The sequence below is a fragment of the Ipomoea triloba genome, chromosome 4 (genome assembly GCF_003576645.1).
Source record: "Ipomoea triloba cultivar NCNSP0323 chromosome 4, ASM357664v1".
NCBI lineage: Eukaryota > Viridiplantae > Streptophyta > Magnoliopsida > Solanales > Convolvulaceae > Ipomoea > Ipomoea triloba.
The window spans coordinates 12,816,783-12,883,160 of NC_044919.1; the positions used below are offsets into that span (position 1 = coordinate 12,816,783).

Here is a 66,378-nt window from a genome sequence, read left to right on the forward strand (position 1 = left end):
TGATACAACCGCACAACTAGCAACGGAAGACCCGAACGAGCCGCGAAGGTCAACTCGTATTCGTAAGGAAAGGAAGGATGAATCTTTTGTTTATGGCTGATTTTTGCTCACAAGGAAAGGCTATTATTTTGGTTCAGAGGATCATGCCTCAATATTTCATTTTATTTTCTTCCATAGTTTTGGTTCAATAATTTACTCTGCATGGTAAGAGTTGTTTTCTTTCCAATTCACGTGTCCTTATGTTTGCATATATAAGGTGGTGAAGTTTTGCTTTTTTTTTATTATTCAAACTTTTCATAATTGTTTCTTTGACTTTATTAATCAACTTTAGAGTTCTCGTGCACTCGAAGTCACGAAGTGGAGCTTGAACTTGCTCGAAAAGTTCTTCGATACCGACGCGTATCATTGATACGGGGCGGTTTTTCGAACCACGCAGCAAACTCGCACCCGCACGACCAAATGAAATTTTCTCTAAATTAAATTATCCTTTGAGGCCAAAGGCCTTGTGGTCAAGTGGCATAGCTGTGGCCCTCTTAAATGAGAGGTCACAGGTTTGATTTCCAATGGGGGTAATTTTGAGTTCTATAGTGATTTCCAAACTTTATGGTATATTTAAGTTTTAATAAAAAAATGCTAACTTTATATGGCCATAAATGCTACCGTTTTCTGACTTGCTAAAGGCCTAAAGTGCTTTGCTTCGTTGCTGCTGACGATGTTGGAAAATATAATTGGCTGTTGGGAAGAAAGAAATGGTTTCTTGAGATTATGAGTGTATGAGCTTCAAGATTTAACTTATAGATACAAGAAGATGCTTCAAAATTCACAAATTGTTTTGCAGAGAATTTTCTTTTAAATTTTGTAATTGAAAAATTTTCACTAAAGTATTAGTGTTTACTACAGAGGTAGGAAAATGATACGATCCCACATCGGTTCCACAAGAGATTGTGGAGTGGTAGTTAAGTTGGAGCCAAACCTCAGCTCCACTCATTAGCTAGCTTTTGTAGTGGAGTTATGTCTTGACTTGATTGTCATATTATTTGGTACTCGATACTTGATAAGGTTATTCAAAGGTATCAAGAAGAGTCTGGAGTAGCTACCCTGGGCTTGATAATGTTCGAACCCCTTATCAAAGGGTGGGCAATGATACAATCCACATCGACTCCACAAGAATTTGCGGAGTGTTACTTAAGTTGATGGGGCGGCATGTGAGAACCTATAAAGAAAAAAATGAAAAAATACAGACTCAATAATTTATATAAAACATACTCTCACTCTCACAAATTAGCACAAGGAACAAGCACTGCTTGAGGTAACAAAGGAATTCATTACAACAATCCTTAAAGGAAACATACTGATGGATAATACAATAGGCCTAGACTACATGGACCGGCCTAAGAAAGCAATTGGATCAAGAAAGGCCAAGAAGGACCATCAACACAAAGCTACAGAAGAGTTCGATAAGGATTGAACTTAGCACTTAGCTTGTAATATTAGCAAGATTAGGGCTTATTAGTTATAATGTAACAGGGACTCCCAATATGGGGCGGTCCAGGATTCTTATTCCTTGTAGGGCTCTAGGCCCAAAATATGTATAAATAGATCCTCCACACATGGAGAAAGGGAAGCAATTCTAAGCAATACAATACATCTATTCTCTCGCTATATTTTCCTACATATTTCCTATATTCTCGCTATTCTAACAGGTAGTGTTGGCCTGCCTTTGACTACTCAGAAGTCATAAAACCAACATTGGCGCCGTCTGTGGGGATCGCTACAAATAGTCTCGTGATCCCTACCCAAAAATATTCCCTTGAAGCAATCAACCTCTACAGCAATATCCTATGGCGTGTACAATAATTTCCGTCCGATTGCGTATCATTACTTGGAGATTTTATTAACAATACAGTATTGTTATATGTAAACAATTTTAGATCATGGTAACATTAGCATGCGTGTACTGGCAAGAATTGGAAAGATTGATTAGGTATCTAAATTAGATTTCTTATTAGAAACTGGAGCTAGTGTCTGCGAGACAAATTGAAAGTACAATTCTGGGAATTATTCTTTCAGCCTGAAAGCATTTATTACGTGGCAAGGTATGGCAGACGTATTTGCAATATTCTAGCGTTACGAGGTGCTGTACCGCCATATGCATACGGTGAAAGTGATGTATAATCCAAGAAAGAACCAAAGAAGACGAGGGAACCGCCGATCATCACCGTTGTCCGCAGCAGAACAACGTCGTGATCTGTGGAGATCGATACGGAAAAATTTTGTACTTTTCTCTCAACTCGAGAAACATGGTGACTACACGATTCTAAGGGCTCAACCAGGGAAACAGATTAGAGAGGTAAAGCATTATTGGTTATTCAAGTTAGAGATTACACGGAACCAAGTAAGTCTTTATCATTATTCTTGTTTTAATTAAGGATCCATGATCGTGAATATTATTTAGTTGATCACTTGATTGAGTTGATTTACATGTGATTCATTGTTAATTGTGCTCCCGCATTCAAGTTATAAGCGCATAAAGGTTTTAATTAACATTTAGTATAAGAGCCTGGTTATAAATTGATTAATCACTAAAATTAGGGTTCATAATATTTGGAAATTTCTAATTATAAGGTTTAATGAATTGCAAGTTTATCTTTTATCTCTTACAAATATTTTGTATTCGTTGTTGGTGGATTTATATGGATAAAATCGCACTTGAATTACGAATATGTCTGTAGCATTAGGGTTATATGCCCACGCAGATGGCGGAATAGTACGTACACTAATTTGGCGTCTTTTGCATGTATGAACAAAATTTGGTTGTCTTCCTTTAGCATCATCATATATATATATGTTTGTGTACGTGCTGTATATATGAATAATGCATAACTACATATATATGTTAGTTGTACTTATAAAATAGATTTTCAATTTTGTGGAATCAAAGTCAAAGTCCATTTTCGAATATATAAATATACTATATATTGTCCTGATTTCTTGGAATCAAAATTATGGAATCAACAACATATATGCTGCGTATGTACGTACTGTACCTGTAATCAAAATTAACATGATTGTCCATTTTACTTTTTATTACATGATTTATATAGTATATAGTTTGTCACTATTAATTATGTATTATATGTTATAAGAGAACGATATATAAATTAAGGCTTGTTCACATAAATATGTCTGTGGAATAAAAAGCAATTGAAACCAACAAATACACACATGTATTGTTTGATTATATATAAGCTGATTTGGTTGGTTTCTGGAATCGAATATTACGTATGTGTACTCCTATTGCTGGATTATTTGTATATTGGAATCAACTACTGCAATGGAATCAAACTTAGAGTCATGAACGGGTATGACTGCGTAGCTGGGTTCCCAAGGCGAAGGGCACACGGTAGAACTTCTCCGATTTTCAGCCGGCTCCGTTGAAGGCCAAGACCATTGCAAGGATTAAAGCTTAGTAGATCCTGCGGCGCAAATATACTACGTATATATTTCATCATGGCTAAAGCTTAGCCATCTACTGTTTTTACAAGTATGTATTTATTTCATGTCAAAAAAAAAGGGAGAGTAAAGAGAGAAGAAAAGAAAAAAAAAAAAGAATCGTTGGGAAGAAGAACAAGAAGAAGAAGCAAGAGCATTTGAAAAAAAAAAGAAAAAAAAAGAAGCCAGTGGCAGACTTGTATTCCCACCACCGTGTGGAAGAAACGCATACTCACTAGGCAATGAAAAAAAAAAGCCAGTGGCAGACTCGTATTCGCACCATCGTGTGGAAGAAACGCATACTCACTAGGCAATGAAAAAAAAAATCATACCATTAGCTAGTGGCAGACTCGTATTCCCACCACCGTGTGGAAGAAACGCATACTCACTAGGCAATGGAAGACATATACCCACCACCGAGTGGAAGACATATACCCACCACCGAGTGGAAGACATATACCCATTAGCCAGTGGCAGACTCGTATTCCCACCACCGTGTGGAAGAAACGCATACTCATTAGGCAATGGAAGACATACACCCACCACCGAGTGGAAGACATATATCCATTAGCCAGTGGCAGACTCGTATTCTCACTACCGTGTGGAAGAAACGCATACTCACTAGGCAATGGAAGACTTGTACCCACCACCGAGTAGAAGACATATACCCATTAGCTAGTGACAGACTCGTATTCCCACCACCGTGTGGAAGAAACGCATACTCACTAGGCAATGAAAAAAAAATCTATTTATAGATTGATCGAAACAAAAAGCACAATTATACTTTCCCGAGACTTTGTATTCACAAAATCCCAAGAAAGTGGAGGATTGGATGATGGATAATACACTAGGCATGGGCTACATGGACCGGCCCAAGAGAGCAAGTATACTTTCTAGAGACTTCGTATCCACAAAGTCTCAAGAAAGTGGGGGACTAGATGATGGATAATACACTAGGCCTGGACTACATGGACCGGCCTAAGAAAGCAATTGGACCAAGAAAGCCCAAGAAGGACCATCAACACAAAGCTACAGAAGAGTTCGATAAGGATTGAACTTAGCACTTGTAATATTAGCAAGATTAGGGCTTATTAGTTATAATGTAACAGGGACTCCCAATATGGGGCGGTCTAGGATTCTTATTCCTTGTAGGTCTCTAGGCCCAAAATATGTATAAATAGACCCTCCACACATGGAGAAAGGGAAGCAATCCTAAGCGATACAATACATCTATTCTCTCGCTATATTTTCCTACATATTTCCTATATTCTCGCTATTCTAACAGGTAGTGTTGGCCTGCCTTTGACTACCCAGAAGTCATAAAACCAACACATACATTTACCAAGATATATAGTCAATAAGTTTTAAAAGCATCATAACACAGCTTACAACATTTCTTGATGAGTCACTTAATTAGCTTCAACATATATCGCTTCAAACCACTTCAAATATAATAAGCATGATGGGAAATTATATGGAGAATCCCTGGAGACTTAATTTTGAAGTAAAGAAGTTAAAGTCATGATGCCAAACGTTGAGTCGCTTCAACCAACACTCTGCGGCATTGTAGAGGTCAATGATTCTCTCATAGTCATCAAAAGTATTTCCATTTATCCAAATCTCATCATCCAATCTATATGTAGCCATCCCAAATGGATATGGATAAAGAACATCCCCACTCTTTTTAGTATAGTTGTTTCCTTCTTCTCCTTTCACCATTTCCAAAACTTTCTTCCCTTTCTTGTTCCCATCCTTATCCGAATTCACTCCACCTATATTTATACCGCAAAATAAAAACTAATTAAGTACTTTAATTATAAAATCACCTTAAATATATTTAAAGGAAACAATTCAAATTTTCAATGAAATTAAATTGTAAAGGATAGAGAGATAATTCTTATTTAGTTTGTCAATATTCATATATGTTGTTGGGCTAGGGCCGTTAAGGGCCATGTCTAGCTAGCAACCGGTAGCTGGGGATTGTTGGACGGAGGTCGGTAAAGACCAAGTCCAACACTCATCCAGCTTCTCAAAAATGTGTGGCAGTATAAGGAAATAAAGTTGTGTTTTCTCTATTAGCTATAGCTTTGGCGTAAGTGGTAAACGCTTGATTGATATTAGACTCAGGTCACTAATTGGTGCTGGGAGCTTGGGTGAGGGAAATTGTTAGACGGAGGCTGGTAAAGACCAAATCCAGCATCCAACGTTTCAATAATATAATGTTGAGCCACGGGTAAACGCTTGATGCTAACATATGCCTAATTGAATTTTTACAATATTTCGTACCTCGAATAGATGATGATGAGAGAGCATGATAGGTAAGGAAGCAAGTTGACAGACGATCCTTGTGACTACCCTTTGTTGGAATTTGATAAATAGGGTACCTAATGAAATAGAATATATAGTATATACAAATTAGCCAATGGTAACATATTACTATACAATATGTCAAATCAATGATGCAATTCTATTATATATTTTTATGTTGAGTTTAATGAATATAACAACAATACAATTACAATCTTTCTGCATCAACTAAAATCAAATACAAACAAGTGAAATTCCCATTTTTATTACTTTGCTTCTAGCATACTTTGTAATGGCCAATAATAGGTTCGAGCCCTAGTGATGGCAGTATAACCAGTATTGACTCTTTGTGCTTAAATATGAACAGAACTACAGAGTACATTGTAACAAAGTCAGGTTGTCACTAATTTAAAGACACAGCATGTAACAAAGTACCAAATTACATTACAATTGAAGAATGTCAATTTCAAGAAAATAGTGACATACATACCAAGCAATTGAAATCCAACTTGCAGGAGACAAGTCAGCAGTTTTCAATGTGAAGAGCCCAGGATGCACTTCTGCAAATTCAGCAATCTAAAGCCAACACAATAAGAAATTTTAGCATATTTATTGGTTTCGCTATTAGATATATTCAAATAAAATAATACAAATGAAAATTAGAACTCATTTAAGATTTCAAATTCGAACACTTAATAATCAAACTAGTTTTTGAGATCAACAAACTATTATGCTTTGCACATGAACTTTTACGATACAACGTATCTTAATGCACCTACAAGTGTAACACAAGTTAAACGTAGAGAGTGATAATGAAAAAAACACATTAGCAACTCGTATCTCTATGAGACAAGTGATTGCCACTAGTAATTCTTTCTATAGAGCAACATATGTTCCCATTTCTTATCTCCCAGTTGCACCTGTCTCATATATCAGATTAAAATAACTAATAATAATTTAAATTTACGAGGATTCCAAATATTAGGTTCTACAAAATCATAATCCTAATTTCATCGTCAACCTAAAAAGCCCTACTAAAAGACTTACATGATATAAAGAAAAAAAATTGATAAGGTGTCATCATCAAACATGTCATTTTTTTTATTTTTTTTGGAAAGTCATGGTTCCTTATAGTTACAAGGTAACGTAGGTCACATATATAAGTTTGAAGTAGATAATATCAATTTAAAAATACCAGAATTCTGAATATTATGCTCTACGAAATCACAATGCTAACTTCATCGTCAACCTAAAAAGTCCTACCAAAAGACTTACATGCATGATATACATAGAGAAAATAAAAAGAATTTTGATAAGATGTGTTAGTTATCAAACATGTAACTATTATTTTCATCACCATAACCATTAATACCTTTTCTATGAATGGAATTCTTCAATATGGAGAGACTGTATCACAAAACTGAAAGTAGAGATGTCCATGTTGTTCTGCCTCTGAAGAAGGCTTATCATCACAACAATCCTTGTTTTTCTCTATGGAAATGCCATCCCTCTCCTTGCTTGAGGACTCATCTGTTTTCTCCCCCTCAATACTGGCCTTGGCAACATCTTCATTCTCTTTTTGGTTTCTAGGAAATTATTATTATAACATAAGAGGTGTGACAACATTAATATATACATTCACTTTTCAACAACAATAAACAATATTAGCTTGCTGTCAAATTGTTTGACAAAAGTATAATCCAATTTACGACAAGTAAGAAAATTGTAAATTGTTGGCATACATTTATCAAAAGTGAAAGAATTGAATACTAATTAAGGCTCTTTTTACTAACTGGAAAAATTTTTATATTGGAAAACAGAAAATAGTAATTATTCAAGTAATCTTTAAAATTAGTTAAATAGCGTTAATGCTAGTTTGGCACACTTTTTGAGTTATAGTTCAAAGATTATGTAAGAATGAAGCCAAAATAAAAATAATAATAAAAATAAAAACATACCGAGATGTTTGTTATGCAAATGTAACATTAACAAAAAAAAAAAAATTAAACTAAATTTTGTTCAAGTAATTAGATATACTAAGTGACATTAAAATTAACTTGATATACTTTTAGAGTAATGATTCTAAGATTAAGTAAGAATTAAACAAAAAATCTTACCCAGAAGTTTCTTGTGGTTTGTTGGTGTAGATTTGTATGGCAGATAAGTAGGGCACATAGTATTGTGTAACATTTTCACCACAATTTAGAATAATAGGAATGCCAACGCCATATACACTCCATTCCTCATAGCAATCCCACAAATCTCCAAGAGTAAAACATTCAATTGTGTCTCCATCTTTCTATTATCGTAGGGTATTGGAATCATTAATAAAAGGAAAAACAATAAAATTAGTATTTTAAAATTTTCATTCTTGTAAACTAGATTCTTGACAATTAAATTTTTTCTTTTAATTTGGTGATGTTCTTTTCACTCTTTTGTATGATCTTCGGGTTTTTATGCCCCTGGTCGTTTCCAGCAATAAAATTTTTGCTTTTAAAAAAAGATTCTTGACAAAAATGACAACATTTTTTTTGTGGATTTGTTTTTTAAATCAAATTTGAAATCTTTCGAACACATTTTTAAGAATGTCAATTGCATTTAATTAAGTTTTTAATTAATGGATTAAACAAACATGTTACAAAATTTATTCCGGATATATAAAATAAAGGAAAAAAATTTATTCAAGGGCCAAACAATTATGATCATTTATAAATTCAACTCTATCAATACTTAATTCACAGATCTACGAGTTTTGTATCATCAAAAATTTAAGCAACATACTTTTTATTGGTAATTTACAAGTTTCATTATTAAAAACAAATTATCCTAAACATTAAGTAAAATTGAGAAAATATTTTCCCTGCAAAATGAAAACTTTATTAAGAAGTAAGTCTCGGAGAAGTCATACAACAGAGCTGTTCAAATAGAGGACGACAAAGAATTGAAATTAAAATAAAGAGAGGAGAACACGAGAGTACAACCAAAACATAAATTGAGAATTAATTTATATTTGTAGTAGTAGAAATGCATAAATCTTTTGATGTTCTAATAATTTAGTGAATTAGTTCATTGCTCTTAGTATTTGGTTTAAAATCAATCCTCAATCCTCTTATATGTATACACACACACCTAAGAGTTAAAGAATTATCACCTGTTTGGGAGCTTGTAAAGAAACAGTTGGTGTTACTGAGGAAAGAAAGTTCTGGAGATTTGAATGTTTAAAGAACAAAGGAGCAGAAACGGGAGAAAAACCTGACATTTTTTTTTATCAAAGATTAGAATCAAGAGAATGTCAAACTGGCTGGAGTTTCTTCTCCGACAACCTTTTTATAAACAAATCTGTCAACTAGACAATGAAACTGATGAAACATTTTTTATTTAATTAGACACAATTGCACCATAAATCATTCGATTCCCATAATCTAATGGATTATAAAGAAAAAAAATATAAAGCGAATGATTCAAAAAACAATGAATTCACTAATAAAGGTCAAAATTAAGGATGCTCAAAATCTCCTTTACATCATCATAGGGTAAAACAATAACTACTGTCGTAACACATTTAATGCAAATACCATTAATTGGACGGTTGAGGAACAAAATGAATTTCCAATATTTTAAGTTCCTTCCCAAACTTTACCCGTGTGACCAACCGAGCTGTCCATGGGAACAAGTATTGATTAAGTCAAAATATTTACTCAAAAGCCAAATATGAAAAATATAAGTTTTATACTCCCGGCCTCTATCGCGTTTTACCTATCATGTTTACGATTCATTACTCAAATCAACTCATTCTTTTTTTCTTATTTTCTTTAGTATTTTTTAAATATTTTTAATTTAATTTTTTGTGTTAAATAGTACTTCTAATGTAATTTTTAAATATATAAATTTTATATATTAATAATAAACTTAATATGATGATAGATTTAATTAAAATAATTTTTGTCAAGTCTGGTTCGTTAGTCCAACTAGACACATAAAATAGGACGGAACGCGTAGTAAATACTTTTAAAAATAAATGTAATTACTTCACAACTATCATAACTACGTGAGTATTGATAAATACTATTTTTAATAAATAGTTATTTGTTTTTTAAACCATTGGAGGTCATTTAAAGGTTGAGGGACCACAACGGGTAAATCGCTAATATTCGAAGGACCATTGAATGTATTAACGCATTTAATAAAATGATTAAGAGATATATATTTTTCTTATTTTTCCCTTGCATAATAAATGTATTGAAAATTTAAAAGTATGAAATATTTTTGTATTGAGTATTAAATGCATACGTTATAAATATTAGAATTTCAAATTCTCACAAATGAATTCAAAAACATATGTAATCTAGGTTGATTTAATAATTGTATTTCGATTCATTGAACGGTTTAACCAAAACGGTTAGTTCATACAGTAATTCTCTAACATTTTTGTGCCGTCTTAGTAATTGATTAAACATATTGATTAAAGATATCAAAAAAAAAAAAAAAAGAATTTAACTTATTGATTAATCCATGTTGGTTTTGTTTTAAAAAAAAAAAAAAAAAAACTTATTGACATCTATCTCAAAATCATTACATTTTCAATATCAATCTACAATACAATTTTTTCTTTTGTTAAAGAAACAATTCCGTGGTTGCATGATCTAATCTAAACGTACAAGGTGTGTGTTTAGGCGTGTACTATCATTTTATAGGTTTGAAACATAGTTTAAAAAAATAACCCATATATATGGAAATTAAAGAGTTGAATGTATTTTTGTCCTATAGTTATATATGTGATTGTTATCCATAATGCATGTTGCTACTCAAACCTTCAAAAGTTATGGACGCAATGTCAAATAAACGGCTGAATTTGAGAAGAGGACATCCAATTAACTACACTCTACAATGGTTATGTTATTGCACATTGCAGAATGATTGCTCGATTGATTTTCGTTTTCTTCCCAATGGATAAATTCGAAGACATCTATAAATAGCCCAGCTCGAATGGATAAAGCGCTGGTCTTTTTTTGATAAAATGTTCCAAGTATTCTGTGTAAGAGATTTCAAGTGCTATCTAACTGACATATAAAGATAGAAAAATTCCTAAGATTTCAAGGCAATGATCAAGAACACTAGACTCAAGCCACGATCAAGATCAACATCTTGAAGTTGAATCAACAAGTTGGAGAGAAAATCAACACATCCATGTTAATAAGCAACTAATTAACATCTCTACTTGGAGAAGTAGAAAGACGATGAGTAGCAAGTAGAGACTTGTTCAAATATATTTGAGGCTTGTTTCTGGCTTGTTGCAATTCCTTTTGCATGAAAGCCAGTTTTACTTTTTGAGGGGAAAAAAAGTATTATGGTCTTTTGAATTTTTTTATTTTTTTTAAAAGATGGTCTTTTGAATTTTAAGCCTTAATATTTGAATTTTAAGCATTGTTGCAACTTCTAGTATGTACGTTGGAGACATGACACAAGTTTAAAAAAACAGTACAAATACTACTACAGAGTAGAAGTTTCGTAAACTTATTATACTCCGTACTACTTAACACGGTTGAGGTTTCGCAAACATTTACATGCTCCAAACAAGAAAGGTTTAAAAAACATTTACTGCTCGGAATATCAAACATATGTTGCTTCTCTAAGCAGCACATGTTCTCAACACTTATAGAAATTTTTTTTTGAAATTTGGCAAAACCTTATCTTGCATGGACTGTCAATTTTTGGATGAACATTCAATGTGTTTGGGTTGTTGGTGCACATGAGTCCAAACTTTTGGGCTCGTTTTGCTTCCCTTATACACAAGAGAGAGTCATTGAAAGTCTTTCCAACATCATTTTTCAAACTCAAATAAGTATATTTTGAGAGTCAATATATTTCTAATACACTCATTAACCATTTTGAGAACGTAATATAACAAATTAAACATCTCATTTCGGAAAACTCGAATCTACTTTAACATATATGACTCAGATAAAAAATAGACCCCATATAAAATTATATGAGGCTATTTTAAATGTCAAATTAAGTCAATTTTCCAACAATTACATTATGATTCTATGAACTATAAGTTGCATCAGAGAGCATATTTTCCCTACAACTTCTAGCTTCATATAAGAAATCTTTGTTTCCCGAAGAATTTCTTCGGAGATTGCAAAGATTGCCCAAGAGCTCTAAGTGCCGTATAGGCAGATTGCTCCTGCTCATCAACTGGATTTGCCTCATTTGTTGGTGCTGGAGCTCTAAGTGACGTTTCGAACATTGTGTGGTGTATATTTTCATACCTAGTAGTATGTTTTTTTGGTGATGCGTACCTAATGGTGCATATTTGTGTTGTGCATTTCTTAACATTGGGTGGTGTATATTTGCATACCTAGTGGTGCGGCCGCACTGACCGCCCGTTAAGGCCCGGTGGCTCCTGAAATCGACTACTATACATACATACATACATACATACATACATACATACATACATACATACATACATACATACATACATACATACATACATACATACATACATACATACATACATACATACATACATATATATATATATATATATATATATATATATATATATATATATATATATATATATATATATTCTATCAATATTCCACTCAAAATTTCAAAAGAATACACTCGAGTGTGTTGCATTGTAGGTTACACTAATACTCCCTTTGTCTCATTTGCTTTTTGCACGCTTTTTAAGAAATTAAATTAAATGTAATGTGTTTTTCAATTATGCCCCTCACTTTCTCACTTTTGAAAATAAAAGCAATAAAGAAAGTAAAAGTCATACGGGTAAATTGGAAAATGTATAATGATGGTGATGTTCAATTTTGGAAAGAGGATAACATTTTGAGACAAATTAAAAATGAAAGTAAGACATGTAAAATGAGAGAGAGGAAGTATATTACACTGCACTAAACTTGAGTGTACTTTTTTTTTTTTTTTTTGATCTAGTAAGTACGATTAGGGGATGTTATGTCGTGGACCTAGATCCACCTTGCAAGATGAACCTGGGTTTACATTCACATACACTATACTCTACATTCACAATTTGTAAACTCCACATTCACACATTCAAAACTCTATATTCACAGGTCATATACTCCACATTCACAACTTGAGAACTTCACATTCACACATTACAGGGCTACAAGTTGCTAGAACTTCTTAACTCTATTACAGATTTACACATGCATAACTCTACATTCACGATTTCTATACTCCATATTCACAATTTGAAACCTCCACATTCACACATTTCTGGGCAACTCTACATTCACAAAATCATAAATCTACATTCACGATTTCTATACTCTACATTCACACTTTGAAACCTCTACATTCACACATTTTTGAACAACTCTATATTCACCAATATGTTTATTAATTAAAACAAAAAACAAAAAGAAGAAGAAGACAAAAACGACGTAGTTTTGGACCCAGGTCTACCTTGCAAGGTGGACCTCGATCCACAGCATAATTTGCCGTACGATTAGTTACTAGTACTCTAATTATTAATATATCACCGTGTTTTTCCACTCAATTTTAGACATTGTCCATCCGATTATCCAAGATTTGACAATTAAAATATTTTGCTGTTTTAGAGGGAGGCATATTTTCGTTTTAGCATATCATCAAAATTGATTTGAATTACAAACCATTTAATATTCAGAATTATGGATTCAACTATTGAAACAAAATTCAGGTATGGATTATATAACAGAATTATGGATTCAACTAAGTGTTTGTTTACTGGAGAATTTTTCCAGTTTTCTAAAAAATTAGAAAATTGGATAATAAAACCATGTTTACTAGCACAATTTTTTATTTTAAAACTAGAATCAAAATATTTTCCAGTTTTTAGAAAACTAGATAACTTTTAAAAATTATTTTTTAAATTTAAAAAAAAACATAAACGACATTCTCACCATTATTTACTTACGTATTTATTCATTACTGTTTACGATATATGATTACATTCAATACCTTCTTTAACTTATCACCATCTTATATCTTTTCTACTCACATTTACTTATATAAACATAACTTATTTTCTTACGCTTAAAGTTAGCAATAATTCACATTATCACAATTAAAATTTGAACTCTATATGAAGTTTTAGATTTTGGTTGAACTCAATAGACTATTGGTTCATATGTTTTTAGTTATGTTATATAGTAATACAAGTTTGGTCCAGATATCGAACATTGAAATTTCATATATATTAGACTTCAAATGAAAATTAATATTATTTAAACTAAATTTTAGGTGAAGTTAATAGATTATTGGTGCACATATATTTTTACTTATTTTATATACTAATATAAATTTGTTTCAGATATCAAATGTAAAAAACATTACATATATTAGACTTAAAAGTAAAAATTATATTTATTCCATTTAAATCAAACATATAAAATAATTTAAATATAAAGTTAAAAAACCACTCAAAATTACACTCGTGTTAATTTAGTCAAAAAATTAAATTTGAAAAAGTGAGTGATAGTAAACAAGTTTTCTAAATAAAAAACAGAGAATAGAAAACATAAACAAAAAAAAAAAAACAATTTTCTAAAGTAAACGGGTCCTTATAGAAAACAGAAGACATGTTTACTGGCACAGTTTTCCATTTTGAAAACAGAAAACTATTTCTAGTTTTCTAGAAAACTGGAAAAGTTCTAAAAGTTGTTTTCTAAATGGAAAATAGAATTATCTATCATCTATTTGGGTATATGTCACTATAACACATCCTCACCATTATCTACTTACATATTTGTTCATTACTATAATTTCATCCATTATCATCCTTTTTTTTTTTTTTTACTTATCACAATCTTCTATCTTTTTTTTTTTTTTTTTTACTTGCATTACGTATTTATACATAACTTATTTGCTTAAATTTAATGTTAGACATTATTCACATTATCAAAATAAAAAATTGAACTATATATCAAGTTTTATATTTTGATTGAATTCAATTGATTATTGGTATGGATATCGGATATTGAAATTTCACATATATTAGAATTCAAAATAAAAATTATATATTTATATACATGTCATTCAAATGAATATATCCAAAAAAATATTTTAAATATTAGCTCAAAAAATATTAATAATATCTATCTAGCTCAAAAATAAATATTAATATTATCTAAACTAAATTGTAGGTGAACTTAATTGGTTTAGGTTCACATATATTTTTAGTTATGTTATATAAAGATATAAATTTGGTTCATATATCAAATGTAAAAGTCTTACATATATTATACTTAAAGTAAAAATTATATATATTCTATTTAAACCAAATATATTTTAAAATATTTTAAATATAAGGCCTAAAAATCACTCGAAAGTAAACTTGCGTTAATTTATAACGTTAATGTAAAACAAAAAAGTTTGAAAAAATAAGTCTTAGTAAATAAGTTTTCTAAACTGAAAACAAAGAATATATGGAAAATAGATAATAAAAATTGAAAAATTAGAAAATAGAAAACATGAAACAGATTCCATTAGTGACTGAATCAGTCAATTTCAATAGGGAGAGACGGTTAAACTCTTTATTAATCATTGTTTCTTTTTTCTCCTCGAGCTCGTTGAAGAGAATTTATCTAAAACACCTTCTCACAGCATTGTACCACTTTCATTCTCATTGGCCTCTTTGGTAGAACCAATAATTCTGATAGGACTTTCTGCCTTGTCCTCATAATAAAATTCTTGTAATAACGACAAAGAGACATAAAACATTTAGATTTTGTATAATGTATGTGAATTGTGAACTGACAACAAACAGAAATAAGTTCACATTTCAACTGCACCTCATCAAATTCCTCAACTTCTTCTTTGGATTCCAACTTCGAGGTTAAGTCTTTGTATTGATTGTAAAACTACTCAGGACAGTGAGCATCAACCAATGCACAATCATTGATAATTTTAACCGCAAAAGCATTATCTAGATTATCAAATTGCTCATTCCTAACTGCAATCTTAAAGATCACTGCAAGACCACACAAGGACTCAATCTTCTTCGGTAGTTTTCGATATACCTGCATAGTAGATAAGTTTGGTCATTCATTTTTGGTAAGGGCATTAACAAACAAACAAACAAACTATTAGTAGATTTAAAAATACCTATTGGTGTTTTGTCCTGAGTTGAACTGTTGTCGTGTCTAATAGTTCATTGCACTCTCTATCCCATAAACGGAATGGTGCATTACCCATGAGTTTTGCAAGAATTGTAGCGCCAATTAGACCCACTCTCTAGGCCAACAGCTTTTGCAACAATCCAGTAATCTCCGTATACTCAAAATACAATTTTTAAAGACATGTACAATTAAAAAGTTTCAACCATGGTAGACAATTTTCTTTATATATATATATATACTACATTTTTAGTTATACATTAATTGAAAAACCTTTATCGTAATGATATATGTTCATATTGTGTTTAAATGATGAACGGTTAGGAAATCATTTTTATACCTTGTTAATCAAATCCTTTATGCGCTTATAACTTGAATGTGGAAGCACAAAAAACAATGAACTGCATGTAAGTCAAATCAATCAACTAAACAATGTTCATGATTATGGATCTTTTATTAAAACAAAAATAAGGATAAAGACTTACTTGATTCGATCAATTAGAGATGTAATCTCTAGACCGAATAAATCAAGAATGTTTCACCTCTCTGATCTATATACCTTAATCACCACCTAATGATATGAAAACTGGAAAACTTAGAGATTAGAAAACCTTATGATTAGAAAATCATATGATCACTAGAGTTTTTTCTGTGTATTTATAGATGTGATGAGATCCCACTGATCCGGCTGAAAATGGAGAAATTCCTTCCATGGTGCAAATTAATTTTGATTCCATTAACATATTTATGTAAATAAGCCTTAATTTATATGTCCTTCTCTTTTAACATAAAAAACATGATTAATAGTATCAAACCATATAACAAATAAATCATGTACAGTACGTATATACATAACATATATAAGTCATATACATTACGTTCATACATAACATTATATATATATATATATATATATATATATATATAATTGACATATATGTATGTTGATTCACAAGCAGTACTGTATGTACATATATATATATATATACATATATACATATATGTATATATATATATATATGTACATACAGTACTGCTTGTGAATCAACATACATATATGTCAATTATATATATATATATATATATATATATATATATATATATATATAAATATATAATTGACATATATGTATGTTGATTCCACAAGCAGTACTGTATGTAAATATATAAACAGTACGTATACAATTTCACATGAAAAATCTTTTCCACATATATGTTGATGTCGAATGAGGATAAACAAATATATATATATATATATATATATATATATATATATATATATATATGTGTGTGTGTGTGTGTGTGTGTGTAAATAGTAATTTTAATTATTTTTAAATTTAATTTTTTGTGTTTAATAGTATTTTTAATGTAGTTTTTAAAGGACAAAACTCAAAATAAAAAATTCGACATTATAAGAAATTGTAAAAATAAAAAATTGATGACAAATGGAAGAATATATTTTCAATTAAAAGCAAGTTCAAAATAAATATTTCGAATTCAAAACTTACATAAGATACTCTGGTTATACAGATGAAAAAAATTGAAAGATAAAAAACCTTTAATATGCATAGCTCTTGGTCATAAAATACACACTCCTTACACTCCATGGTTTCACTGCCTCTACGCACAATCGAACTTTGATAGCACTGCTGGTTCGTTTTCAACAGAGAGATTTCACAGGCCAGAATGTAGAGAGGTGCAATGATGTTAGAAATTTGTATTTGTATTGTAAACAATCTAATTATTTATAAACGGAATCTACAATTTAGACATAATTAATAGACAAAAATCACCATTTTCCCATTTCTTTTTCAAAGATGAATTTTTTGAATTTGAATCCAAATCTATGAAATATCTATCAAACAATTAATTCATTTAATACATTACTCCAAATGTTAGAAAGTAAAATTGGAAATTTAAATTTATTTTATTGTGATATTTAATTACAAGATTGGAATATGTTAGGTGGTAGATTGCAATATGGGCTGCAAACTAATTGAGAGTCCAATGTGCACGAGAGTGTTATTGGCTTCTAATAGTGTCTCTCTAGTTTCCTTGTCAAGTCATTACATGAGCTCTAATAAAAAACACTATAAAATCTATTCAAAAGTGGTCTGTCCACGCCCATTATATTACTATTGTTTGTTAATTACGGTTTTTTACTTGCTTTGCCTTTTACTTGATACTTTGTTGTTCCTTGATATCTTGCAACTCAAATACTCAATTTGAATTAGCTTAGCTTCTAAACACTCTACACTTTCCTATTTAACCACCTACTATTCAACCCCCTTTTATTCTACTCTTTAAAACAATATCTGGTGTGAGGATACTCTCTCACACACTTCATCCATTCTCTCCATCCATCACCATTAAAATTACAACTTCCAATGTATAATTATAATTATAATTGATTTAACTTATACTTTAATAACCTCCAATTTTTTTTTAAACTTAATACTTTAATAATACTAAAATAATTTATATTTAATATTTATGCTTTGCATTCATAACCATGATATTATTATAAATTTAACTATATATATGCTTTTAAAATTTATAACATATCTAGTTTATGTCATTATTTATTAACTTTATATAATTATTTTTTGGGTGGGTGGGTTACGCGGGTTGGCCCATGGATTATACGGACTAAATCATGTAATCCATGGGTTATATGCAAATTTTTATGTGGACTGCGATCCTCAATGCATGGTAGTCCATGCATCAAAATAGCGTCGTTTTGATTAATGAAAAGAAACGGCATCCGCTCCGCGCCGTTAACTCTATGTATATAACATATTCAGTTTCATTTCATATACATTTCATTTCATACTCATGGCAACTTAAATCAATTGAAGCAGTTAATCAAACATGTGACATTCATGTCTCTTCCCAACTAGGGATGACAATTCAACCCGCCCCCGACGGGGAACACCGGCGGGTTCGGGAAATTTTTTCGGGGAATGAGGGCGGAGATGGGAAATTTCCCCTTCCCGCTGGGGACGGTGACGACGAGGAGGAGGGCATTCCTTGCCCCGATCTCCGGTCCCCGCCCCGTCACCGAATCCCCGTTAAATATATATAAATAAATAAATAAATTAGTTAATAAATTTATATATATATATATATATATATATATATATATATATATAATATTATTTTTGACTCTGTTACAATATATAATATTAATTAAAAATCTTAAAAACAAAAGTTTCAAAAATCAAAATCCTTATTCCCTAGCTAATTATGAACACTGCTTGGTTTGCACACATACGTTTATATACCTCCCATAATGGTTAATATGTAATAAAGTCAAGTTGTCTTAACTGATTTAATTTGTTTATGTAAATTATTGTCATAAACTTATTTGTTTTAACTGTATAATATTTTAACATTTTATGATTATAAATTTATGTTTGGAAGTTGAAACTTTGGAAGTTTGGATATTTGTAGGACTTTTAGAGTTTGGATATTTTAATTTTATTAATCTATGTATTTTGGACTTTGTTTAAGGATTCAAGACTTAAAATTTTAATTTTTTGATAAGTCTTTTTTTTCATTGCCATAATTCAAAAAACGAGGGGTATTCCCCGTCCCCGAAAAATCCCCGCCAAGGGAATGGGGCGGGGTCAGGGAATGGGGAGTTATTTCGGGGACGGGGACAGGGACTCCATTTCCCGCCCCCGCCCCGCCGCGTTGCCATCTCTACTTCCAACTATCTTTTCTCAAAGCAAAGTTGAACTAGTGAGAGGTATGACTATGATGTTGCTCTATTCTCATAGTGAGAACACCTTATTCATGTACCTCCTACACAATTGTGGCCACAATCATACAAGAGCTGAGTCAATTCAAACCACCAAGCTCACAACTAAAACTATCATCAAGTCATTATACAGTAGCTCATAGTACAATTCAATCAGATAGCATCTATCACAAAACATGACTTGATCCAATCCCTAATTGAATCTATCTAAGCATAAATTCAAATTAAAGACATTTGCAAGAACAATTGAAGGCAATAACATGCAAGAAAGTAACAAGAGAAAAATTTAACTTTGATTAAGAACATTGCAAGATAAAATTTGAAATTTGAGATTGGAGTTGATTACAAGCTGAATTGATCTTCAAATCTTCAACAATGTGGATTGATTATAAAAGAAAAATGTTTTGAGAGGTTTTGTCTTCAAGAAAATCTTGGAGAGAGAGTGGAAAATGAAAAGCTCTATGAAAATAACCGCCTAGGCATATTTATAACCCCCTGCGCCAAAATGAACAAATCTTAGCTTTCTGGGTGCGTGTGTGGTCACGGTCAACCTCAAGCTGTGAGTTCCACCGTGAGTTTTCATCAAACCTTGTAGGTTCCAAAGGTCAGGTTGGTCTTCACGTCGTAACCACGATCGTAACCAATATCTCCATAAAAAAGTGCTGATTTCTAGGTCGTCATTTTTCACCTTGTAGACGTTTGAAGTAGACTTTGGAGGAGTATCAAATGAATTAATGCTAATAGATCGATGGAGTTAATGATTTGAAGGAAATGAAATAGTTTGCTAAATAATAATTGATTGGCATACCAACTAATATAAGGAGTCATACTAGGGTCCTATTAAATTCTATCCCATTTTAAATATTTGGTAATATTATTTACTGATATTGGTGTTGGATCGAATTTGACTTTTATCCTTTTAATCAACAATAATTATTGAATATTAAAAATGAAATAAATCTTATTAAGACATGTAGTATTTTCTCCAAAAAGTAATACGTCTAAAATTTCTAGATATAATAGATAAGCCGTGTAACATATATATATATATATATATATATATATATATATATATATATATATATATACACACTAAATTATATAAGGATCAATAATGTTAGTGAGATTGTAATGGAAATATAAAACATGTTGTAAGCATATGCATTCATACCTTATACATTTTTTTTTAATTTCTTCCTTGTATATAAACTTTGATAATGAAATATTCATTTAATTTATTATTATTCTTAACTTGACAACTCACTCCAAAATATTTTCTAACCTTTTAATAATAATAATAATAATAATAATAATAATAATAATAAGACAAAAATGTCCTTACTAAAAATATGAGAAGTCATAAGAAGAACTAAAAGTGTCCAAAAAATAATAGTCTGGGATGTTAAATGGCAAAAACGATTGTCTGAGACTAAATTTGGAATTGTCACCAAAGACAAGGGACCTTTGGTGGAATTTACTCTTAAAAATATCTCGATCTATATACAACTATACCACACACACTAAGGGAGTGTTTGGTTGACGGGTTTTGGTATAAGGTATGGGTATCAAAGTGATTGTTATTATTTAGTTGACAGATTTTTAGAATACTACTATGCGTTTGGAATACCCATTAATTGAAAAATCCATACCCTCATTAAATAAGGGTTTCATTTCCCTTCATCATTTCTTCTCCAACTATTAATAATCATTGTCATTCTACCCTAATACCAAACATGCAAAATACTTTCACCAAAACCTATTACTCTTACCAAGTATTTGATACCCATACCAATTCCGATTCCAATGTACGAACCAAACACATCCTAAATGTGCTCTCAAAAATTCTTTCAATTATTTGTAATTAAACTAAAAAATTACAAATTTAACAAATCCATCTTAATGTAATATTTTTCCATTTGCTAGATGCGGATACTCTTGTTTTTCTTCTTTTATATATATATAACTTATGCATAATCTGCTTAAAGCTTATTGTTCAGGCAAATGACTAGACAAATATTGCTGTGTCAGGCAAATGACTAGACAAATATTGCTGGTGCTATCAGCCTTCTTGGATTTAAGTCATTATGCACAACCAATTGTAACCGGTATGCTTTCAATCTCTTTTCTCTTTTGCTGCAGTTAGTAATATTCATTAGGCCGCACTAATACAGAAAAGGGCATTTGCGTCCAGAGTTTTGAACTATTTGCGTCTGGAATACTCCCGACGGATATGCCATGGACGCAGATAGACTGGCCTATTTGCGTCCGGAGTTGCCTGGACGCAGATAGTCGACCAGCTGCGTCCTTATTTTTTATTTTTTTATATACAATTTATTTGTTGTGCACCCCAGAAAAATTTCTGTAGCATTTACAATATAGTAGTTCTTGCCCAATTTTCAATACATACATATCAAATCACACCAACTTCACAAATCTCAAAACATAAACAACTTCACAAATCTCAAATCTAAATTGTCAAGACTTCAAAGCTAAGTTAGACAGTTAGTCACCAACACCTCAAAGCTAGCTAAAGCCTAAAGCTAGCTAAGTTCCCAAAACAATCTATTCAACACCATCCAACACATAATACACAATATACAATTTTTATATGCATATATATAACACATAATACATAATATACAAGAAAAATTCTAAAATATATTATTGAACATTTTAACACATAATAACAAGTATATAGATATACATAATACACAATTTTTTTAATTAAACTATCATAATATTAATACCTAACATATACAATAACACACAATAAATATAATTAATCAAAATTAAATTAAACAATAATAAATATTTCTTAAGTATAAAACAAATAAATAAAATAAACTAATAAGCTACGTACGTACCTGAGGAGCGCGTAAAATGGCGACGGCGAGCAGCAGCGGTGAAGCGCGGGGTCGGGCGATCAACGACGGGGTGGTGTGGCGAAGCGCGGGGGAGGGTGACCGGACTCAACCATGCATAACTTTTTCAGTTATTCTAGAGGGTTTATTACAGGAAGAAGGTGATGATATTGAGGAAATTTGTTGAGAATTGAAGATGCTGCCAATCAACTAACCAAAATACATCATGAAGGTGAGAATCCGGAGAGAGAAGTCTCTACCTCAGACCACTTATTTGGGAGTGATAGAGATAACAGCCCCAGCCTATGGATGGTATCAGATATGCTGAGAATGTGGTTGAGTTTTCACAAGTGAAAAACTTAGAGGATTTCAATGTTGTTGTCAACAACCTAAACATAGATTCTGAGATCTCCGAAAACACTAGGCTAAGTACAGTTGGAAAAATAGAGGCAACGTCAACTAACTGACACTCTTTAGGAAAAGGAGAACAACTAAAACTGAATATGAAGTTTGTGCTGTGTTACAATAATACTGCCTTAAAAGCGTCATTTTCCCGGTAACGGTATAGTTAAGGATCCCGGCACGCTTCCGATAGGTTACACAGACTAGCTGCGCTAAGCTTTCACCAACTATAGCATAGACATAGACGAACTTCACTTTACTCAATGGGACAGAGAATTAAAGGGGAGGAAGAGATTCTTGGTTTGGTGTGTCTTTTCCAAATGGGGAAGGTTGCTATATATAGTAAATCATGTAGCAACCCTCCCTCACCAGCCACAAAACTAGCATGTAAATAGGCAAGAATTGAGGGAAAAGTTGACACATGTGAGGCTAAGCAAAACCATCTGATTCCTAATTTTCTAATTTTGAATGATTCCCAACAAGTACTATGAGCTATGCGCAAGGCTTATCTTCATCAGCTTCAGGAACCTAGGTTGAACTACACGCTAATCACCGGGACAATAACAGAAACTGTGAAAATTGCGGATGGCATCAAAGCTGCCACGTTTGCAACAGGCCGTGATGTTTTCGAAGTATGGGACAGAAATCTGAGGGGGGTGGGGTATTTTGGCATGGACGTGGGGTTCTTGGGCAGCAGGATAAGCGAGCTGATTATGCAGGCAGCCGAATGAGTTCTATCCCATACTTCGAAAACATCACGACCTGTTGCAAACGTGGCAGATTTGATGCGATCGGCAATTTTCACAGTTTATGTTATTGCCCTGGCGATTACCGTGTAGTTCAACCCAGGTTCGTGAAGATACACATTGCGACTGTGACATAGTTTATATATTATATTAGAGCCGTCAAAACGGGCTTCGCCCGCCTGGTTAGTCCGTCCCGCCCCATAAAAAAGACGCGACGGACTTTGATCGCCTAACCGGCCAGGTTGATGGGGCGGGCTTCCTGCCCCATATATATATATATATATATATATATATATATATATATATATATTGAATCAAGTTTTAAAAAATTAGTATATTGTATAAATGATTTGTTATTGGTTTATGGATTATCACATTATGTATTTGATTATTTATTAGTTATTTAATATATATTTAATACTTTTTTATATTAACTTTTATTTAAATTTAAAATTTGGCGGGCCCCCCGTGAAGGTCCTCCGGCTTAAGGCGGGGCGGCTTCTCTTAGGCCCGTATTTTGGCCCCGTCATATGGCGGGCTTTGGCGGGCCACGCCCCGCCAACCCATTTCGACAATATTTTGTTATTAATGATGTACTATTAATGTTTAATTTATCATGATAATGTTTGGAATTGTAATTGTATCATGTTGCTATCTATCTAATGTATGTATGTATACATCTAACTTCTCATATAACAATTATTAATATTTTTATAATTATAATTTAAAAATTAGAACACATTAATTAATCATTGGGCATGGAGTTTCGTGCAAGGCCCGTGTCCTGACTAGTATATATATGTGTGTGTGTGTGAGGGGGGGGGGGTAATATTAATTAATGAGTTAATTCCGTTTTTGGTCTTAGATTTATAGGTGACTGTCCACTTTTAGTCCCTTTTTTATCAAAACACTCCCTTTTAGTTCTAGTATTATTGTGGCATGACCATTTTTGGTCCTCCATCAACAAAATCGTTGAAATACCGTTAAATACAAGGACATTTTGATCTTTTTAATACAAAGTACGCTGACTCTTTATATTTTTTATGTTTATCTTTTTGAAAAAATTCATAATTGAAGACCGAAATGTCTTTATATTTAACGATATTTAAGCTATTTTGTTGATAGAGGACCAAAAATGGTCGTGCCACAATAATAATAATAATAATAATAATAATAGGACCAAAATAGGATGTTTTGAAAAAAAATACTAAAAGTGGACTGTTACCTATAAATCTAGGACAAAAAATGGAATTAACTCTTAATTAATGCATATTACTATATTGCATTAAATTACAACACATACTTGTGTTATATATATATTTCAAAATTGAAAATATTTAAAAATAAATAAAAAGAATTAATATATTTTAAAATTAATATCCCTTGGTTGTTCGAACTTAATTAAAGGTTTAAGGTTTTCCTTTCCCTAATAATACAGTTCCATTAAAACTCATGAGTAGTACTGTTGGTTGATCAAACAAATGAGGTGTTTAAAAAATGGTTGATCAAACTTCTTTTTTTTTTTTTTTGTTGATTTGACCAATTTGTTGAGTAAAGTTAAAAATAATTTAACGATTGTTAAATAAATATATAAAACCATAAATGATAAGTCATTTTATATATTACCAAATAACTAATTAATCAAATATATATTTTTCAAATCGTAAATACTAGTAACTGATCAAAACAATTGCCTCCACTGAAGCTCGAATCCACTCCTATCATCCATCATCCATCATCCATGTAAGAGTGTAAACCGGGACACCAAGTGTCACTAGGCCACAAGGTCTTTGGCATCAAAACATATAATATAATCAAATTTATCAAATAATTATCAAACATTCCAAAGCATAAAAATGAAATATGAGGAGTATTGAGTAAATGTTGAACCTAATATACAAGGTTTATGATTAAAGTCAAATAAACACTTGTACTGTAACAGGTATGAGGCTGTCGGTGGAGTGGCATTGACAAGGTGGGTCAGCCCTCACCATCGTCATTGCTTCATTACAAATCCAGCCTGGTTCTTCTATCAACCAGATCTCATCTCTGCCGTCCATCCTTCCCCTGATAGAGATTCTTCATCTAACACCCCCTGCAATTTCCTCTAATCACCCAAAAAAAGGTAGGAAAAACCCCGCACAATTCATCTTCTTGACCCAGATCTCAAATCATTCAGTACGCTTTCTTTTCACTTCACTTTCCTTTCATTCTCCTTAAATAATCACCGGGTTTTTCATCTCATTTGCAGGGAACAAGGGAAATTGAAGAGAAGAGAAAAAGAAATGGAGGGTTCTTTGAAATTTGTGGCATTGATGATGGTAATGGTGGTGACGGCTGCTGTGGCGGTGAATGGAGACGGAGAGGTGTCGAAGACGCCGCCGACAGTGGTGAAGAAGGTGAAGGGTACGAAGATGTGTGCCAAAGGGTGGGAGTGTAATAAGCTCTCCAAGTTCTGCTGTAATTTGACCATTACCGACATTTTCGATACCTACCAGTTTGAGAATCTGTTCGCCAAGAGGAATTCCCCCATCGCTCACGCCGTTGGGTTCTGGGATTACCGCTCGTTTATCCTCGCCTCCGCCGACTTCCAGCCACTAGGATTCGCCACCACCGGCGGCAAGAAGATGCAGATGAAGGAGCTCTCCGCTTTCCTTGGCCATGTCGGCAGCAAAACTTCATGTCGGTGCATACTCTTCTCTTCTATTTTTTTTTTTAAAATACATTAGTATAATTTTGTTTAGTTCTGTGATTATTGAGAGTATGGTGAACTTCAAACAAGAATTGAGATTGGAATTGTTTGATTCAATTCTTTGGTGTCTATGAGAGCCATATTGGATTCATATTGTTGTGATCAAGGAAATTGTTTATAGTTTTGGGCCTTTTGCAATAGCTAGATCTAAGTATATTGCACAACAAGTTTGACTACCAATAGGAGAGGCCAATTGGCCTTCTTGGTTTGAGTCGATCAGCTATGGGTAACTTAAGCTGGTTTAACTCCTTGTGGTCCTTTGTCGGTTAGGGTCACAAGGCAGGGAAACTTGTAGGCCACCGACAAAGTTTTCACTTAATTTGTTTTTTTTCTTTTCCCTTGATATATTGGGGTAACTTGACTTTATGCAGTTGGTATACTCTTATTAGGTGGATCTAACAATTAAAGATTGTGGGTGTTAGATAGTTTTGGATATCAATGTAATTTGGACTTATGAGTCCTGAATAGTCTTGTGGGGCAAAAACTTCTTGTAGTTTTTGAGTCTCTGTAATGGCTATCGAGGTGTTTGAATGCTTTGATGTGTGTATATTTGCTGCCTTTTTGAAGTGTTTTGCTTACTTTGAAGGTGGTTATGGTGTGGCTACTGGTGGACCGTTGGCTTGGGGTCTGTGTTATAACAAGGAGATGAGTCCTAGCCAAGACTACTGTGATGATTTCTACAAGCTGACCTACCCTTGTGCCCCGGGAGCTCAGTATTATGGTCGCGGTGCCTTGCCCCTCTACTGGTATATTTTGTGGTTACTTATCAACTTTTCTTTGTTATCTCTGTAATCAAGTTCTTAGACTCGTAGGCTCACTTGATTTATTTGTAGTCGCCTAGTCGGGCTATGTCCTATACTTCTGACTACTACAATTATGTCTTATGAGTTAATACTAGTTGGGGTCCTCCGTGTAACGTTTAGTCCTAAACTTTCAATTTAAACACATGTGGTCCTTCAGCTTTCAAATTTAACCGCCTGTTGTCCTTCCGTTAGTTAAGGAAGGGCAAAGTTAGGACCAGGGATGGTTAAAAATTTGAAAGTTGAAGGACCATAGGTGGTTAATTTGAATATTGAAGGACCACGAGTGCTTATATTGAAAGTTTATCACTAAATGTGGTGGTGCCACTATACTCTCAAGACCCCAGCTGGTATTAACTCTATATCTTATTTATGAGATGTTTTCATTGTTTCTCGCTTTGAGCCTACTCCTTTATAAATTATTTTTTGAAAATAAACAAAAGAATGCACCATGCTTCGAAGTATGAAATTTGCTAACCTCACTTAGTTACATCTAGTTCATTCTGTATTTCCGTTCGCAATGGAAAACTAAAAAACTTTACCCATTTTTATGCTCGGTTTATTTTTGGAAGTTTAGATAAATACAATTCTGAGCGATATTGCTTTCTTGCTTTGCTCAGGAACTTCAATTATGGAGCTGCAGGTGAAGGCCTCAAGGTCGATCTCTTGAACCACCCCGAATACGTCGAACAAAATGCCACCATTGCTTTCCAGGCTGCAATGTGGCGGTGGATGACCCCGATGAAGAAGGGGCAGCCTTCGGCTCACGATGCTTTCGTCGGTAATTGGAAGCCCACCAAGAACGACACTCTAGAACATAGAGTTCCCGGCTTCGGTACCACCATGAACATACTCTACGGTGATCTCGTGTGCGGTCAAGGCGACGTGGACTCCATGAACAACATCATCTCCCATTACCAGTACTACCTCGACTTACTTGGTGTTGGCCGCGAGGAAGCTGGGCCCCACGATGTTCTGACCTGTGCAGAACAAAAACCCTTCAACCCATCCTCGACTTCTTCCTCTTCCTCTTGAGGTCTGCACCATATTAGATTCATTTCCCCCGGTCAACATTTACAAGAACAAAGCGTGCAATAAGAGGAGCAAGTAAGATTTCACCTCCGCCTTTCGATTTTGCTCCTGCTCTCTAAACTCATGAATGGAGCTCTAAATATTATAGTGGGGATCATATTACATGTATTGATGTTGCTGTTCTTGTGATGTGTTCTATAGATTTTTGGGATTCATTTGGTGTTCATAATGTGTATTTGTGCATGGTGTAGTAATGAGGTTTGGCATATTTTATGTAATGTGAACTCTTACACATATATCTATCAATTGTGAAGACTCAAATGTTGCTGCATTATTTAGTACTCTCTATTTTAGTTTCATGTCTATTATTCATCGATCAAACAATTATTCTTTTAAAAAAAATGTTATTTTCTTTAGTTTATTTTTTAAATTTAACTTTTTGTATTTAATATTTTTTGACGTAGTTTGTAAATATATAAATTTTATATACTAACATTAAATTAAACATTATAAAAAATTGAATTATATAAAATTAACTTAAACTAGATATTATAAAAAGTTAGGGAAAATGATCGAATAGAACTTTAAACTTTATATCAAAAGTCAATTAGACACTTGAATTTTAAAAAAGTGCAATTAAACTTTCAAACATGTTATTTTTGTACAATTGAATCTATCAACCGGTAACAAACGTGTTATAGACAGTCTTTCTCATTTTGATGAAAAATTTGACGAATCTCCGGCCACAATAATTTTAAGTTTCCTTTTCTGGAAATGGTCGGATTGGTCGCCTTCTCCAAGATAAGGCGACCTTTACTGGTCCTCTTCGCTGGAGAAGGCGACCATTTGGTTGATGGTCAATGTTTTCAGAGTAAAATTTCTTTTGGACAATGCCGGTCAACAGTAAAATGATAGTCAACGGTGTAATTTTATCAGTAACGTGTTGGTTATTAGTAAATTTGATTTATTTGATAAAAATTAACATGTTTGAGGGTCCCAATTGCACTTTTTAAAAGTTTAGGTGTCTAATTGACTTTTGGTGTAAAGTTGAAGGGCCTATTTAACATTTTTTCCTAAAAGTTATAAATATGTTGAGTTGAATTTCGCAGTAAGGGGGAAGTACGAACAACAAATTATACCATGGACTATGGTCCACAGAGCGTTGCGGACTATGATCCAAAACGGTGCTATTTCTTTTAATGAAAAGAAATCGCACCCGTTTTGCACCGTTCCGCATAGATAGCTCCACTTGTATAACATATTCAGTTCCATTTTATATACAAGTTTTATTTCAGCACAACTAGAGTTTCATTTTGTTCCAACTATAGTTTCATTCAACATTATACATACAATAGTCTTATTATAGTGAGACATGTTATTGAATTTCATTTTGTATACATTGTAGTTTGATTACAACACTATTAAATTATAATTTTAATTCAACTACAATTTCATTAGACAATATACACCTAAATATGTGAAACTGTTTTTCAGTTTCATTTTATATACATTGCAGTTTCCTTACAACACAATCATAGTATCATTTCGATATAACTACAGTTTCATTAGATAATATACACTCAAAGTGAGTGGACCTTTTGTGCGCAGTGAGCAAAGGTCTAGCCTTCGTGTTCAGTTGAGCTACCATGATTTACATCCTCCCTGATGCTTTGTTGGGCCGGGGAGATAGAGATTCAACCTTTTGGGAGAAGTTCATCTCTTTCAATTTATAAATTTAGTTTATCAATTATCTGAGATGTTAAGTTCTGTGTATATAAAATACTACACCTATTTTATATGCGATGCGCAAAAATATATGTCAAATATTAATACTCAATGTTAAAATCTTAATTATATTACAATATTTTTTAAAAATAATAGTATATAATTTTGGTTTTAAATTCATATTTCTAGAATTCATATTATATTAAAAGTATAGTTGATAATTTGAGTAATAATTATAGTATGATTAATATTAGGGAAAATGGTATCTTTAGTCCCTGAGTTATGAGATAGTGCCGACTCAGTCCCTGAGTTATGACCGTATTCGAATTTAGCCCCTCACTTATTCGCGAAGTGGCGAGTTTAGTTCCTGGTCGTTAAATTTGACGAAAAAACTAAAAAAAAATTAAAATTCGAGGGATAAAATAGGAAATTCACATTTTATTTTTCTTCTTATATCAAAACTACTTTTACAATATTATTTTTCACTTCTTAGCATCATATTTTCAAGATTCTTCAATTTTAAAAACAATTTAATAACTTTCGTATGACTTGTTAGGAACCTGACTCTCGTATAACAGACTTAAGACTTAGCACAAACAAAGAAACACATGATCATTGTATTTAGGTGTGTAAAACACACTATCCTAACAAGTTTTGATTTTTTTTTCCTAAGCAACAAATGTAATCAAATTAAAACTTTTGAGGTACAAAATGATGTCAAATTTCTCAGGTTGCTTTTATGAGAAATTCACCAAAAGAATATTTGACTAAACCATGGTTGCAGTAAGCGCTAGGTTAGCGTCTACCGCCTGACTAGCGTCTAGCGCCTAAGCGGTCTAGGCGGTGACCTATAAAAACAAAAAAAATTAATTATGTGTGTGGGTGTATGTCATATATTAACAATAAATAAATTTAAATATATATAAATATAATAATAAAATTAACAAGGCCGACTCGCTCGAGTTAACGCGGCTAATTCTGCCGAGTTGGGCGAGTTAACTCGGCCAAATTCGGCCTAGTCGGCCGAGTTAGGCGCTAGGTGGCCTCCTTGGCGGCCCGCCACCTAGGCAAACGCCTAGGGAGCAATTCGCCTCGATCTAGGAGCGCCTAGGCGGGGATTTTTGTAACAGTGGACTAAACTACTACATACAAAAGAATTTTTACATACTAAAAATCTCAAGTTATTTATTGTCAAAAAAAATTTAAGTTATTTCGTTGGTGAATTTCTTATAAAAGCAACCTGAGAAATTTGACATCATTTTGTATCTCAAAAGTTCTAGTTTGATTACATTTATTGCTTAGTAAAAAAAAAATCGAAAATTGTTAGGATAGTGTGTTTCACACGCGTGAAGATAATGATCGATCGTACTAGATAGATAGCCTCAGATAGACCATAAACCTTTCATACGAAATTCCTCAATCCATTCATTAATGCGCAAGAGAAAGCGACCTATCAGACTAGAAGGAAGTTGGTCTTTCTCCATGACCCACCCCCTTCGCGCAAGTGTTTCTTTGTTTATGCTAAATCTTAAGTTTGTTATACGAGAGTCAGGTTCCTAAAGTCATTTGAAAGTTATTGAAATGCTTTTAAAATTGAAGAATCTTGAAAATAATTAGGCTAAGAAGTGAAAATTAATGTTGTAAAAGTGGTTTTGATATAAGAAGAAGAATAAAATGTGAATGTCCTATTTTACCCCTCAAAATTTATATATTTTTATTTTTTTCGCCAAATTTAACGGTCTGGGACTAAACTCGCCACCTCGCGAATAGCTGAGGGACTAAACTCGGATACGGCCATAACTCAGGGACTGGGTCGGCACTACCCCTATAACTTAGGGACTAAAGATGTCATTTTTCCTTAATATTATTAAAGTAAGAATTTTAGATATGATAAATTCTTAAATATAGTTATGGTAACATTTAATTAAAATCTAAATGAAATCAAACTTATCTATATATATATTAAAACAGAAGTGCTAGCTTTCCCGCTCATTTTAGTCCAAAAATTTTGAAATCGGTCAACATAATATTATATAATAATTCCTTATCAGAAATTCTAGCCTTCCTTATCATTCCTTATTTATGGCTAAAATTGACAAAATATTCCAAAAAATGATAGCATTCAAATTGAACTATAATTAATTAATATAATTAAAGTAGTTAATTTCGTGCACCCCATAGCATTCAAATTACTATAATCTATATAATTAAACTACTTAATTATGTGCACTGCCGGTAATTTTTGAATATAATTAAAGTAATTTGAATGCTATCATTTTACTATTTAGTATTTTAATTACTTTAATTATATTTTATTTATATTGAAAATGGTGCTGAAATAAACGGTATGAAATATTTTATACTATATGATGTATATTATAATATTCTAAAAAATATTACTATATTATGTTAATGTACGTAACTAAATTCCTCTTATTATGATATTTTTTTAAAAAAAATTTCAACAATCAAATTACTATATGATGTATATTATAATTAAATTATCTCATGATGATATTAAAAAAAAAATCCAACAATAAAAAATAAAATTCCAACAATCAAATTACTATGTGATGCATATTATAGTATTCCAAAAAATATATTACTATATTATGTTAATGTACGTAATTAAATTCCTCTCATGATAATATTCAAAAAATAAAAATTCCAACAATCAAATTACTATATGATGTATATTATTGTATTCTAAAAAAAATTACTATATTATGTTAATGTATGTAATTAAATGCTATTCAAGTATACGGTTGCGTGTTTGTAGGTTATATATATTTATATATTTATTAATTTATTTGTTTAAAAATTTGAAATCAGTCAACATAATATTACTATACTTAACAAAATTATTTATATACATATATTAACAAAAATAGTCACACGGAAAGTAATAATTATTAAACAAATATATATTCTTTTCAACTTAAGTTCAATTTTTTTATATAAAAAATAAAATTAATATATAAAATTATATCATTAAAAAGTTCTAATTAAAAACTTTTAAATAACACCTATATTGATATTTTATTTTAATGTATTAATTAACATACAATTATATTAAATCACTATATTATATTCATTTTCAGTATAATATTGGTTCATTTTTAAAATGTTGTAGATTGATTTTTTACAATACTATTGCAATATATAATTAAATTTAACATAAATTTACATAATAATATATATTAAAACAGAAGTGTTGTTTTCCCGTCCATCCTAAGAAATAAAAAAAATGATATATATGTTAATTTAATTTATAGTAATGATTACCTAAATATTTATTATAACATGAATCATGGTCTACTTTTAAGGTACACTAAACTAATACTTAGTATATTATTTTTCAACTTAAGTTCAGTTTTTTTTTTATATACAAATAAAATTAATATATAAAAAATATATCATTAAAAATGTCTAATTAAAATTTTTTAAATAACACCTATATTGATATTTTTATTTTAATGTATTAAATTAACATACACTTATATTAAATCAACATAATTACGTACGACAATTGAAATAATTCTTTTTCAAACGTTTCATTCGCATAAAAGTAAACTTTGGTGAAAAATAAAACAACAAAAAAAAATTCATTGTTATTTGTCAACTTAAGTTCCATCATTATATTGCTATATATATAGATCTCTATCCTTCATAAAGTCATAAATAATAATATGGTAATTTATTGGTAATAGAAATTATAAAAACGAAAATATATATATTCTATTAAAATAAAATAAATTCTAAATCAAAATAGATATGTAAAATTTAATTTATTCTAATAAGATATAATTTTAATTTAAAGTAATATAAATATATATATATATATATATATATATATATATATATATATATATATATATATTGCTAAAAAGAGAAAATAATAACTATAATACACATATACATATTGAATCATTGTTGCATGTCAAAAGTTCACCCAAAAAAAATTATTATGTGTCAATTTGTTTACTTCATCTAACTTTTAAAAATAACTACAATATTATTACTACTATATATAAATTTCTTCCTACATAAATAATGTTGGTTTTGAAAGTTTAAAAATGTGAAAGGTAAAATATATCATTATTATGATTTTAGCATTCTACTAATAACAAATATAAGTATTATTGTATTAATTATTTAAATGTTTTGTAGTACAAATGTTGTAAACAAATTTTGTAAAATACCATAAATTATAAAAATTTACAAATCTAAAATAATAGTTATTATTTAACTATTATGAGCCCAAAATAAATTAATTTACGTTAATAACATAACTGAATAAAACTAACATAAAAATGAACTAATTGAATTAACTTAAATTTGCGGAGTTTGAAAAAAATATAATGTTATTGGGTAAATGTCTCACATTTAAATGTAATGTTATTAAATTAATTGAAATTCACATATTTAAGAATGATGCATCATATCGAGATCTATAAATTTAAAATGATAAAATAATAAGAGACAATAGAACTAAAAGTAATAAATTTTCAATAAATTAGTTAAAAACATATCATAGATCTACAAATATTGAATTGAACCACAAAGTCAATTGTGGACCTATTAATTAAATGATGATCTAGAGATATTTTGATTGTGCTACATTTACGGGTTGAAAAATATTTAGAAACAAAACTAAGTGGTTTCCAGACATCTATTACTATTTATGATAACAGACAACAGTTTAAGGCAAAAATTTGTGTTTGACCATCTAATGGTATCAATCCATGAGACAGGTTGAATATTTAATTATAGATGTCAAAGATCTGACCCGTCTTACGAATTGAGACCCCTGAGACGGTCTCACACAAGTATTACTCAAAGTTTAAAATAACAACAAAGTAGATTTTGAAACAAAACTCAAATATCAATGTAAAATTTTAAAATAAGAATGTATTTTCATGCAAGGAAAAAAAATATAATATTTATCAATATCTATATAATAAAAAATTATCAATTTCTATTTTTATCCATTTATGTAGACATATATTATATTTATAGTATTTTGTACAATATGAAAATATATACACATTTTTTAATAGAATTGTGATTACTGGCATAATTATACACGTTAATTACTACAATGGTTACTTATTAAAAATTTATTTTAAAATATGTCTAAACTCATACTCTTAATTAAAAATTCAAAAATATTTAAAAATTTGTCTAAATATGTAATATATTTATGGACTACATTAATCCATATAAATTTAAAAGTTAAATTCTTTTAATTTGTAAATGAAATTTTCTTAATTATAATTAATAAAATATAAAATATAATTAAGAATAAAATTATAAAATTAACAAAATGTATATTAATAAATATTTATATTTTTAAAAATAGATACATACATATACTTATGCATTATATTAATCATACAAAATTAAAATGCTATTTTTTAATTTATATAATTAATTATTTTAATTATAATATATCAATATAAATTATAATTACAGAAATTATATTATAGAATTTGCATATATACATATTAATAAATATTATTTGTATATACACTATATTACACAATCATATAAGAAAGTGTGTCTGATTAGAGTTTAAAATCACATATACAGAATTTAAAATTTACATTTTTTTAATTTCTAAGTATAATTTTCTTAGTTATTATTCATATTGTTAGAATTATAATATATATGAAATAAGATTAGGAATAATTCAATTTAATTATGTAAATTTTTCTCTATAAATTTATATAAATATTTACATGAATAGAGATTATATTAATCATACAAAATTTTAATTTTTTATGCTACGATAATAGATACTTGACTAAATATATAAAAATCTACTATATTATTATATTGTACATTTTAATATATTTGTATGTTTTAAATTTTTTATTTAAGTTCATAATAAAAAAAGAATTTCCGTGCACCGCACGGGTAAAACACTAGTTTCTTATATTACTCCAATATATAATGTCTACGTACATTATTGTCATTAAAGAAATAAAGAAAAATATTGTATATGCATGTGCATGGTAATAATAATGAAAAAATATGACAAAAATTATAACGGTAGAAATACTTTTATCCAAAAAATTGTATGGTATAGCTCTTTTATAGCATTATGTATAAAAAAAATTAACAAAAAAAAATAAATATAAATCAGGGATATAACTTAGATTGAGACTTATGTTTTTGATTATGAGAAAATAAAGAATATATTAAAAATTACAAATATGATATCATAAAACTCTAGATACAAACAAAATTTGATGTTTAGTTAGTCGAAAAATTAAATTTACTAATTCAACAATTAAAAGATCAAACTTAACAAATAAAATGATATGTGCTAAACTTGTAACTCAATAAATATATTGTGCAATTAGGATGGAGCCTAGGTAAACGTAGTGTAAGAGATACACTCAATTTAATAAGCTCCTTATAAACACCATCATGTAAGATTGGGGTATGAAGACTTTGGGACGAGTTACATTTTGTAAGCAAGAAACACTGTATTTATGATCAACAGTTCAACAGCGCAGCATTTATGACATTCATTGACAAGGGCAAGCATTTATGACATTTGGCCGTACTCAAGATTTTCACCTTCAAACATAGTAACTAATCTCTTCAGTCTCAAGATTTTCACCTTCAAACATAGTAACTAATCTCTTCAGTCTCACTAAGTTGTAGACAGTAACATTCTGTACCCCTATAGTTGACAGTTTTTGTACATATAATTATCATATTATGTATCAGCAAACATCAAGTTAGTTGTTTACATATACAGAAATTGTTAAGTACAAAATTTTTGTATCAGAGTTCACAATGCAATATGAACCCTAATCCATATATAACAATTGCTCAACCACACTCCCCAAGTTACATTTGACATTCATTGACAATAAATCCAACCTGATATAAAAGTAAAAATCAAGGGCCCAAAGGCCAAATCTCATTGATGAGAAGTGAGACTCCATTGGCATAAAAATTACGATTATTCAGTTATTAGTGAGATGCCAAAATTATAAAATTGTTTAGAGGGAAAAATAAATGAATTTCAAGTGTTGTATGATTCCATTATTGAAAAAAAATTCTACATATAATTACATTGTTATATGATTCCAAAATGAGTATTAGAACAGAAGAAGCTGGCACTATCAGCACAAATATCATCTTTATTTAACAATAATTACTTTATTATTATTAGAAGAAAAGAACCAAAGAGGGGGCCTGTATAGCAGATACTCGGGGGCCAAAACCCACATGTACATATGAGAAAATGCATGGATACCATCATTTACTGTCATTGTTACCACCACCACCAAACTGTGTAGAATTTCCATTCCAGAATGCATTCCCATCTCTAAACTGACTATCATCATCGTGTTTCAGCGTATGGATATTGCTCCCAAAGCGAGATGAAGGCTGCTTTCTGTTCTTAACATTGCTGCTACTGGTACCAGGAGAATAATCGTTGGATGAATTCACACCATAGGGTCTACCATTTCCAGCAACATTATTCCGGAGTGAAGGATTTGAACCTGACATCCAAATCCAAAATCAAAGACCGCTATCAAGATCGGAGTAAACGTTAATAGTTCCTCTGTTTCCTAGAGAAAAAGATGAAAATGACACTGATCCAATGTAGGATGGTCATCAATGAAAGATCAAACAATAGCGGCACTATAAAATTGTACCTTGGAGATTTCTCCTGTTATCATGTAAACTACAACCAACATGAAACCTTTGCTTTTGTTTTGGGTGACGAGGAAAACCCGCAGCCACTACCCGAGGGTGTGCCTGGGTAACCCCATCTTTTGACCCTAGCCGACAAAGGACCACAAGGAGGTAAACCAGCCTAGATTGCTCATAGCTGACCGGCTCAAACCAAGAAAGCTAGAATTCAAACTCGTGACCTTGTGGTTACAAGTTTGTATCCTTAGCCAGCTTAGCTGGGGTTATCCAACTTGGTATGTATTGTTGTGTGTGCATGTGTGTCTGAGCTTCAGGGTTGGTCATTTTATATTCATCATTTTGAATGCAAAGTGTCAAGTGTTGAGATACTGACTATCCTCCATTCTCAACAAATGAAGAGGAAGTGTAGTTCTGAATCTCTCAACCAAGGAAATATCTAAAAGCTCCTCTATTTGCCACCATTTCTATTAACATTTTGAGCTGTAATAATTTCAACATATCCATCTACAGCTAAGCAGATAATAGGTTCAAAGAAACCAAAGCCATACACAGATTGTCACACCAAACAGAAAAAAATTGAAATGTGAGAAATGTTGAAGGAGCTTCAACCATAGGATTGAGTATCAGTTATCAAAACAATGAAGGAAAGTTACCATATTGCAATGTGCCGCTTTGAGAATCCTCTACAGCATCAGATGAGCTAGCACCCCCACCAAGATAGGAAAAAGGATTCACATAAGAGACGAGTCGTCTAACAAGAGAAAAATATCCTTCGCTATTACCACTTGTGGCACCAGTATTGTTGGCCAAAATATTCTGGTCACGCAATGAAGAACTTCCTTTGTGATGAAGAACCACAATCAGTGCTTGTCGATTGAAGAGATTCAACTCTGATAATGTTTTATCCAAATCTACATCATATATTAAATACAGGAAATTAGCGCAATTCTTAACTTTGATACTCAGGTCATAACAAATTGGGCACTGTGCTTCCTGTTCCCATGATCAATACAATCAGGCTTTGGCTTAAGTGCTTATACTAATATATCAAATATTGGGCACAAAAATAAAGATTACGACTCTGTATCAAAAGAACTCCTTATCCAAAAATTGGATACTGAAGTATCAATAGTAAATACACAGTAAGCTTGTGCGTTCATTAAGATTGAAAACTGATACCATCAACACCTGTGGATATTAGAGTGTACTTGTGCATTCAGTCAGATTTAAAAACTTTGTTTACTTCTGTATTCTTCTACTAATGTAACTTAGGACTTAATACCTTGATCACTAAAGACCTTGCGTGGATAAGGAACTGCAAGATCATAAGAAGAAAAGCCGATGGATTGGTTTCTATCAATATGGTCTTTGACTGCTCTCAAAGTGTCCGTCACTGACAGCTTCACCTGTAAACTGGAACCATCAGGCAGTTTGATGTTTAAATGAACGTCTGTTGATGTTCTGGAAGAAGATTCTGACACATTAACTTCCTCCACTTCAGTTTCAGTTGCTTTACTGCCACCATTATTGGAAACTTCATTATTTGGTGGTGGGCGTTGGTCAGATAAATGTGACCCCTCTATTAAGATAGGGTGCCCATCTTTAAAATTGCCAGTTCCTTCTGCAGCATCAAATGATTTTTCCACTTTTGCAATCACAGGGACCGCAGAGTTGTTACTTTCACCACTTCCAGATTGAACAGTAGAAGCTAAACTATGAGATACTGTGTCAACTGGAATGGAATTCATGTCCTGTCATACAATAAAATTTGGGGGATCATCAAAATTCTATCCTTAGTTTATCTACATACTAGATAGAATACTAGATGCCAAGTTTATCTCAACCCTACATACAAAAACCTCTACCTTCACTTTGGTCTGAGAGTCCATAGATGGTCTAGCCTCAAGAGACTCTGCTTCCTTCACTTTGGTCTGTGAGTCCATAGATGGTCTAGCCTCAAGAGACTCTGCTTCCTTCACTTTGGGCTGAGAGTCCATATATGGTCCAGGCACAACAGCCTCTGCTTCTATGTCTGATGAAGGTGGTGGTGGAACATTTTCCCTCGATGAACTGCCCTGCTCAGGTGAGGCAGAATTCAAAGTTCCAGGAGATAATTCAGGCTTAGAGGCAAGTGCAGCAGTCAACAGTGTCTCCTGCAATCATAATAATTTTAATTGCTTTGTACAAAAATCTGTAGAATAAACAAAAGATTGGAAATGCAAGATCTTCATACACTATAATCAGAACATCTTTTCAACATTGTACACACAATTGGTACCAACTTTTTCTTTTTAATTTATATTTAAGTATATATTTCCTCCAAAGACTATCTTCCAAGACCCTATAGGGCGTATAGGCTATAGTGTGTGTGTGATAAATATACAAAGGGTCCAAATTGCATGATTTTGCAGAGCTAAAATCAAGGAATTATAGATTGATTGATTATCTTTGATTGATGCTTGCCTTTTTAATATTTTTATTGATTATAAATAACACCTTCTCTTAGAAAGGAGATATGCAGTGATTTGTAAGAAATAATCAACAATAAAGCTGAGGGTAAGAGTCATTTCTTGCTGGAGAGTGCAGAAAGTTGCAACTCTTCTAGTTCTTTCTACTTTGCAATACAAATTCTGATTGTTTTTTAATTCAAATTCCTTTTGCTGCCTCTTTACTCCATCAGTGTGTATTTGTAAAGTGGAGCATTGCAACCATAAGGGAAGATTAGAAGTGTGCAGACATATGGCATATTATTAGCAATGTCTTTATTCTTCAACCATACAGTGGCATCCCATAATCACGAAATTCCTAACAAGAAGCCAAGGTTAAAGAAACATGTACTTGGGATTTGGGATTGATGAATGGTAAGTTCTATCTACATTAGTACCACAAACCTAAAATCTGGCAGACCATTTTGCACTGCCTAAATGGAAATTGATACTCCACGTTCTCTGCGTTAATTAACTAAACAAAATAGGAAAATGGAAACTTTTTAACTAGCTCATCAAACTAACAAGAGAAACATGCACTGTGAAGACTGCAAGAGGACTCAAAAACCCTTTTGCACACTGTCCAGAAGACCATACCACATCCTCCACCAATCAAGATACAAAAATGAACATTAATATTAGATTGCAAGAGGACTAACAAACCCCTACCTGAATATGAAGACTTAGCCATGCCTTTTCTAAGCTGGATGCTAGAACGTCTGCAGCGACAAAGCCCTCTAGAGAGACATTTAAAAAAAAAAAATTAAAATGAATTAAGTGCTGCATGAAAAATATTTTTATATCCAGCCAGGGCATATCCTAAAGTTCCATCTCAAACTAAAGATAAAAAATCAAAATGATAATAGCAAATAGATAAAACTCACCATGTTGCCATAGTTGTATGCCATTGTATCCAATAACAGTTATACATGGGGCAGCTTTCTGTGGATCTGTAATATTGATGAAAGGACAGCTCTATACCTTGATGCACATGAAAGCAATATCTTTTTCATGAAAACCCATCCCACTCCAACCTTCTATGATAATAGAAAATTGATTGAAAACCAATGATTCAGAAAGGATGAGTTATCACACAGCCTTTATGTATTTATAGGCCAATATATATTTTTCCTATGTTAACTAGGATTACCTAAATTATGTCCAATCTCTAATTCTAAGGGATTACAATCAATAATGCTAAATATGAAGAATATTGTGATTTGTGTTATTCGACTTGTAATTACCAGTACAAGGAACAACTTTGTAGTTATGTACATTATCCCAAAAAATGAAAATGACAATAACAATAAAATCAATTTTGTTAATGTAAGATTTCTTTTATAAGTAAATTATATATCTATACACCCATCCACGCACCCTTTTTGTAGAAGCTTTTTTGTACACAAAAGTATGGCATGTGGTGTCATGATCTGATCATTACAAGACTAAAAGCCCATAATTATGTGGGTTGTCATCTATTTTGCATAAAAGATTTGGTACATCAATCTTTGTAAAGAAGGAATTCTCATACATTAGGGCTATATGCTTCCTGAAAAGAAGGAACCAGTAGATTCACGAATGCTTTCGGTGCCACCTCAACTAAATTTTCTAGTTTCTTCTCCACATGTATTATTTTATATTTATTCTCAATAGAATTACCAGAATAAATATAAAATACAGTCACTGGAGTTCCAAGTACAGGCATAAACTCTTTATCCCCCTCTGACTAAATTAAAAAATACACACAGAACTGACAAATTAGGCAGCTATAAAAGAGGATATTACTTTTCATAAAATAAAATATGGAAAAAGCACTTTAGTCCCTAAAATAGTGGTAATCTGTAAATACAGTCCCTCAATTATATAGTTGCAAATGGCTTTCTTAATTGCTCTCTTAAGTGGCTAATTTGGTCACCCATGACAAAACAATCATTAGTTCTGTCTTAAATTCCACGTGTTGCAATTCCTTGTATCACCCCTGCTTTCAATTTTGACATAAGAGACCAGAACACATGCTAAATTTACGACAAAACTAATAGAGGGGATCAAATTAACCACGTTAGAGGACAATTAAGGATGACATTTGCAACACCATGATACAATTAGAGGGGATCAAATTAACCACGTTAGAGGACAATTAAGGATGACATTTGCAACACCATGATACAATTATACAAAGGGACTAGATTTACAAATCACACTATCTGATTAGCCAAAAGTACTTTTTATTGATAATTTATTATTTAAAAAAAAAACCATGAACATAATTTACAGAATAAAAAGGATACACAATGCTGAGAAATTCATTGCATCACTACTTCCTTCCACAATGTGCAACAAAATGCAATACTTAGATAAAGACCCTGCCACCTGATCACAGCAAGTAAATAGTGATAAGTGATTGAAAATTTTTGCCTTGCTAGCTAGGATAAGAGAAAAAAGCTTACTTGTGAGTCCAACCATGTAGAGGTTTCCAAATGATTAGATTCTTTGTTATCACCTATAACACAAATTTGAAATATGTGAGGAAAAAAAGGATATAGTCCATGGTTAGGTAAAGAAAAAGAAAAGAGGCATTGAGAGCATTTTAATTGTTTGCCTATCTGCAGTACATTTTGGGGAAAGTGTCTAGGCAGCTTTTGGGAAAGCATTTCACCGACAAAGTTCCTTCACCAATCACCATGAAAATGTTTTAATTTCGGTATTGGTTCATAGAAATTGGTTATAAGACATAGTAGCTTTCTTATTAGTGTGTAATGAAATATGTATTGAAGTCTTGAGTTGGAAATGTGTTACTCCATCCCAAAGGGTGAATCCCTCTGTTCTTCCACTTCTCTCTCCTCTTTTCTCACTCAAATATTCATTTCCTTTATATAACAATAAACCATATGATTTTTCCTTTAGAATTCAAATTTCAACAATGAGATGCACATCATAATTTCAAAAACTACTATAGACAATTGAAGACAAACATAATGCATAAATGGATGCAAGAATGGCTTTATAATTTAGAGCAGAAAGTAAAAGATAGTAAGGAATGCAAATTTTCATGATGATGAAATAAAAATTTTAATTTTTTTATCCTGCTAGTTACATAATGTCTTCAATGCACAGCTATAATATATTTATATAAATATATAAACAAGCACATATACACAAACATATATACACAATATATAGATGCAAAGTAAATGGAGAAACAATTTTTTCCACCCGGGTGAATAGGCAGGTAAAAGGAAGGTGAAGAGAAAAGAATTGTAAAATAATTCTTAGGTCATTTAAGCCAATCAACAATTAGCTTGAAGGTGACTATGGATTAAGAATATAATTCATAATTGTAAGCTTTGCCAAAAAGAACCAATGTAATATTTTACAACATGCATGGAACATAGTAGATCCAGGTCACATATAGAAAATTAGAAACTCGTTTTCTCACCTGAGATGTAAACTACAAAAAGTTTCTTCTGCTGTTTGGCTTCAGTAATTGCTTCACCAATAGACCCCTTGAATGCAAGAGATGACAGAGACTGCTCCATCTAAATCAGGTATGTAACAACAATACCTCTAATTGTAGTCAACAGCCCTACACCAGTTGATAAAATATTGAATTCAATACAACAAACAACTTCTATGCAAATTAGCAATATGAATTGCAAGACAAACTTAGCAATTCAGAAACATCAAGGAACATGTTAACACATAACTCCAGAAAAATCTAATACAAGTTCCACGAAACACTAATGACACACACACATACAGATGCCTACGAGTTGTTCCAGAGTCCAGACTACAATTTTAGAACTTGGAATCAAGTTTAACTCAATTCACCTATGTTACACAATTCTTTTTACACATCTCATACTACTAAACTGTAGAATCCTCCTTTATCCATGGATATGACCTGCTTTTATAAAGGCAAGAATAGATGCCTGAGTAGAACACATTGCATGGCAACTAGAATTGCTTATGAGATGAATAAGCATGATTCAGAAATCATATGAAGATAGAAAATACAAAACTTGAAAAAGAAAGATGGTAAGATATATTTAGTTATTTACACAATATTTCTTAACATGAGTAGAAAGTTACAGTACTTTGCACCCCATAAACCAGTCATCATAGAAAAAGAAAATACAATAGAAATCTTAGCACAACCAGACTCTCCAAAAATAGAGCATTTGGAGCAAACAGCATATTCTATGAGCTCTTTTTCCAAAAAGAGACTATGGTACTTGAGTGAACTCTTAAAACAAATCTATGAATAAATGATGAAACTTAAAAGAGAGATCCCCAAGGCAAGGTGAAATTTAGATTAAATCAAATCCTAGGATTGAAGATAAATAAATTAACTCACCCAAACTCATATACAAGACAGCACTCTGCTCAATTCAAAACATGTGTGAATCAAACAAAATATTTACCAAAATCTAAACCGCAGCAACTCCAAAAATCGATCAAATTCATTATTCACTAAATTATCCAAGTTCATCCAGGCACACGAAATAACACAATCTACCTTAAACCCTACACCCGCAGTGGTAATCAACGGCACATAATTCTAATTAATAAAAGAAACATAACAAAATCCAAAAGATACAGTTTTTATTTTTATTTTTTTCAAGTTATACAGAGATTCATACTATGGATGATAGACGACTGAGATCAAACCAAATTCCAGACATCAATTACTAGAACAATCATACATGTGGCGAATGATATCAATCTAGTATAGTACAAGAAGACTCACCTCTTTACCTATTCCTCCTCCTCCTCCTCGTAGTGGGTTTCCGTCTCTGATGTCTCTCAGCTCCCTTCCCAGTTCGAGACGACACCTATTCGTTTTCCCCCTTTTCCTCCCTAGGCGGTTTTGGCCTGTGCTAAGATTTTATCAAATGAAATACTCCAGACTGGTCTATTCAAACAACTAATTAACTAGCTATAAATTGTTAATTAATTACTCCGTACTTCGTTTGAGGCAAATTATGCTGTTTACAAATTAAAAACTTTACGTTCAGCAACCCTTCCCTTTATACGGCCTTTCCTTTATACGGGAGGTGGTAGGTTTGAGCCTCAGTGGAGGCAATACTAATCCTTGTGCTTCAATAGGTGTTCATAAATTAGAACTTAGATGTTCACAATTTTAAATCTAAATATACAAAATTACATTACTCAGTATTTATAATTCTTGAACTTTATATTTACAATTTTGTTATATAAATCCAAAAATTGTATTATACTATTGAATATATAGTTATGAAATTGTGAATATAGAGTTCAAAAATTATGAACATAAAGTTAAAAAACTGTGAACATATAATTCTAAAATTATAAGTATAGAGTACTAAAATTGTGAACATAGACTCAAGTCCACCTTGCAATGTGGACCCCGGTCCATGACATAACAACCGTACTTTTAACTACAAGTTAATCAAACGCATAATAGCTCACTATGAAGCCATGTTGCAAAAATCTGCACCTAGGCCGCCTAGGTACACCTAGGCGCAAGGCGCTTTTAGACCGAGGCAAATTGTTCCCTGGGCGCTCCTACTACTCCGTACTTTACTAACTTCAGTTAATATCGGCTATGGTAATGTTTTCACAATTTGTCTACCTGTTAAACATTTATGTATCTAACTTGTGTTAGTAGATTATGTATTTAACTTGTGCTATTTAAACAAGATGAACATTAGGAAGTAGGAACTGTAAGGAATTGGATTCGTGAAGTTGAGAACTTGAGATTTCTATTTTGTACAGTAAAAGTTTATATTAGACAATGTATTTTATTATTTATAGATTTCTCAAATGTCTTATATTTTTGTAATTTAATTGCCTTTAAGAATTAAATGTTTGAGTTGTAATAAAAGGCCAAAATTCAGAGAACAAAAGGCCATCACAAAACATAAATTGCTGTTGTGTTCGGTTCAAATGTGGATTAAATACACACTACTTGTTACACAGACAAATCCCACCTCTCAGTTTTTCTTTGGTTCTTTATCACTGTCTCTCCCCACCATATCCTTCGGGTCATCTACGGCCTATCTCTTTGCTCAAACCATTTGTGATCCTCACCAGTCCCGGCTCGCTTAACCATCCACGAAATGAAGCTGACACTCCTCACCAAACACCGTCTTTTCCATCTTGCAGCGGCGCAATTCAATTTGCAAAGCAGACTTCTCGGCCAACATATTTCAACAAAATTATCCAACTATTCTTCCAATGCATGTAGTACTACCAAAATCTTCATACCTAAGTTTACCAGTTCAGACACCGATCGTGCACTGCACGTACATTAAGCGTTTTTCAGACCTAAAATAGTGGACCTAATTATCCTGCATCATCTATTTGTCTAAAATACATGTGAGATAGCACGAGGAAGCCAGAAAAAACCTACATGCCTCCCAGACCTTACCACGTCTTATGACCTGTTACTTCTTCTTCCTGGAAGAAGGAGAAGGGCTTGATGCCTCTTTAAACGCAGATGGACACAAGTCCCTTACCGTGCAGATTCCACAGCGAGGCCTCAAAGGTGTACAAACAGTCTGTCCAAATCCCACCTGTCATGCGGAGCAAGATGTATATACCAAAACTTAAGGCCTCAGATGCTATTTTCACCATATAAGGCAAAGGGGATGGAAATAATGATAATCTAAATCAATATTTGAAATTTTACAACTAATGCACGTGCAACTGAAAAAAGTGAAATGCAATTGATTTTTTTTATAACATATAATGTGATTGGCCTGTGCTTCGACAGGCTGGCAATGATATACGGTAGCTAGTGTTGGGAAATGAAAAAGCAATTCAGCCATTCAAAGGTGAAATTCAAAACACGGGCAGTGTGGATATTGGTTTTGTAAGCATATATGCAATAGCTTTTAGTACAGAAGTTCTAGTTGAAAGTCAAAGGCTCAATACCAAAAATTGTTGTAAAAATCGGTCTAGGGGCGCCTAGGCCGAGGGGATTTTACCCTTAGGCATACATTAGTCGGCCGGCCGACTAGGTGGCCTAGGCGCCGGAGTCAACCAAACTCGGTTCTCGAGTCGGCCAACTCAGCTCCCGAGTCGGCCAACTCGACCAAGTGTTTTTTTGGTGTGCAATGTGTACACTGTTGTGCTTTTCTTATTATTATTAGTTTATTACTCACCCCGCCTAGGCGCTAGGCGCCCCCGGGCGCCTGACTAGCGCCTTCTACAACATTGATACCAAAGCTAGTCCATAGAGATTCCAAACAATTTGTGCTAGATTAGGTGGGTATTATTTGAAAAGAAACAAATAAAGGAGCACATCCATAGATACAAAATTCAGCATAAGCACATATACATACCAAAAGAGGATTGATTGGTACCCATTCTTCCTTTGGAAGCCATAGTTGCAGGGACTCTCTAGTCTCTTCAGGAGTTCTAGTTTTCTGAAAGGGCAATAGAAGTAAAAACCTTATCACTATTTAAATATCTTTTGTTTCAATTGTTTTATCATTCCTCCTATTCTTCATATGGTTTAGTTATTGTAATTTTATACCACCTTTCAAATCGCATCAACCTTATCAACTAAACCACTGATAACTGGCACATGAACACTCATCATTATCTCTCTTTATTTTCTTTTCTTTTCTTTATCACATGTGACCATATTCACATCAGATGAGCTTACATTGTCACAGAGAATTAATGAGCAACACAAAAAACAAAAAAAAAAAAAGTTGGTTTCAATAACATTTCTCACATTGAGAGTACGATTGAACTAAGCAAGATAAAATTAACACGTCAAATTTCTTATAATTGCCTAGAGAAAGAAAAATGTATGGAAACTTTGAATTTCAAATAATATACATATATAGAACATTTATCTGTGTAAAAACAAGTTCGAGGGTAAATTTCACTTTTTCAGAATATTTCAACTAAAGATAATTTCTGAAACAGAACAAGGCAAATTTAAAATGTTACCTGTTTCGTCCCTGTACGTGACACCCATCCCAGGCGATTACATATACGGTGCACATGAGTATCTACGCATATCCCTTGGACATTATTCCATCCAACATTCATAACCTGAAAGTACCAACCTTATATAATTTAGAAACACATAATGTGATCAGAAATAAAAAGAGATAAATCCCTTACAAGATGAGCCATCTTAGGCCCAATCCCTGGCAGTAGAAGCAACTCGTCCAATGTAGTAGGGATGTCCCCATCATACTTTGTGAGGCAAATTTTAGCAATTTTCTTCATGTTTCTAGCCTTTCTCGTGTAAAAACCAACCTAGTCAGAAAAGAAGTTGCATAAAACATTGCTTAAAAATCATGTTAAGGAAAGATAGCAACATGTAGACCACATGTAGGGATGGCAATGGGTGGGTCGGGGATGGCTCCATCCACCACCCGACCTACCTTATATTTTCTCCACCCACCCCACCCCCATCCCATATCAGGTGGACTTTTTCAAAATCCACCCCCATCCCACCGGGTGCAGGTGCCCACTATGGGTACCCACCACTTATTATTTTATTAAAAAAATTAAAATAATATTTAAATTACTCACACATAATAAAATAAAATTCACTAGTTATATTAAAACACAAAATAATAAAAATATTCAAATATAATAACTAAATTGTTACTTTTTTAAAATAAACATATTAGTTTAGAAGTAAAAATAGTTAAAAGTTAGCAAAAGTTTTAGAAACTTTTATAATTAACTACAAACTAGTACTTATTTTACTATTAATTTTATAGGTGGTGGGTCGGGTGTGGTCCACATGGCAGTGCTAAAAGTATTTTCTTTGACTTCTTATCGATTCTTGAATTATCACCTATTCAGATCAGAACAACTAGCTAAGAATGCAAAACTGCACACCAACTGACCACTGAGTGCTTACAGGGTATATCAGGCTTTTGATGGTGGCTTCATCAGCTTTGTCGATTGCATCTGCAGTAAGTAAATCATTTTGAAGGAGACGCTGAACAGCTCCTGCAAGAACAGCAATCCTCAGATACATCTTAAGTGAGAACACCGTTTTAATAATTACATGCTTTAACATTAGGTTTCATAAGTTTATCTAAAACAAATATTACAGGAAGGTACAAAATGCTAAAATGCTACAAAACACTTTCAGAAGATGGTTTTGGCAGTTCAAGCTCCAAAAGTGCACTTAGTTGCTTCTATGCAGTGTTGATTTATTAATCTGTAGTACTTGGCAATGCATTCAGTACATAGGTGCACTTAGTTTCTTTAACATGATTTGTTTACTGAAAGAAGAAAAACTGACAGTGAGAATGAATTTTCCCACCAATCCAGCATAAACAATAACCACTAAGAAACCGGAAAGCAGTCTCACAAAGTGTTCCCAATAAGAAAAATGCGTATAAAATTCTCCCATTCCAAATTAATGTGAATCAGTTTCAACAGACAGAATTTAAGAACTCGGAAGTTGATCACAGAATATTTAAAAAGCCCCTATAGCTGCCCTCTCCATATCATAAAAACTTTGAGATTTTGATTGGAAGTTTGATTTTGTCATTTGGTGTCATGAAAATTTTGTACAACTGAAGATGGTAGGAAAGTTGGGGAAAGAAGTTGCCAAGAAACTGGCGTGTCAACGATTTAGGATGTCCCAAAGGGGAAGCATTGAACATAGAAATGGATGAGAATTAATATCAGGCATGATGTAACTTAGAGTCTCGAACATTCTTGTAAAGAGGGCAGTACAAATGGTTAATATACAAGTAAATAAAGGCATTCAAGAAAACAAGAAATGGTAAATTTTGAGCTTGCCATGTGTAACATTGTCTTTGGTTTGGCTGGACAAGAGTGAAGATACGAGGACAGCAAATCTTCTTTCCTGAAAAAAGGCAGGCAACATCAACCCTCCAGCACTATCCATAACCAAAATACTTTATTTGGAATAAATTCATGATTTGCAATGATGGACAATTTCTTGAGTCACAAACATAAAATCATATTGAGTAGTTCTTTTGAAGAAGGTTTATTACCCTGGGAGGAAGAGAACTCCCAGCTTTCTCACACCCCATGGAGTCCACGGGAGCATCTTCAGAAGACCTCATTTTGTGGATTCCTTCAAGGACCTTTTCCCAGTTGGGAGGTGGTTGTCCTGTATCAAATAGACAGAAATTTCAAGCATCTTCAGTTCTAATGGAATCTATTAAGATATTATGGAGCAATCACACCTTACTGAAAGATATAAATTCCACAAGAATAATGGTATAATCCCTTACACTTGTTGCATAGGGGGATAGATGGCTAGTTATCAAAACCGAAAAAATAAAGTGTGAAACTGTGATTAACATGAAAAAGTACAGAGTAATAACAATTTTTAGTATCGTTCTCATTATTAAATCATTGGAAATCATTATGACTGACTTCCCATTTCTATCTTTTCATGTCCTTCTAGATATTGTAAGTTTAAATTAAGATATTATGGGGCAATCAGACCTTACTGGAAGATATAAATTCCACAAGAATAATGGTATCATCCCTTACACTTGTAGTAAAAGGGGATAGATAGCCAGTTATCAAAACCGAATAATTAAGGAGAATACCCAAGAAGTCACTAGGGTTGATGTTGCCTGCCTTTAGATATTATTAGTTTAAATTATAGAAATTACAAGGAGGCTAAAAGATGCACCATAAGTTAATCAACAATAATTAAGGAGAATACCCAAAAGTCACTAGGAATTACTGCTAAAAGAGCTAGGGTACCATATATCAACAGATATTGCAATTCCCCTAGTGCATTAGGATTGTAGGATGTGTTCCATTTCAACTAAAAGCTTAAGCTGATAGTTGGACTACACATTTATGCTCAACAGGCTCCCTTATGGCCTCGTGTGTGGGCCGATTACTTTTTGATGGGCTTCAAGCAACACGTGGATACTAATCTCTTTTTACCAGGTGGCACAAAGATTTGAAACCATGATCTTTGGCATGGGGCTGGCTCTAATAATCGGAAAGCACATTTATGTTTATATATTATATGCTCAACAATTAGAAAGGATACCCTCTCACTCTACTATTCTAGGATGCAAACAGACACACACAGAGGGAGGGAAGGATATCTTAACAATCTTTGCCAATGATTCTAGAAGAGAGGGAGGAATTCAAAACCAAGGAACAATGCATTATTTCATTTTTATCAATCAATGGTCAAATAATTTGGAAGCTGCTTTTCTTGAATCTTTGAAGAAATACATGGATATCAAGCCATTTTCATTGTTTGGTTCATAAAACAGTCAAATTCAAACTTCATGCTGTTCAAAATCATTAAAAATTGAAGAAACAATATACTAAGACCTGTTTTTTGGCTTAAGGATAGAACTTCCTTCCCAATCATGCCTTCACTTGAGACAGGTTCTGCACAAAGAATGATATCCAAATTAATCAAACCAAAAAGCATAAAATTTCAGTAAATTCAAAACAACTCAAGTAACAGGTCACAGTCTAGCAGCAATAAATCAATCACATTCAGTATTCTGCATAATATTTAGGGTGTGTTTGGTTGGGGGGTTTAGGCATAAGGTATGGGTATCAAAGTGATTGTTAGTGTTTGGTTGATAGGTTTTGTGAATGCTACTATGGGTTTGGAATACCCCATTAATGGCAAAACCCATACCCTTATTAAATAAGGGTTTCATCTTCCTTTATCATTTCTTCCCCAACTATTAATAATCATTCCCATTCCACCCAACTACCAAACATGCTAAATACTTTCACCAAAACCCATTACCCTTACCAAGTATTTGATACCCATTCCGATTCCGATTCCCATGTGCGAACCAAACGCACCCTTAGTTTTACAAGTTACTACCAAGATATTAGCCTATGTTATATTAAATTTAACTAAGGTCTACAGCATCTTGGACTATGCAAAAACTTAGAAGAAATCTAGTTATTATTTCATGCTCTCAATCCCATACTAATACATCCCTTCAACTAAATACAGCCTTAGGACTCAGGAGGAAAGCCAATAGGCTCCATTCAAAAGTATCACCAGTTTTTCAATATTCCAACATTTGCATTAATAAGATTCTTTACTGATGGCTTTTTAAATGTAATTGATTACAAAGAGAAAGGGTATTTAACAAAAATTTCAATTGGCACACATTAGTAGTAGTTGGGGTCAGGTTAGCTGGGACAAGATAAGGTGTGAGGCAGGTATTCTGATAAATAATACCCTTTTATGTGTTATGTGCCAACTAATAAGTAGCTTCTTTTAAAATAGAGTTCTATCCTTGCCAACAATGTTTTAAAAGGCTAAGGCATGCCTTGAGGCTTTTTATATTTTGAGGCGAGGCGTAAGCCTCAAGGCGTATTGAGGCGTAAGCCTCAAATATATATAAGTATATATATATTACGCCTCAAATATATATATGTATATATATAATAGGAGAATAGTTATAGTTTGTAGCTTGATTAACCTACAAATGAAAGCCACTAATATAGGTTAGGTGTCACACACCCACACTCTATATGAAACAAGCAGGCAGTACACCCATATTATTTATATATATACACACACAAAGGACGTTGGAGGTCGCCGGAAACTGTAGGTCGCTGTCGCAAGAGTTGAGTCTCGTCCCACGTCGCAAGTCAAAGTGTGACTCGCCTCAAAAAGCCTTGAGGCGCATATGAGGCGTATACGCCTCATACGGCTGAGGCGTAAGCCTCTAATTCAGCCAATGAGGCATAAGCCTCAGGGCATACCTGCTAAGCCTCACTTTGAGGCGGGCCTCAAAAAAGCCTTTTTAAACCTTGCTTGCCAATAATATATTTAGGATAACTAATTAGGTTTTTAGTAAAAAGTAATCTACTTGTTTGGTAGAAAACTTGGAATTGGAATCACAATAAATAAATAAATAAAAATTCTTTTTGTCAATAAAGGCACACAACCAAATCATTGTCTGTAGCCAAAAGCATCAAAGCTGCCACCTATGGGGTCTGGACAATGGCTTTTAGCGAAACCGTTGACCTATATAAATAAAATTCATTATTCTTTTTCCCCCTAAGTTCTACTCCAGTGCACAAAAAGACATGGGACTAGGAACAAAATCAATCATTCCTTGATTCAAATCCCACTCCAAACTCCAAAGTGTGCAAACAAACAAGATTTTGGATTCAAATCTCATTCCAAAACACAAAACCCTTGAACCAAACACACCCTATGAACTTTATACTTAAATCAAATAATCAATAGAACAAAATGCATCTAAAAAGGAATGTCAAAGGCCTTAGTGCATGACATCTACAGAGGATATATCACTGCAGTCACATTTCAATATCTCTCTTTGACATTAACATCCATATTAGTTAGACAATAATAAGGCAGTTCTTGTGCTTATTCTTGGGAGTAAATATGCTGCATATGCATGCAGGTAGCTTTTTAAAAAGATTTAAAACAAAAAAGAAGCAGACAGAGTATTTCTTAAGAAAATAAAGCCCGGTCCTGAAAATTTGCCGGCTCCGGGGCAGAAAATGAATTAGGTGGAATATGTCAATTACATTGATGTAAAGGACTTACTTGATTGAGAATTGATGGCATCCTTCCTGTAAGAAAAATCCTCGATATCAGGAAGTCCAAGAACCTGCAGCATGTAGATTGATGGATACATTTTATTTTCAATTTTTGTTCCTAAACCACAAAAAGAATGAACTGAGGTAATATGACTAATGATTTAAGTACTTGAGGACTTAATTTCAACGGGTGATATTTTAAATTTTAATCATGCCCATAGAAGTGATTAGCATTGCGCTATTGCTTGGCAATATTAGTTAATACATGTAAGGAAGCTCATCCATCTTATCATCATACAATTTATACACTGTATGCATAAGATGCTTAGAGAAGGACTCAGAAAGAATTTCTTGAATTAGCTCATTGTTAATGGCCTTAATTCATGGAATACTTCCATATCCAATTATCCACCTATTTAAAAAGCGTTTATTCTACTTTTGATCCCTCAACTAGTTAATTATTGTGCATTTACATTTATGGTTCTCAACTTTGTTTATTTCCACTTCTAGTGCTCAACTTTTTCAAATGTTCCACTTTTGGTCTTTCAATTTTAAAAACATTTTGCCTTGTTCATTAATTCAAAAGTCGAGATGGTTTTTTATTTTTATTTTTTTTGTCATCACAACCAATCCAAAAAAGCTGAGCTAGACTACAAATTCCAAATATTTCTTCCTCAAATGCACTCAATCCTTCACATTTGACCAATACCAAGTCTACATCCCAAACAAATTATACTCCATCTAGTGTTTTATAGCTAGTTTCCCTCTTAATATTGGAAGTTTCCATCAACGAATTTTGAGAAAAATTCTCCAGTAGCCAAGCTGTGTTAGTTCTTCCTAACATAATGTCCATTTGAATTATGTGGTAGAAGTGTGTAAGCATTTCAATATGTTAAGTCTTCAAACCGCACATAGCCAATAAACACTCATAGGATAAATAGGGCCTTATTAAAACACTGATCACTAAAACCATAAAACTCGAAACTATCCAAACAAGGCAACAATCACAAACATGATAGTTAAGAAATGCGAGACATACATTTTTATTTGGAGATTCTTTCTCGACCTCTTTGGCAACAATTTCCACTGCCTTCTTCATTCTCTTTCTCCTAATAAATACGCGAGCTTCCGCCGCAGAATCCCCACTGGGATTTTCTTGAGAGCCTGAAATTGGAGTCGTAAAGATCCAAACTTTACGATAGTGGGTAACCAAAAGTGGGGAAAACTGACCTGGGTTAGGGTTGGAAGGCGGAGTTCGCCTAGGAGTTGTGGACATTTTGCTACAGAAGACGATTCGCGCGGGAACACAGGGCGCAACAAGTGGAGACCACGTCCACTTGAGAAGAGGGAGAGACATTTTAGACCGCCGGAAGGATTTGAGCGGAGTTATTCCTTCTTTTTTTTTTTCTTTTTTTTTTAAAAAAAATTTTAAAAAAAAAAACTTTTTCTTATATAGAATATGAAAAGAAAATTGAAAAAAAATCAAATAAGCCACTATACAATGAAAAAACGAAGAAGGCTATAGGTTAAACAAGAATTAATTCATTGAACAAGTAAAAATTTTGTAATTATACAAAATAGCTTGTTGTTCCGTTTAATAATCAATTGTTTTGAGTACTACTGACTCTGTTACAATGTAGTATCTATTCATAACTACTTTCTTAATCTACGAAGCACAAACTCCACTAAGGCTCGAACCCACTGACTCTGCCTCAGTATTGTGACACCCCCAACTTTTTCACGGGGCATAATTTAAATATAAAAGCTATAAATCTCATAAACTAACCATAAAACATAGCGGAAGCATTTAAAACTTAATGGGTGTCATGCCACATCTAGGTTAAACCAATCCTAGATGCACAGGCTAAAATTCATAAACATCCATCCAAATCATAAAGACAAAAGAAATAGTCAATACATAATCCATCATTAAGGCTCACAGGCCCAAATGTCTAAAACAACCACTAGTCTAAGCATAGCAAATAAAAGGACTATCTCTATCGCGTTCTCGGCTCAGACTACTCCATACCTGGAAAACAGTTTAGGAAAACCATTAGCAAAAGAATGCTAAGCAACTAACCACTCACACTCGTGAAAAAAATACATAATATAATAAGGTTTGTAAATAGGTTTACCCACACGTATAGAATATACACATCAACAAACTGTTCTTTATTTAAATCAGAAGACTCAACAACAATAAGCTGAATAAGTCACAAACCAAGACTCTTCCAATGAAACCAGCATCCAATACAAGTGCATAAGACAACAAGTCTATAAACAAGATACCAACTGAATCATAACTCCAACGGAATAATCACAAAGGAACAACGAGATATCATTCGAGATACAACTCAACCAAGTAACTACAAAGGAACCCAATCAATCCACAATACCAAGAAGTAATTCCCAATTCCAACCTCCAATCACCATACCATCCCTCATACCAACCACAAATCCCAAAGTTAGTACACAGAGGCAAAAGCCCAACCACAGAGGCAAATGCCGCCCATTTCCATAGAGGCGAAAGCCCAAATCACAGAGGCAAATATGCCCAAACACAAAAGTAAATGATGCCCATTTTCATAGAGGCACAAGCCCAAATCATAGAGGCAAAAGCCCAGATTAGTTCCACAGAGGCACAAGCCTACAGTTAGTTCCACAAAGGCACAAGCCCACAGTTAGTTCCACAACAAGCCAAGAGATACTCAAAAGACTCAAAGATCCCCACATACCAAACTCAAATTCATTCTCCCCAAAACCATTCCATCAATAGTTCTAACTCATGAAATGAACACAAGATATGCTCATACAATAGCCAAGGAATAAACCAACAATACTAACTCCATGAATCAAGATAATGAAGCAAAAGACATGAATAAATACTCAATAACCAAGGTGGAATACTCAACAACATATTCAAGACATGTTCCAGAATCAGGGATGAATCAATAAGACAATAGATCAATAAAATAGCTACTGGAAACAGAGCCCAGAATGAACCAACGGAACAGACCGGCAGAATGCCCTACACCGCCCCACCTGCCCGCCTTCTCTAACGGAACAGTACAACGGAACGCCATGCTCTGCCACACTACCCGCATGAAGGGAACGGAACCCCCTCACGGTACGCCAGACACCGCTCCTCTCTACCGCCATACACATGCGGAACCCTTGGGCGGGACACATTATACCGCCCAAGTGCATTCCCCACACACCACTTCCCAGACATATCAAAATACACGATACTCATTTCTCATCATGCTTTCACAGTCTTTTATAAGTTCTCATTATATTTTTTTGGGGATCTTTCTTGGGAAAAAGATGTTCAAGAAGGAGGTGGTGGCTTGTGAGGTGGTGGGAGATTGCTTGGTTTGAGTAGAGCTTCAACAGGTAACCATCCATGTCTCACTAAACATATTTTCACTCATGATCTGGGGTTATAGCTTTGTTTTGAGCATCTATTCATAACTACTTTCTCAACCTACTGAAACACAAACTCCACTAAGGCTCGAACCCACTGACTCTGCCTCCGTGCCTCCACTAAGGCTCTGTTCATAACTAAACTCCACTGAGACTCGAACCCACTGACTCTAAAGCACAAAGAGTCAACAGTTGCCTCCACTGAGGCTCTGTTCATAACTACTTTCTCAACCTACTGAAGCACAAAGAGTCAATAGTTGTCTCCACTGAGGGTCGAACCCACTCCCATCATCCATGTGGGAGTGTAAACCGGGACACCGGGTGCCACTAGACCACAAGGTCTTTGGCAATCGATTGATAAGCACTCAATTGCACTTATTTTTACTTGAGTTAATTCCAGCAATGGTCCTCCGACTATGTTGATTTTCCAAAATTAGTCCTCGACTTTTAATTTGGACAATTTAGGTCCCTTGACTTTTAAATTCTTTCCAATATTGGTCCTTTCGTCAAATTTTGGTTAAGTTGAGGTCAAATGAAGGGGTAAAATTGTCCGTTCACATGTTTAGTGTATTATTACTAGTATTTATCTTGTCCTATACGCTGTATATATGAATATAATCTCAGTCAAAGTCTCAATCGAAGCCATATAATCTCTGTCGAAAGCTCTTCGACTGAGATTATATTCATATATATAGCGTATAGGACAGGAGAAATACGAGTAATAATACACTATACAGGTGAACAGACAATTTTACCCCTTCATTTGACCTCAATTCAACCAAAATTTGACGAAAGGACCAACATTGGAAAGAATTTGAAAGTCAAGGGACCTAAATTGTCCAAATTAAAAGTCGGGGACTAATTTTGAAAAATCAACATAGTCGGAGGACCATTGCTGGAATTAACTCTTATTACTTTCATATTTATAGTATTTTTTGCTTGTCTTTTAATAAGTTTAGTGAAATTGTATTTAATTGGTTACCATTTAATTTTGAGGAGTTTTAATGGAAAAAAATGAAATTTTAGGATAATTGGGGCACGCTATTAGTATTTTAGCCTCATCATTCTCATATAAAATCGAATTAGAGTGATTCAAGATTATGAAAAGGTACGACATCTTTTATGACTTTCATGTTTTTTTTTTTTTTTTTAGAAAAATGACATTCATGTTTTGAGATTTAAAGACTCGAAAGAGGTCAAGATAAAAATGGCAACATAAATCAACACAGTTTTAATTTGTGACATGACCATGTTCATTATAGTGATGCTAACTTTTGCGAGCGAGTTTTTAAAATTGTAATTAAAAGGGAAATAAACACCTCGATACATAGTCATATCAATGGGGTGGTGTTGATCTTGTGTGCAAGTTTTCGAAAATGTAACAAAAATGGGAGACACCCTTGGACATGCCTCTCCCATCCCTATTAAGCTAATAGATATTCATTTGTACATGAAGGAAAGAAAGTAACTCTTGTACCTTTGACTCCTAGTCAAATTCATGATGATGAGAAAAAAACAAAAGAAAAAGAAGAAAAAAAAATCAAACATATTATGCAAAAGAAAAGAAATTGAGAGAGTTATTGATGCCAGACAGTCTATATTTCTTATGCTTTGCAAAGGGTCTGTGCCTGAAATAGATAACCTTGAGCATTTGCCCGAGGCTATTTCTTCTTTGATGCAGGTTTTTGATGATGTATTTCCAAAAGAGATTCCAAGTGGGTTACCTCCTATGAGAGGAATAGAGCACCAAATAGACTTAATACCTGGGGTTCCTATTCCAAATAGACTTGCTTACAGATGCAACCCCGAAGAAACTAAAGAAATTCAAAAACAGGTGGATGAGTTGATGGAAAAATGACAAATAAGGGAGAGCTTAAGTCCTAGAGTTGTACCAGTATTGTTAGTGTCCAAAAAAGATGAGTCATGGAGGATGTGTGTGGACTGCCGAGCTAAAAACAAGATCTAAGGATGTAAAATTTTTGAGCTATTTTTGGAAAACTCTTTGGGGTGGAATTGATTCGTGGACGAATCTTTCTAGGGGGAGGAGATGTTGAGGACAACTATGAGGATGATAATAAAGAAAATAGTCATTTGATCTTGGAGGGTCCAATGACGAGAGCAAGGGCGAAGATATATATTTGATTAAACTGTGAGTGGCCTTATTAAAGGAGTAAGTGAAGCTAATAAAAAAATATGAAGATGGGGTTGAGTTGAAGGTGGTGAATCTAATTCAAGGCACAATTTGAAGAATAAAATCGGGTGGAGGTTCATACCTTATAAATCAAACACTATGAGTATTTTTTTTCTCGGGCTAAAGTGTCATCCCACACCATGAACCATAAGCGATTTTTCATGACGCACCATGTCCTTTCATAAGTGATTATTCGATCCACAAACCATTAAATTTTTTTCGCCTAGAACTTTTTGTAGATTTCCATCAAGTTACTGGTTATAATATGCTGATGTGGATGTATTTTTTTATTGACTTGTTAAAATAAGTATTAAAAGATAACATGGCAGCCATTTTAGCTTGACTTTTCTCTCTGGTCAGAAATTACAGTATTACTTGCAGAGAACAGGAGAAACTTTCCCTTCTTCCCATTGTTGGACTTGGAAGTCTTGGTTTTAATTTCATTGAAAATTTGAATAGGTTCCTTTAAATATATTTAAGGTGATTTTATAATTAAAGTGCTTAATTAGTTTTTATTTTGCGGTACAAATAATGGTAGAGTGATTTCTGATAAGGATGGGAACAAGAAAGGGAAGAAAGTTTTGGAAATGGTGAAAGGAGAAGAAGGAAACAACAATATTAAAAAGAGTACTGGGGATGTTCTTTATCCATATCCATTTGGGTTGGCTACATATAGATTGGATGATGAGATTTGGATAAATGGAAATACATTTGATGACTATGAGAGAATCATTGACCTCTACAATGCCGCAGAGTGTTGGTTGAAGCGACTCAACTTTTGGCATCATGACTTTAACTTCTTTACTTCACAATTCAGCCTCCAAAACTCTCCATATAATTTCCCATCATGCTTATTATCTTTGAATTGGTTTGAAGCCATATATGTTAGTTGAAGCTAATTAAGCAACTCAATAAATGTTGTAAGCTATGTGTTATGATGCTTTTAAAATCTTATTGACTATATTCTCAAAAAAAAAAAAAATCTTATTGACTATATATCTTGGTAAATGTATGTTCTCTTTTAGGATTGTTGTAATGAATTCTTTTGTTACCTCAAAGTCTCAAACAGTGCTTGTTCCTTGTGCTAATTTGTGAGAGTAAGAGTATGTTTTATATCCCATCAAATGAGAGTTTATGTGTCCATAAATTATTGAGTCTGTATTTTTCATTTTTTTTCTTTATAGGTTCTCACCTGCCGTCCCAACAGGTGATGTGGGATTGTATAATTGCCCGCCCCTTGAGAAGGACTTCGAACCTTATCAAGCACTAGGTAGTTACTCCGGACTCTTTTCGGTACCTTTGAACCTTATCAAGCACCCAGTATCAAATGATACGACACTGATCAAATCAAGACTTAACCCCACCACACAAGCTAGCTAATGAGTGAAGCTGAGGTTTGGCTCCAATTTAACTATCACTTTACAATCTCTTGTAGAACCGATATGGGATCGTATCATTTTCCTACATTTGTAGTAAACACTTAAGAATGCTTTAGTGAAAATTTTTCAATTACAAAATTTAAAACAAAATTCTCTGCAAAACAACTTGTGAATTTTGAATCATCTTGTTTATTGTAATTCTCTTGCTTTATATTATTAGTACAAAATAAATCATGCATGCCTTAATAATTAATTATTAATATTATTGCTTAATAATTATTTATTGTAATTCTCTACACCTTTTTCAGTGTAATATTATTGACACAAAATAAATTATATTTACTTTAATATATAATTTTTTTTAATTAGATTTCTTAATATTTATTAATGGTAATTATTTTAGTAATTTTTTACTTTTTTCTTGTAATTATTATGGTAATTTTACGATAATATATTTCAAAATTGTGGCAATTTCATTAATTATTATGCTAATTTATGGTAATATATTTTAATATTAGAAGAGAAAAAATATTAATTGACATAGTTAATGAAATTATCATGGTAATTGCCACAATAATTGATAATTATAATTAATATAACTAACTTCATTGAGAAATATAATATTTCTTCAGAATAGTTTAAAAGAAACCTGACCTCGTAATAGCAGAAGCGGAAATAGTGTTGATCTCTAGTTACAGTTGATGTGATGCCTTTTGAACGGTAGACCGTTAGCCATATTTGTCTCATACTTGACTCAGAACCCTAGATGGTGTACTGGTGTCTACTGAGCAGTATGAGTACCGTGAACTGTATGTGCTACATAATGCATGATTGTCCTGTATCCCATCAATATAGGTTTATATAGGCACAGAGTCTGATTGAATAACAAGTAGTAGTTATTTAGTCTATACCTGCCAATTCGTGTATACGGGTTCGCTAACGGGTCAACACGATAACGACACGAACACGATAAGACTAAACACAGACACGATTTTTTAACACGAACATGAACAGGAACACGATTTGTTAACGGGTTAAGCGGGTTGACACGATAGACACGTTTTGCTAACAGGTTTCGGTTCGTGTCGACACGATATGACACGAAACCCGTTTAAACCCGCTAAACTTATTAATATATTTAAAAAACTAAAATTTAAAGTTAAATCATATAAAAAAAGAAATATAACCTACAATTCAATCCATCAAAGAAACTAAAAAAATATTCAATTTATAACATTCATACAATGATAAAATAACATCCAAAACTCATAATTAAAGAAGTTCATACTAGTTTTTAGAATAAAATTGAAAATAATAAAAATTCAAATTTCAGATTGTTGAACATCAATAATTGGTGTAGGATCTTGGCCTAATCTAACAAATTCATCCTTAGTTCTTAGTGTGTTGTAAACAGGTTTGTGTTAACGGGTTCGTGTAAACGGGTTAACATGATAATGTTAACGGGTTAAACGGGTTCTTAATAGGTTTAATGGGTTGACCCGTTAAGACACGAAACATAACGCGTTCTTAACGTGTCAACCCGTTAACGACCGGGGACATGTTAAGCCTAAATACTAACCCGTTATTTTCGTGTCCGGTTTCGTGTCGTGTTAACGGGTCGTGCCCATAATTGCCAGGTCTAATTTAGTCCAACCAAACCACTTAATAAGCCTAGTCAACTTGTACCACTTAATTAAGGCCCTAATATATAATATATAATATATATTATTAGGGAAAATCTTACATTCTCCCACTTGCATTATGGTCACATGCATTTTAATTCTCCAACTTAGGCCCCTCATGAACAAACCTAATGTTTATTCTCAGTAACTTTAGGGATGTTTCTCAAAATATGTTATGTGCATAACTGAAGAGAAGAAACCATCCAAAATATTTGTACAAAAGAGTACACTGCATGATCTCTAAAATCCTTAAAAGCATGCCTTAAGTAGAGATATCTTAATGTTAGCATACTGCTAACTATATTCCATGACTTCTTAACTTAAACACTACCTCTAACGGCTAAGAGCTCAGAGTTGACACGTATGTCACTCCCACTCATTAAAATATGAAATATAATTAAGGAAATGAAATTATAAAATTAACAAAATATGTGTTCATAAATATTTAAGAATTTTTTTAAATACCTACATATGCACTACATTAATAATACAAAATTTAAATGCTAATTTTTTAATTTCTAAATGCAAATTTTAAATTAGAAATCTATCAATATAAATCTATACTATATATAAAAGTAAAATCCTCCTATTTCATTATCCCGCCCAAACTTTTGTAATCAATTAATTAAATATTTTATTAGTCAAATAATTAATAAAGCTTATTTGGTAAGAAAATGTAAAATGGAAATTAACTAATATCGGGTAATATTGTTTCTATATTCACGTATCAATATTATTAATAAAAGTAAAATCTTCCCCTTCAACTTTCCCGCACAAACTAATATTATTAATTAATTGGTAAAAAAATTAATAAAGTTTAATTGGTTACAAAATTGTATTTTCCCAAATTTTGAGAATAATTAAACCATTATAATTGTGAGAATAATGGAAACAAATTCTGCGTAATTTTATAAAAAAAAATTATTATTATTTACACCAATAATAATAATTCGAATACTTATCTATACTTCTATATCTATACTACTATATTGTAAAAAAAAAAATATTTATACTACTATTAATAAAAATAAAATCATTGTTTGTGAAATTTCCGCCCAAACAATAGCAAAGATAAAATAAAAAAGAAAAAACTGATATTACTAATTGATTGAAAATATAAAAAGATACTAATCCATACTTCTATACTATATATAAAAAAGTAAAAATTAATTACACTTTCCTTTGGAAAACTTTAAATTATTTAAATTATTAAAAAAATTAATTAAACATGGGTTGCTACATTTTTTATAATAATTAAAATAAATTCATTCAAATATGGAGGAGAAGAAAAAAACTAAATGCGATATGGTGAAAATGAATATACTTAAGGTATAAAAGTATAATTGCATATATATTAGTGTAATTAACTAATAATAATTGCCTAATAATTATTATGGTAATTAAGCTAAGCATTGGTCGTTGAATTATTTTTATAACAATTATAATTAAATTATTTCTCATTTTTTCCATATTTATTTTAGTAATAATATAATTACATAAGTCATATTACATATCGATCTTTTAAAGATAATTGTAGAAAAATAAGTCATATATTATTCAATTACTTGAGTAATACTTTTGCACTAATCTTATAATCAAATAAATGTACACATTCAATATTATAATTTTTTATAATTTCATATTTATTTTTATTATCTAAATATACAATAAAAAATTTATCTGTGAACCGCACGGGTAATTGGACAATTATTTACTCTAATTCAAGCCAGAAAAATATTAGAAAACATAATCGATCCAACCAATTTCATCAATTGCGCTATTTAATATTCGATGTTATAATTTTTATAATTATATATCGATCTAAATATTCTTAAAATATTATAACAAATCTATTGCGTGCAACGCACTGGCCAAAATACTAGTTGTATTAAAAGAATTAAAATTTTAATTAAATCAAATGAGAATTGAAAAAGTGTTCAAACCCTAAAAGTACCCTTATTGTCCAGCCAAATTGGATGGATTACAGTAATGATAAGAGAAAACTTTATTGTCGTGCACTAAAATAAAATAAATAAATAATTGAAGAAAAAAAATTCAAAATATTACTGTAACGGGCGTCGACCACAAATAAAATGAATTTTTCGTTTCAATTAAATCGATGAATTCTTTGTATTTGATTGCAGTTTCAGTCTCCCAAAATAGACCTAAAATAAAAGTTCAAAATCTTCAACAATAACTAATTAAATAAACCAAGGACGTTGTAGTCCAGTGGCATCAAACCCTTCCCTTTATACGGGAGGTGGTGGGTTCGAGTGGAGGCAATACTGACTCTTGTGCTTCAATAGGTTGAGAAAATAGTTATGAATAGATACTGCAGTCTAATAGAGTTAGTAGTATTCAAAAAAACTAATTAAATAATTAAAACATCCAAAATGGAGTAATTATTAAATTCAAATACACAAAATTGCGCATCCCCCCCCCCCCCAACACACACAACTATATATGTTTTGTTAACTGAAATTCATTACTTTTAAACAACTATTTATTAACAATAGTATTGATCAATACTCACGTAGTTATGATAGTTGTGAAGTAATTACATTTATTTTTAAAAGTATTTACTATTCATGCCGTCCCATTTTATCTGTCTTGTTTGACTAACGAACAAGGCTTTATAGAAATTATTTTAATTAAACTTTTCATCATATTAAGTTTATTATTAATATACAAAATTTATATATTTTAAAATTACATTAAAAATACTATTAAATACAAAAAAATAAATTAAAAATAATTAAAAATATTAAAGAAAATAAGCAAAAAGAATGAGTTGATTTGAGTAATGAATCGTAAAAATAAAAGGAAAAATGTGATAGAGGCGGGCAGGGACGGAACCACTGTGGGGGCAGCTGTCCCCACTCACCTCATCCCCATCCCATATATAGCCTTTGTATGTATATATGTATATATAGCAAATGTTTTATATATAAATATATGAAAACAGATAATGTACTATTCAACAATTTATAGGCTTGCAAAGTTGGTAGGTGTACAATTTTGTCTAGAAAATGGCCAAGGTTCGAATCCTATGTGCCCAACCAAAGTGTCACGACAACATAAAATTTGCCTTATGAATTTAGAATCTTAAGTAGGGGGCTTAGCCCGCCCGCCTACCAATCAAAGAGGCTGAGAGTAAGCGTAAGCTCACCCGTAAGCTCTTCGAGCTTCCCTTCATTCGCTTCGCGGGAGCCGCACAGCACATAGCTGGAAGTCAGAGGGCCCATACTACCTGCCTAACCCTTCGCTCCGAGGGACCGTAGATCGGAAAGCGCCTTCTAAACCACCCCATTCATCCAAAAGAGAAGGGAAGGGGCCTATGTATTTGCATGACCCCTGCAGATTTAACCCTATCTACACCCGGAGCCACTCCCCTAGCGGTCCTGCCACCACGCCGCAGAACGGGAGCTCGTGTGGAACCTTTTATTCTGGCGTAACAGCGGTAGAACGTAACAAAATATTACGGCCGCCTAACATAGGGGCCGGAGGGACGGTAAACTCGGCCAAAATATGACACCCGAAGGGCCCGGCACGCACAATCCTATCCTATCCGAGTCCGAGTTTACCCCTTGCACTTCGGACAGCCGTCCGTAGCATCATAAGGAGGACCCCCTTTCGAGGTTCAAAAAGAGTACGGTACATAGGAGGTTGGTCTTTCTCAACGTGGTGTATAGCACGAAAACCCTTTCGATACAAGCCACACCTAGGGTTGGTGTGGTCACATGAAAGAACCAAATGAATCCTTTCTTCTCTTCTTTATCTTTCCCCCTCGGGAAAGATAAAGAGGGTCTTATGGAGGGAGGTGGGAGGGGAAAGGCTTGGGCCTACCTATCCCGATAGGACCCCATAAAAGAACGGGAGCTGTTGAGAGGTTCCATATTGCCGAGACGAAGGGCAGCACTTCTGTACGTAATCGTAGTATGTCACGTTGTCTCGTCCCCGCTGCATCGAAGAGTACCTATGCACTATG

General features: G+C 32.6%; 4 protein-coding genes across 7 annotated transcripts; 1 reads left to right on the plus strand and 3 right to left on the minus strand.

Annotated features, from left to right (window-relative positions):
* Window positions 1-4,962: 4,962 nt before the first annotated feature.
* On the minus strand, window positions 4,963-8,094 carry LOC116015823. Its single transcript, XM_031255989.1, has 5 exons — window positions 8,024-8,094; window positions 7,208-7,385; window positions 6,290-6,375; window positions 5,779-5,876; window positions 4,963-5,264 (listed from the first exon to the last, which is right to left on the minus strand). The coding sequence occupies exons 1-5, from the start codon at window positions 8,092-8,094 to the stop codon at window positions 4,963-4,965; spliced, it is 735 nt and encodes a 244-aa protein (XP_031111849.1).
* Window positions 8,095-25,689: 17,595 nt separating this feature from the next.
* LOC116016740 (chitinase-like protein 1) lies at window positions 25,690-28,634 on the plus strand. 2 transcript variants are annotated; one of them, XM_031257121.1, is made up of 4 exons: window positions 25,690-25,841; window positions 25,968-26,398; window positions 27,055-27,214; window positions 27,889-28,634. In XM_031257121.1, exons 2-4 carry the CDS (start codon window positions 26,002-26,004, stop codon window positions 28,301-28,303), a joined length of 972 nt encoding a protein of 323 aa, XP_031112981.1. In that variant the 5' UTR covers window positions 25,690-25,841; window positions 25,968-26,001; the 3' UTR covers window positions 28,304-28,634. The 2 variants fall into 2 exon arrangements, with proteins under 2 accessions (XP_031112981.1, XP_031112982.1); XM_031257122.1 differs by having other exon boundaries at window positions 25,792-25,894.
* Window positions 28,635-37,061: 8,427 nt separating this feature from the next.
* On the minus strand, window positions 37,062-45,099 carry LOC116016663 (plant UBX domain-containing protein 11). 2 transcript variants are annotated; one of them, XM_031257022.1, is made up of 10 exons: window positions 44,939-45,099; window positions 43,628-43,774; window positions 42,639-42,691; window positions 42,480-42,561; window positions 41,076-41,141; window positions 40,861-40,928; window positions 39,571-39,858; window positions 38,988-39,456; window positions 38,359-38,616; window positions 37,062-37,551 (listed from the first exon to the last, which is right to left on the minus strand). In XM_031257022.1, the coding sequence occupies exons 2-10, from the start codon at window positions 43,725-43,727 to the stop codon at window positions 37,304-37,306; spliced, it is 1,632 nt and encodes a 543-aa protein (XP_031112882.1). In that variant the 5' UTR covers window positions 43,728-43,774; window positions 44,939-45,099; the 3' UTR covers window positions 37,062-37,303. The 2 variants fall into 2 exon arrangements, with proteins under 2 accessions (XP_031112882.1, XP_031112883.1); XM_031257023.1 differs by having other exon boundaries at window positions 44,947-45,096.
* A 963-nt stretch (window positions 45,100-46,062) lies between these two features.
* On the minus strand, window positions 46,063-55,079 carry LOC116015138 (endonuclease III homolog 1, chloroplastic). Of its 2 annotated transcripts, XM_031255153.1 has the most exons (12): window positions 54,946-55,079; window positions 54,755-54,879; window positions 53,723-53,786; window positions 51,499-51,558; window positions 50,181-50,299; window positions 49,963-50,029; window positions 49,067-49,158; window positions 48,313-48,450; window positions 48,136-48,240; window positions 47,517-47,600; window positions 46,601-46,745; window positions 46,063-46,469 (listed from the first exon to the last, which is right to left on the minus strand). In XM_031255153.1, the coding sequence occupies exons 1-11, from the start codon at window positions 55,070-55,072 to the stop codon at window positions 46,617-46,619; spliced, it is 1,110 nt and encodes a 369-aa protein (XP_031111013.1). In that variant the 5' UTR covers window positions 55,073-55,079; the 3' UTR covers window positions 46,063-46,469; window positions 46,601-46,616. The 2 variants fall into 2 exon arrangements, with proteins under 2 accessions (XP_031111013.1, XP_031111012.1); XM_031255152.1 differs by having other exon boundaries at window positions 46,063-46,745.
* Between the last annotated feature and the right edge of the window lie 11,299 nt (window positions 55,080-66,378).

What these genes read in the sequence shown, in the direction of transcription:
- LOC116016663 (XM_031257022.1), bottom strand. Translation starts at nt 43,727, where the DNA reads ATGGAGCAGTCTCTGTCATCTCTTGCATTCAAGGGGTCTATTGGTGAA. An exon ending in CTACATGGTTGGACTCACAA is followed by an intron (nt 42,562 to 42,638) that starts GTAAGCTTTTTT and finishes TGCTGTGATCAG; the next exon opens with GTGGCAGGGTCTTTATCTAA. An exon ending in CAAGGTCTTTAGTGATCAAG is followed by an intron (nt 38,617 to 38,987) that starts GTATTAAGTCCT and finishes TATATGATGTAG; the next exon opens with ATTTGGATAAAACATTATCA.
- LOC116015823 (XM_031255989.1), bottom strand. Translation starts at nt 8,094, where the DNA reads ATGGAGACACAATTGAATGTTTTACTCTTGGAGATTTGTGGGATTGCT. An exon ending in AGTTGGATTTCAATTGCTTG is followed by an intron (nt 5,877 to 6,289) that starts GTATGTATGTCA and finishes CTATTTCATTAG; the next exon opens with GTACCCTATTTATCAAATTC. An exon ending in CTCATCATCATCTATTCGAG is followed by an intron (nt 5,265 to 5,778) that starts GTACGAAATATT and finishes GTATAAATATAG; the next exon opens with GTGGAGTGAATTCGGATAAG.
- LOC116016740 (XM_031257121.1), top strand. Translation starts at nt 26,002, where the DNA reads ATGGAGGGTTCTTTGAAATTTGTGGCATTGATGATGGTAATGGTGGTG. An exon ending in TGTCGGCAGCAAAACTTCAT is followed by an intron (nt 26,399 to 27,054) that starts GTCGGTGCATAC and finishes CTTACTTTGAAG; the next exon opens with GTGGTTATGGTGTGGCTACT. An exon ending in GGTGCCTTGCCCCTCTACTG is followed by an intron (nt 27,215 to 27,888) that starts GTATATTTTGTG and finishes TGCTTTGCTCAG; the next exon opens with GAACTTCAATTATGGAGCTG.
- LOC116015138 (XM_031255153.1), bottom strand. Translation starts at nt 55,072, where the DNA reads ATGTCTCTCCCTCTTCTCAAGTGGACGTGGTCTCCACTTGTTGCGCCC. An exon ending in AAGAATCTCCAAATAAAAAT is followed by an intron (nt 53,787 to 54,754) that starts GTATGTCTCGCA and finishes TACATGCTGCAG; the next exon opens with GTTCTTGGACTTCCTGATAT. An exon ending in CACGTACAGGGACGAAACAG is followed by an intron (nt 47,601 to 48,135) that starts GTAACATTTTAA and finishes TTGCCCTTTCAG; the next exon opens with AAAACTAGAACTCCTGAAGA.